The sequence below is a fragment of the Mixophyes fleayi genome, chromosome 2 (assembly GCF_038048845.1).
Source record: "Mixophyes fleayi isolate aMixFle1 chromosome 2, aMixFle1.hap1, whole genome shotgun sequence".
NCBI classification, from domain to species: Eukaryota; Metazoa; Chordata; class Amphibia; order Anura; family Limnodynastidae; genus Mixophyes; species Mixophyes fleayi.
The window spans coordinates 171,900,464-171,972,552 of record NC_134403.1 but is presented as its reverse complement, the minus strand read 5'-3'; the positions used below and the strand labels follow the sequence as shown (position 1 = coordinate 171,972,552).

Here is a 72,089-nt window from a genome sequence, read left to right as displayed (position 1 = left end):
CTGTAATATTTTAAGACCTGTCTAATCAGAACATGCCCCCCCAATGACATACACCTACCCAATAATGTCACACATATCCCTTGTCTATAGGCCACACCTCCAAGCTTTCATATACTGATGACCCCACAACTTGCTTAAATTGACAGGTGATCTCTGGGACTAGATTATGGAGAGAAAGAAAACAATGCTAAAATACTAAATAGTGCGTTCTAGTATCATCATGATAGAAATTAATTTTAACAGTATTTTGTAAAACTCTGCATAATTGCAGCATTCTTGTTGAATGAAAGGATGAAGCTCCTATATCTGAAAGAGGGCTGGTAAAGCTAAGGAAGGTATTGTGCCATATTTATGGCTACTAGGGGAACTATTCTGTTGGAGTCTATGGCTGTCAATCTTTTCATAACACAAGCAAGCAGTATGGAAGTTTCCACTCATTATTAATCTTATAGCTGCAGAAGGATTTTTTTCATCTTAAAACTTAAAAGCCCCGACCATAGCAATAACCCCTACACTTTATTACTCTGTGTCCCAGACACAAAATTAGATTGTAAGCCCAAATGACTGGAGAAACTGTGTCTCAACATTTTAGGGGATTAACTGTCTCTTTCATTAAGAGTTCCTACCTTTTAATTTCTTCACAAAAGAAGTTCTTAATGTAAATGTGTTATAACACGTGAAAACTTTGACAGCCTATCCCTGAAAGTATGTCATGTAGAGAGAATGAACCACTTTTGTAAAATTACCTGCAAGCATGCTTTATATTAAGTCTAACAGTAAAGGGGAAAAAGTATTGACAATGTAATAAATTAAATGACCACAAGGTGTCATTGCAGTCTATGAAAAACTTTCTCAGCTTACATGTGTTCTTTCACATACACTTGATTTTTGAAACTAATTATATATAGCTTTTATACAACATCATAATTGACTCCAAACTACACCTTAAACCTGCTTTTAGTACAAGCTATCCATCAGTATGAAAATTATAATATGGTATATCTATTTCATACTTGGCAAATGATGCACTTACTCTGCCCATTTAGCTGTAGCAGCCAGAGCAAACTTTTAATGCAACAATGCCTCCATCTTGCTCCACAAACCCATTTAGTTTAGGTGGAAATCAAGGCACAGCTGCTCAAATCGAAGAACGTTATGTCAAAGTCGAATAATTGGATGAAAGAAAGTATATTGATTAATGTTGTTTTACCTTGCGATTGCATTCAGTACGCCACGTGTCATGACGCAATCGCAAGATAAATAACACTTACACTTACACATTCACTTATATATAGTTCATATTTATTAAGGTTCCAATCCACATTTATTTATTAGTAAAATGTATTAGATTGTTTATTTATGCATAGATAATACTATAGTAAAGGTTTTTTTCTATGGTTCAGTTGTTTTAAAAGGTGAAGAGTTTGGTCTTATATTAAAGCTTATTTCACCAGCATTAACCCGGTGTGGACAGAGTAGCGATCGCATCTAGTGATCACAAGATACAAGCAATATGAGATTAATACTCAAAAGTACTTTTTGTGTGGGTCAGTTTGAACTGGTCATTCAGAGTGAAAACATGTGGACAATACTTGAAGGAAGTTGCCCCTAACCCATTGAAAGGATCAAATGAACTGACCTATAACCGGCAGGGAACTGGAATATGATTAACCATGGACCAATGAAGACCTTGCTAAGTGTTATCTGTATACTATATACAAGTATGCTTGCCTTTGTTCTCACTCTCTCTGATCTGACTGCATGCGACCATGACTGGGTGAAGCACTTTAAGGAAAATGTAATGTATTCAGTGTTTTTATACTTTCCTGCTTTATTGCAAAATCTTTAATGTGTAAAAATGGCTTGCTGTAAATCCTGCTATATTTTGCAATTAAATATCTTTGTGCATTGGACAATGGTTATTTGTAAGCGATTAAATAACTTTAATAATTTGAGGGCTCGCAGCAGAGGTTACGCTACCGGAAGATTCACAAAGCCTACGAATTTCGGTTCCTCAACAAATGGTGGAGAGACGCGTCATATACGGGTAAGAACGCAATGTGTTCAAAACCTGTTTATCATTCTGTGTTGTGAAACCGAATGTCCGTTTTTGTGTAATCCAAGGAGCGCTAACTTGAATCTAGGGACAAGAAAGAAAACTGTTTCTTTTTATTGTAATTTTGCGTTTTAAATGGGATTTATTTTGCATAGCATATGTGTATTTCCTGCATTGTGTATGTGTATTTCCAAAATTGTTGCTACATGTTTAAACAGTTGTTTTGATAGTCTGTTATATATGTATAGTATAATCACTTGTTAAAGCCTCTAAAAAGATATTGCTATTGTTTGGGAAATTAATTGTCTGCGCAGAAAACGAAGGTGTATGTGAATTAGGGATGTGCACCGGCGACTTTTGAGGTCTCGTGTTTTGTGTTTTGGATCCGGATTTTCGTTATTTTTGGGGTTCGGATTTGTCTCGCAAAACACTTGACGAAAGGTCTCGGTTCGGATTTAAGGTTTTGGATTCGGATTTTTTTGGAAAAAAACATAAAAAGTTTAAAAATCAAGTTTTTGGGCTTATTTTCACTCCTAGGCTATTATTAACCTCAATAACATTCAATAACAAGCATTTCCACTAATTTACAGTGTATTCTGAACACCTCACAATATAGTTATTAGTCCAAAACGTTGCAACAAGGTATCTTTCTGGACTGCGTAGAGGAGTGGGTCACCACAATATCTATTAAAAACCCTGAACTTTTATGAATCGCACCAATAAATGTACCTGGACTGCGTAGAGGAGTGGGTCACCACAATATATATTAAAAACCCTGAACTTTTATGATTCGCACCAATAAATGTACCTGGACTGCGTAGAGGAGTGGGTCACCACAATATCTTAAAAACCCTGAACTTTTATGAATCGCACCAATAAATGTACCTGGACTGCGTAGAGGAGTGGGTCACCACAATATATATTAAAAACCCTGAAATTTTATGATTCGCACCAATAAATGTACCTGGACTGCGTAGAGGAGTGGGTCACCACAATATCTATTAAAAACCCTGAACTTTTATGAATCGCACCAATAAATGTACCTGGACTGCGTATAGGAGTGGGTCACCACAAGATATATTAAAAACCCTGAACTTTTATGATTCGCACCAATAAATGTACCTGGACTGCGTAGAGGAGTGGGTCACCACAATATATCTTAAAAACCCTGAACTTTTATGAATCGCACCAATAAATGTACCTGGACTGCGTAGAGGAGTGGGTCACCACAATATATCTTAAAAACCCTGAACTTTTATGAATCGCACCAATAAATGTACCTGGACTGCGTAGAGGAGTGGGTCACCACAATATCTATTAAAAACCCTGAACTTTTATGAATCGCACCAATAAATGTACCTGGACTGCGTATAGGAGTGGGTCACCACAAGATATATTAAAAACCCTGAACTTTTATGATTCGCACCAATAAATGTACCTGGACTGCGTAGAGGAGTGGGTCACCACAATATATCTTAAAAACCCTGAACTTTTATGAATCGCACCAATAAATGTACCTGGACTGCGTAGAGGAGTGGGTCACCACAATATATCTTAAAAACCCTGAACTTTTATGAATCGCACCAATAAATGTACCTGGACTGCGTAGAGGAGTGGGTCACCACAATATCTATTAAAAACCCTGAACTTTTATGAATCGCACCAATAAATGTACCTGGACTGCGTATAGGAGTGGGTCACCACAAGATATATTAAAAACCCTGAACTTTTATGATTCGCACCAATAAATGTACCTGGACTGCGTAGAGGAGTGGGTCACCACAATATATCTTAAAAACCCTGAACTTTTATGAATCGCACCAATAAATGTACTTGGACTGCGTAGAGGAGTGGGTCACCACAATATATCTTAAAAACCCTGAACTTTTATGAATCGCACCAATAAATGTACCTGGACTGCGTAGAGGAGTGGGTCACCACAATATATTAAAAACCCTGAACTTTTATGAATCGCACCAATAAATGTACCTGGACTGCGTAGAGGAGTGGGTCACCACAATATATCTTAAAAACCCTGAACTTTTATGAATCGCACCAATAAATGTACCTGGACTGCGTAGAGGAGTGGGTCACCACAATATATTAAAAACCCTGAACTTTTATGAATCGCACCAATAAATGTACCTGGACTGCGTAGAGGAGTGGGTCACCACAATATATATTAAAAACCCTGAACTTTTATGATTCGCACCAATAAATGTACCTGGACTGCCTAGAGGAGTGGGCACTGGGCACCACAATAAAATATATAAAAAACCTTCAACAGGTCTGCATTACACTACACATACGGCTGCTCCTCCATCCTCTCCATCATATACATGTTGGAGTTTTAGCGTGTGACAACCTCTTGTTTTTGATAATGTCAGTGCATTTTGAATATTTTTCAATTTGCCCCACACCACTGAATGAACTTTATCTATGATACGCATCTATCTATCTTGACTGCGTAGTGTGGTGGCCCCGGTACACAATTTGGTACCGAGGCCACAATATAATTAAAAACCCTCCACGTGTCAGAATTCCACCAAAAAAGGGTATGGACTGCGTAGTGTGGTGGCCCCGGTACACAATTTGGTACCGAGGCCACAATATAATTAAAAAATTGGGCATCAACAGTCAACGTTGTTTAATATCTGATACACCTCTATCTGGACTGCATAGTGGAGTGGCCCCGGTACCCAATTTGATACCGGGGCCACAATACCTCCTCCAAACATGGTACAGACAATTCGTCATTGAGATCCCATCAAGTATGTTAAAGACAGACAGGGTCGAAGTGTTATTCGTTGACTTTGTAAACCCAAAAAACTGTCCCTGTTGCACATAGTCGTGCAATGAAGACTGACTTTTTCATTTAAAGGCACGATCTTTCAAGTGTAGTGTTTGTAAGTCTAAGTCATATTATACTTTTGGTAAAATTGGTTTATTTTGTTCCTCTTTATGGTAATTAGTAATAGAATTAAAGTATGAAATAGAATTAAAGTATGAAATAGAATTAAAGTATTAAATAGAATTAAAGTATGAAATAGAATTAAAGTATGAAATAGAGTGGTATAGAGTTGTAGTGTGGTATAGATAGAGTGGTCCACACAATATAATAATAATAAAACCCTCAACTGGTCTGAATTCCACCAAACAAGTATCTGGACTGCGTAGTGTGGTGGCCCCGGTACACAATTTGGTACCGAGGCCACAATATAATTAAAAAACCCTCCACGTGTCAGAATTCCACCAAACAAGTATCTGGACTGCATAGTGGGGTGGCCCCGGTACCCAATTTGGTGCCGGGGCCACAATACCTCCTCCAACTTCCAAGTGTAGTGTTTATAAAGACAGACAGCGTCGAAGTGTTATTAGTTGACTTTCTTAACCCTAAAATTGTCCCTGTTGCAAATATTCGTGCAATGGACAGTTACTTTTTTATTGAAAGACTCAAGCTTTCAAGTGTAGTGTTTATAAAATATAAACAACAATACAGTAGTTTTAGAGCACGTCAATACCTCTTGTTTTAAATTATGACACGGCATTTTACTTTTGGTTTAATTTCTTGTATTTTTTTAAATTTGGTTTTACTTTTTGAACATGGCAAACGACTGTTGATTGGTCATATAATGCAAAAAAAAAAGGTCCAAGATGGAATTGTCCTTGGGCCCTCACACCCACCCTTATGTTGTTGAAATAGGACATGCACACTTTAACAAACCAATCATTTCAGCGACAGGGCCTACCAAACAACTTTGGCTGAAATGATTGGTTTGTTTGGGCCCCCACACCAAAAAAGCTATTCATCTCTCCCTGTACAGACTAAACAGGCTCTACTGAGGCAAGATGTCGTCCTCATCCTCAACCTCTGATTCCTCTCCCCCTACAGTGTGTACTTCCTCCTCATCACACATTATCAATTCGTCCCCGCTGGACTCCACAACCACAGGTCCCTCTGTACTGTCTGGAGGGCAGTGCTGTACTTCATTGAGGAATTGATTATTCATTTTTATAAACATCATTTTTTCAACGTTCTGAGGAAGCAACCTCCTTCGCCGCTCACTGACCAGGTTCCCCGCTGCACTAAAAACTCTTTCCGAGTACACACTGGAGGGGGGACAACTCAGGTAAAATAGAGCCAGTTTGTACAGGGGCTTCCAAACTGCCTTTTTTTCCTGCCAGTAACAATATGGACTGTCTGACATGTCTACTTGGATGGTGTCAGCAAAGTAATCATCCACAATTTTTTCTATTGTGACAGCATCCAATGCAGCGACAGTAGACATGTCTGCAATGGTTGGCAGGTCCTTCAGTCCGGACCAGATGTTATCAGCATCCCCGCCAGTGCCTCTTTTGGGAAAACTGAGCTTTTTCCTCGCAGCCATAGATGTGGAAGAAAATGAGGGTGTAGCTGTTGGCATGTCACGGTCCTCTTCAGAGGACAATCTCCTGACCAGCAGGTCTTTGCACCGCTGTAGACTTGTGTCCGCCGGAAACAGAGACACAACATACGCTTTAAACCGAGGATCGAGAACGGTGGCCAGAATGTATTCCTCTGACTTTAAAAGAGTGACCACCCTCGGATCCTGGCAAAGCGTACGAAGGGCTACATCCACAAGAGCTACATGCTTGGTGTAATCGCAATGGCTTACCAGCTCCTCCCTCACTTTCTCCAGCTGCTTCTGCAACAGCCTGATCAGGGGAATGACCTGACTCAAGCTGGCAGTGTCGGAACTGACTTCTCGTGTGGCAAGTTCAAATGGCTGCAGAACCTTGCACAACACGGAAATCAGTCTCCACTGCGCTTGACTGAGGCGCATCCCCACTCCTTTGCCTATGTCGTAGGTGGCTGTGTAGGCCTGAATGGCCTTTTGCTGCTCCTCCATCCTCTGCAGCATATAGAGGGTGGAGTTCCAGCGCGTCACAACCTCTTGTTTGAGGTGATGGCAGGGCAGGTTCATGCTTTTTTGATGTGCCTCTAGTCTGCGGTAGGCACTGGCTGAATGCCGAAAGTGTCCAGCAATTTTGCGCGCCACCGCAAGCATCTCCTGCACACCCCTGTCACTCTTGAGGTAATGCTGCACCACCAAATTAATGGTGTGGGCAAAACATGGGACGTGCTGGAAATTGCCCATATTTAATGCCCGCACAATGTTACTGGCATTGTCTGACACCACAAATCCCCATGAGAGTCTAAGTGGGGTAAGCCACTGGGAGATAATTTCCCTCATTTTCTCTAATATGTTGTCAGCGTTGTGCCTCTTATTAAAGCCTGTAATACACAATGTTGCCTGCCTTTGCACGAGCCGCCATTTTGTAGTTGCTGCTACTGATGCAGCTGTTGCTGTTGCTGCGGAAGGGGATGCATCTACCCAGTGGGCTGTCACAGTCATATAGTCCTTCGTTTGCCCAGAACCACTTGTCCACATGTCCGTGGTTAAGTGGACAGTGGGTACAACCGCATTTTTTAGAGCACTGAGGACACTTGATCGTACTTCTCTGTACATTTTTGGTATCGCCTGCCTAGTGAAGTGGAATCTCGACGGGATTTGGTACCGGGGACACAATACCTCCATCAACCCTCTAAATCCCACTCCACTGATGGCGGACACCGGGCGCACGTCTAACACCAACATTGCAGTTACAGCCGCAGTTATACGCTTTGTAATAGGGTGACTACTATCGTATTTTGTGGTCATGGCAAACGACTGTTGGACGGTCAATTGTTTTGTAAAAGACTTAGCGGTCTTACGACTTCCCCTCTGGGAAGATGACCGACTAACAGCAGCAACAGCAGCAGTGGCAGTAGTAGGCGTACCGCTGCAGGATTCCTCGGATGAATCCCGTATTGAGGAGGACTCAGTCTGGCTGCTGACTTGGGCTGCAGGACTGAATCTGATGGAGATTGTGGAGGAAGTTGACGAGGAGGGTGTTGCTGGTGTGTATCCAACTGGACCACGGGATTTAGGTGTCCCTGTACCGATGAGGGTCCTAGCCCCAGTTCCTGAACTAACCACTGAACTATGAAGGTTATTCAGGTGACGTATAAGGGAGGATGTTCCTAGGTGGGCAAGATCCTTACCCCTGCTTATTTGAGCTTTACATAAGCTACATATGGCCATACATTGGTTGTCTGGATTTGGATAAAAATAACTCCAGACCGAAGAGGTGCATTTTTTGGTCTTCTGACCAGGCATGACGATGGGCTTTTTCATCCCATGGACATCAGCTGTTTCCCCCCCTGGTGCCTCATTTACAATAACCACATCACCATCCTCATCATCAAGTTCCTCCACAGCGCCAGCTACATCATCAATAGCCTCCTCCCGAGCCACCTCTTCCCGTACAGTGATGGGAAGGTCAGGCTTGACAACCACCAACATCCTTGGACTCGCCTTGTGGATTTGTGATAATTTCTCTTTAGAAGGCAGAGTTGTTTGCTGTTTTGTTGCTGACAGCATAACTCTCTTCAATTTTTTGTAGGGGGGGGGAGGAGGAGGAGGGCTAAGATCCGTGGGTGAAGCTGAACCACTAGTCATGAACACGGGCCAGGGCCTAAGCCGTTCCTTGCCACTCCGTGTCGTAAATGGCATATTGGCAACTTTACGTTTCTCCTCAGATGATTTTAAGTTTCTCTTTTTGCTACTTTTTCTTAACTTGGGCTTTTTGGATTTTACATGCCCGGTACTACGAGATTGGGCATCGGGCTTGGAAGACGACGTTGATGGCATTTCATCGTCTATGTCATGACTAGTGGCAGCAGCTTCAGCATTAGGAGGAAGTGGGTCTTGATCTTTCCCTACTTTATCCTCCAAATTTTTGGTCTCCATTATATGTAGCACAAGATACTGCAGAATGTGTGAACTTGGTAATATTGCAGTACCAATGGACTTATACTGCTGGATTGGTTTTGCAAATTTGGTTATAATTATTATATATTTTTTTTTTTTTTAATTTTTTATTTTTTTTTACTTTTTTTTTATTTTTTAAAAACTTGGGAATAATGGGGAAATAACTATGCCCTTAGAAGCACAGAGCACAGGACACAGCACCACTGGACTGAACAGGACACGGCACAGGACCCAGCAGCACTACGGAACTCAGCAGGACAGAGCACAGGACACAGCACCACTGGACTGACACTGCAGAATGTGTGAACTTTGTAATATTGCAGTACCAATGGACTTATACTGCTGGATTGGTTTTGCAAATTTGGTTATAATTATATATATATTTTTTTTAATTTTTAATTGTAATTTTTTTTTTACTTTTTTTTTATTTTTTAAAAACTTGGGAATAATGGGGAAATAACTATGCCCTTAGAAGCACAGAGCACAGGACACAGCACCACTGGACTGAACAGGACACGGCACAGGACCCAGCAGCACTACGGAACTCAGCAGGACAGAGCACAGGACACAGCACCACTGGACTGATACTGCAGAATGTGTAAACTTTGTAATATTGCAGTACCACTGGACTTTTACTGCTGAATGTGTGAACTTGGTAATATTGCAGTACCAATGGGCTTATACTGCAGGATTGGTTGTGCAAATTTTGTGGTAATTAAAAAAAATTAAATTAGTTTTTGGTATTTTTTTAAATAACTTTTTTTTATTTTTTTAAACACAGGGGAATATTGGGGAAATAACTATGCCCTTAGAAGCACAGAGCACAGGACACAGCACCACTGGACTGAACAGGACACAGCACTGGACCCAGCAGCACCACTGACCTCAGAAGGACAGAGCACAGCACACAGCACCACTGGACTGATACTGCAGAACACAGCACAGCACAGCACAGCACAGCACAGCACAGAACTAAACAGCACAGCACGAGATCTACCAGGACAGAGGACCACCTAACACACCCTCCCTCTACCCTGATCAATGCCCGAGTGAAGATGGCGGCGACTAGCGGGGAATTTATAGGATCCGAGTATCGCGAGATCCGACAACGGGATTATGAGTCAGAGCCTCAGTTTCAGATTTGAATTTGGCGCCAATACCCGGATCTGTCTCGGATCCGACTCGGATCGGCAACGTTCGGGTGGGCTCGGATTTCATAAATCCGAGTGCGCTCATCCCTAATGTGAATTGTATGATTCTGAAGTGAAAGTTGATTTATTGTTGAAAGAAACAGGGAATATCGGTTGCTGTTTGACGAGAGGGCTGGACAGCCGAGGATTGGTATACATGGCAGGTATACTGGAAACGAAAACAAAAAGTTTTCGGCGCACCCCCAATAGTAATTGCAAAGTTTAGCATTAGTTAGTTAGTGTTGCTAAGCGGTGCGATTGGACCACACGGTACAGCGTGAGACCGTGATTGTGACTTGGGTGAGTAACGGGAGGAATTACACTTGCAATGTTAGGTAACCCTAGTGCTACCATTAGTAATACACTCAGCAGATGTGTTGGTAGGACAGGATATTGAGAAGTTAATATTTCTGTGTTCCCAGTCTCTGTGTTAGGAGGTGAGTGAACGTAGCTTGTTGAAATCGTCCACGGATAATAAACATCTCTAGTGGTAGTGGTGTGTTGCGAAGCGTTGAAAAAAGTCTGTTTTCACAATGGGTGCTAAGCAAACGCTAGAGGTGGTCAATGAGGTGTTGCCTAAGGAAGGGCTGATCGGTTTGGCGCAGTATGTTATGTTTAAGAAATATGGCGCGTACGCAACGGCGTACTGCGATATATGGGTCAAGATGACCAAGGATTGTATGAGACCTTTTTCCAAAGATTAGTAGTTTCAATCCAGAGGTGTTAAATGATGTTAGAGATAAAATATGTTTGATTAAATCTAAGGAAAAGAGAATTAAACACAATGACTGCTTAAAACTGTGGCAACAGGAATATAACACGTGGCAGGGTAATACATGCATAGTGGAAGCAAGCATTGCGAAGAGAAGGGAGCGCAAAGCAGGAAAGTAATAAAACCCGAATAAAATAAAAAACTTATAAATATAGCAAATGTATCTGATAATCTGTATTTAGTGTGTAACTATTCAGGTTTAAAGCTGAGTAACTTAAATGTATGTTTTTTTGTGTGTGTTTGTCTATGGTATGTGTGATTGAATTTAGGAAAAAAGCCCTGCAATAGAAAAAAAGAGACAGTTTTTTTCAAACAGTCTGAAGAAACTTTTGTTTTTATTCCATGCATAAAGTACAGTCAGGGAAAAGAAGTGTAACAAAATAAATTTGTTGTGTCTATGCAATGTCTTAGATTCAGGAATCCTGGAAGAAAAAAAATCAGGTTTCACATGTATGTGCTATACAGTAGGTGAGAGATATCCATTGTGTCCAGACAAATGGTCTTAGTTAATTGACCCTGACTGCAATGAAGCTATATAGCGTTAGAACAATAGAAGGATTGTAGATAACCATTGCTAGGGAATTTTTTCTGGTCACCAAGGAATGAAAGCAGACTGAGGATTTTTATTTTTTTTTCGTTTTTGTTTGTTTTATGTTGTCATGTGTTTAGTTTCCTGTCGCTGGTCAATGATAAGGATTGATAGCAAAAGAAATATCATCTTTGTTTTTTTGTTATTTGAAACTAACTTTATTTTGTTCCTCTTTTCTATAGATAAGGACAAACAAAGAAATATATATATTTCGTAATTAAGGGGATTGCTGGAGGAGTACAAAGCTTCCCTTGAAAGACAAATTAACAGTGGCTCATGATAATCTATTTTGATGAGTCATTATTAAAAATGTATGCACATAGTTCACTCTAATGTTGTTTTATGTATTTCAGGAGGACACACATGGGAGATAGAGTACAGTCAAGTCCATAAATATTGGGACATCGACACAATTTTCATATTTTGGGCTCTATACACCACCACAATGGATTGAAATTATAAATATGATAATTGTGTCGATGTCTCAATATTTATGGACTTGACTGTATGTATCACAATTGGTTAACTTTGCACTTCTCCATTATAGTCATGAAGTCTATCGCAAAGGTATATAGTTAGTGTGATCATGAGATACCGGGTTCCATACGAGCTAACGATGGATGACAATGGATTGGATGGGTGACGTAACTCCCTGTTAAACTTGATAAGAGTGGGGAGCAGTCATAGTTACTGAATAGCTAAGGGGGTTAGTGGAATAGTAGAACCATTTTCTCATTGTGTCCAATCCAGCTGTCCTTTTGCTGTAAAATCTCATACTTTGCTTCTTTGCTTTTTTGCTTGTCTGCAAATCCTTTTTGTTTTTATTATTCTTTGCTTTCCCATTTCTCAGTCTTTACATCTCTATAAGAAAAGAAAGAATGAGATACTGACAAAGAGATACAAAAACACGTAGACATGGTCTCACTCATGGGGCTAAGACATTTGTGACATTGGACAGAATGAGGGGTACACACACTACATTGACATAGTCACGTAACTAGCTAGGGGTTTGTTTTTATGTGTATAGAAGCTGCTGTTTTTAAGCAGGAGCTTTGTTGTAGAAATATGATTCATGTTTTATAGATTGCATGTGGTATCTGCCTTTTTGTCTCCTGTGTAAGGTGTGCCTCTATATGCACAAAGGGTGAAGACAGGAGACTCGCTGGAGGTAAATAAGGTAGACATACAGATATGCATCTCTGTGTAGAACATTGGAGTAGGATTTTTGCCACAAGACTTGACATAAGTGAAACCCTAGAAAATATTAAATTTTCATGTTATATTTTTCACTGTTAGACAGACATGTACTGGATATTGTTATAATTGATGAAAGTTTTATAGAAATGGACCACTTTGCCCTCCTCACTTAGCCAAGTAGCTGAACGTGTGGGATTAAAAATGGCATGTGAATTGGCAGAGGGTAAATCACTTGATATATATGGGTCTTCAGTATTAAGCTAGTATAGGGGGCGACTGAAGAACTTTTTATGACAGTTGTAGTACATAAGTAGAACACTCACACTACAAGTAGGGCTTGTGACAGTGACACAGTTACCAACTGAAGTAGCTGTTATTTAAGTTAACACTTACACACATGACTTTCACAACAGGGTTTTACGTGACAACCGACAAATCAATGTTTTTTTTTTTTTATTTGTATTGTTTTAAATTGTACACACACATAAATTAGTTAATATATGAGATTTGTGTTACCTGAAGTATAAACAGTCTGGAAGGCGAAGGGATGTGGTCAAGAGTCTGCTGGACCCTGGAGAGATGGACAAGGTAGGCCTGTGGCTCACAGAGTGTATCTTCCAGGCCTAGCTGAAGTAGCACCTGGACTGACTCAGCTGGGTAAAAAAGGTATGTGAAAGAGCATACTGGTGGGCATCAGACGTTTCTACTCAAGCTAGTAGGAAGACAATGTCCTGTATTCATTATGAGAAAATGTCAGGAAGTCAATACCAATAGAGCCATCACATACCCCTCCTACAGATGGCTTTTCTCCAGGTAAAACAAATCCACTTCATCCAATTACTACCTTGCAGGATTCTCAAATATGTACTGGTGTACCGATGAAATATATCTGGGTAAAGGTTTATTGAAATGTTTCTAATGTATTGCTGTGTCATACTCAGGGTTTTTGTTAGTAGATGTGGTATCCCTATGTGATACCCCAAAACTTGAGTACCCTGGGGTGTATCTATATGTAAATATATGTGTGTACTCATGACTATGTTCATGTACCTTCCTGTTTAGATGTGGTTACATGTGTTACTTGTTATAAGTGTTTATAAAGATTAAAAAAATATATATTTATTGAGGGAAAAGTGACAGTGGGGAGTGGTTGGTGGTTGCCAGGGGTGCCAGCGAGAGAGGAGTGTGATACTCAGCACCGCTGAGAGAGATCCCTGTGTCTGATAAACAGAGAGTGAAAAGATAGGAACAGAATGAAAATTGGACAAGTGTTATATAAGCAGGTTAAAAGTGAAGAAAGTGTAAGAAGAGAAGAAGTGAGCAAAAGAGAGGCGTGAGGAAAAAGGAAAGTGCTGAAAATTACTAAGCAGTAGAGAGATCTGTGAGTACACACACAACAGAGACTGTGCTATGTACTGAGGACAGTGTGAGAAAGACAAGTTGGAGTTGTATTATAACAGTTAAGCAGACACGGTGCAGTATAACTCCACCATTACATCACTGCAACTGGAAACATCAGCAGTTACTTAGATACATGTTATGTATACTTGAACTGCTTACTAAAGAAAAAAAAAAAATTATGGGCCCCAACCACGTGCACCACTTCTTCAAATAGTTATTGAAATATTCGATGTAGATCTTAAAGTTGTATTGAGAAATTAAGTTATATATATTAATATTAGAGATGTCAGTGTTATTAGTATGGTGAATTTAAAGGTTTGTCAATTGTAAATAGTTTTAAAGTGATAAGATATTGTTTAAAAATAATTGTTTGCTTCTAAAATAAATATCAGAATAATTAATAATAATAAAAGGAAGTTAAGAATACACTTGTGTCATTTTAAATCTCTGGATAAATCTCCTTACCTCTCTGGTGCATAGAAAATCTGAAGTGTTTAAAACCAGAAAGAGAACTGTCTAATACTGGTAAGGTGCAATTTTAATGTAATACTCTAAATAACACCACACGGGGTATTACACCTAGGGTTATAGAAAGTGATGGGGGTATTAATTTTATTGGTAATAACTTTATAATGTATGAGCAGTGATAATAAGTTACATACTTTTGATCAGCCACTCACCAGTGGAAAAATAGAGTAACGGTACTAGCTAGAATGAATTGAATGGAATGAGGGTTGAATCTTGATTGGAGTGGCTTGTAGCTTTGGCCACTAGTCCTCCTCACTATCAAAATCACTCCTAGACTGCCTCTTAACCTGTCATCTTTTTAAAAAAATTTGACTTTTCTTGTGATGAGTTTGTAACGGAGAGACTGTTCTAGACCTTTGAAAGGAAAAGCAAATAGTGAGACAGCAACCAAGAACGTTCGCAAACACCGTCTCCTGAGGTGTTACACTAACTGTTATGATGTTGGACTGGGAGACTATAGAGTATGTTTTGGAACTGTAATTTTTTACGCTCAGGTTGTTTGACAGACAGGTACCAAGTGTTGACAACCAGCATCACGTCCTTAGGGGTAGCAGAGAGACACCGGTACCCATTCCATCCACTGTAGAGGAGTCAACACCCGGTGAAGGTTCCAATTACACTCGTGAATCTGTTCTGGTAGACCACGATTGCAGTTAACAACACCTAAGCCAAGGACTTTGCAAAGGTTGTTGTCCAGCATGAAGTAGTTTTTCCTGTTTATCCCTGTTCTGTCTCATCTCATTCTCTTTACAGGACAGTTAATTCTATCAATTGTGAACAAGTGACAGAGGCTGGTTCAGCTAGTGATATTGAGAAGTTGGGGATGAAGGAGAAGTTGTTAGCACAATCGGTCCAGCCAATTACTCTATTCAATTCAGGGGTAAAGGAAAATTTGCTAACCTTGGAGCTCGGAGACCGTGTTAGGGGCTATTATCTGAGGAGTATCGCACCCGTGAGTACTTTGATCCCATGGTTGAAGAGAGGTGCATCCAGCGATGCCAGTCCAGTAATATTCAGACTTGAGCAGGCATCCTTGAGAACGATTATCATTCTTGGGTGGGTAAGGTTTTAGACCAAACTGAGTGCTGAGTGTGCTCTCGCGTGCCTCAATTAGGACTAGTTCTCTTTCCACTATATATTCCTGAGGTACCCGAATTATGGGGTGGGAGGTCACTAGGGGAAAGGTAATACAGCTAGGTCCCTTAGTTTGGAGCCTCCCAATATTCGGCAGGCCGATCACTGTTTCACGTACAAAGAAACTTGAGTATTGGGAGACTGGGAAGAATGAACACACACTAGCCCGCCCCACAAGTGTTGACGAAGAACTGTTGATATTATTAGAGTGTATATATTAACTCAGGTTGAAGGAGATCGTAAATAACATTGGTGATATTATTATTAATATTATTATTATCCTTTATTTGTTAGGCGCCACAAGAGTTCCGCAGCGCCGTACAATGCACAAACAATAGACAGTACAGGGTAAAATACTACTGAGCAGTAAACAAAAATACCAGAACTTCGGAAGCTCCAAGCAGGCTAATGCAGAAAAGACGGAGCAGAAGAGTAGGTAAGGACACAGGAGGGAAGAGGGCCCTGCTCGAATGAGCTTACATCCTAAGGGAGGGTGAACAAGACTCAGGTACAAAGGGGGCCAGATGATGTAAAGGAGAGAAGAGGGGACGAGAGGAGGGAGGGGAGAGCGGGTTAGGAGGAAGGATGGTAGGCTTTGAGGAACAGGTGGGTTTTTAGTGCCTGTTTGAAGGAGCTTAGAGTGGGAGAGAGACGGACGGAGCAAGGGAGGTCATTCCAGTGAAGGGGGGCTGCTCGGGAGAAGTCTTGGATTCTGGAATGGGAAGAGGTGATTAGAGTGGAGGAGAGACGACGGTCATTGGCCGAGCGCAAGGAGCGGGCAGGAGTGTGAATGGAGAGGAGGTTGAAGATGTAGGGGGCAGTAGACTGGGAGAGTGCCTTGTATGTGGTGGTCAGGAGTTTGAAGATGATTCTATAGGGGATGGGGAGCCAGTGTAGGGCAAGGCAGAGAGGGGAAGCAGAGGAGGAGCGGTGAGAGAGGTAGATGAGTCTGGCAGCCGCGTTCAGAATAGAGCGGATGGGGCGAGGTGGGAGAGGGGGAAGCCGGTGAGAAGGAGGTTGCAGTAGTCGAGGCATGAGATAATGAGAGCGTGAATGATGGTTTTGGGGGATTGAATGTGGGGGTAAAGGAGAGAGAGGAGTCGAAGGTAACGCCCAGGCAGCGAAGTTGGGTGACAGAGGAAATGGAGGTGTTTTTGACAGTGATAGAGAGGTCATGGTGGAAGGGGAGCCTGGGGGGAGAGAGAGACAATTATTTCAGTTTTAGAGATGTTAATTTTGAGAAAGCGCGAAGACATCCAGGATGAGATGGCCGAGAGGCAGTCGGATACACGAGAGAGAAGGGAGGGGGAGAGATCGGGCGAGGAGATGTAGAGTTGGATGTCGTCAGCATAAAGGTGATACTGAAGACCGAAAGAGGAGATGAGAGCATCAAGGAAGGAACAGAGCCCTGAGGGACTCCAACAGGGAGAGGGGAGGGGGTGGAGGAAGAGCCAGATGTGGATACAGAGAAGGAGCGGTTTACAAGGTATGAGGTGAACCAGGCGAGGACAGACCCAGATATGCCGAGAGAGAGAAGAGTTTGTAGCAGGAGGGGGTGGTCAACGGTGTCGAAGGCCGCAGAGAGGTCGAGGAGGATGAGTAGGGAGAAGTGACCCTTGGATTTGGCTAATAAGAGGTCGTTGGTAACTTTCGCCAGGGCAGTTTCAGTGGAGTGGAGGGGTCGGAAGCCTGATTGGAGAGGGTCGAGGAGGGAGTAGTCCGAGAGGTGTTTGGAGAGGCGGCTGTAGACAATCCTCTCTTTGGAGGCATAGGGGAGAAGTGAGATAGGGCGATGGGGAGGAGGGGTCAAGATTAGGTTTTTTGAGGATGGGAGAGATAAGAGCATGTTTGAATGATGAGGGGACTACTCCAGAGGAGAGTGAAAGGTTAAAGAGGTGAGCGAGGTAAGAGCAAGCAGTGGAAGAGAGAGAGCGAAGGAGGCGAGAGGGGATAGGGTCGAGAGGACAGGTGGAGGGTGGAGAGGATAGAATAAGTGAGCGAGTGATAGGCATAGGATGATGTTATTGGTGAACATGCATTATTTAAATGTTGTCTGAGATAAAAGACATTCTTCGGACAGATGAACATGTTAGGCATGAAGAACTGTAGTAGAATATTCTATATTGTTGACACATGTTCTATGGCACCCTTGAAGGTTATACAAAAGGTTATCTCGGAGCTCCAGAGGTATATGTTCCATAGTAAAAGAAAATTGTTTCTACTTTTATGTTTCCTCAGCAGACAAGGTGTCTTTAGAAAGTTCTTTCCCATTTAACTGGCGCCCTCAAAAACTCAAGTACCTTGGGGTATACTTGACTAAGCAACTTCACCAGCGTTTTCAGGCCAACTTCCCTCGCATTCTTGCTCAAATTAAGTTGGATCTTGTTTCGTGGTCGCAGATATACATCTCCTGGATTGGTCGTATTAATGCAGTCCAGATGAACATACTCCCTAGACTCCTTTACCTTTTTCAAACCCTCCCCACCCGGGTCCCCCCTTACGTTTTCAAGTTTCTCCATTTTCATGTATCTAAATTCATCTGGACGGGTAAGCGCCCCCGAGTCCGTTTCAAGCTTTTGCAGAGAGCCCCGCTGGGAGGGGGTCTGGGAATCCCTGATTTTCGATGCTACTACCTCTCCGCTCAGCTTGCTCAATGCGTTCTGTGGTGTAGTTTAACTCCCTCCAGGGTCTGGGTCAAGATTGAGGCTGAGAGTCTGGGTATGCTTTCCCTATCTACTCTCCTATGGCTCCCACAGGCTCGTCGACCATAACGTGTCTCACTTTATCCGGTCATTACACATTCCCTGGCGGTCTGGGACTCATGCTCTCAGAAATGTGGCCTCTCCCCCCATCCCTCTCCTCTAATTCCTTTGTTTAACTCCTCAGACTTTGCTCCAGGCCTTATTCCTTAAGCATTCTCTTCGTGGACCTCACAAGGGGTCCGTTTCTTAAATGATCTCACCTCTATGGCTGTGTTCCCCTCGTTTTCTGACATCCAATCGCAAATAAATATTCCCACTAAATTATTCTACCAATTCCTCCAGCTCTGCCACTTTCACTACACTGCCAAAACTCGCCTCTCCTCCCGCCCCCTTACTACATTTGAACATCTCTGTCTCCGTCAGTCCTCTACGAAAGGCCTTATTTCAACGTTCTACTATGAACTCGCCCCACCTTCCTCAGACCTTAGAGTCTCGCACGAACTGGCCTGGGAACGTGACATTGGTGAAGTTCTTTTGAACGAGGAATGGTCGGAGATATATGAGAATGCTGCCTCCAGCTCAATCTGCGTTAAAATAAAAGAGAATGTTTATAAGGTATTGTACCGTTGGTACTACGTTCCCTCCCGGATTCATAAAATTCTTCCAGACTCTTCTGATCGCTGTTGGCGTGGGTGCTCCCATGAGGGTAACTTTATCCATATATGGTGGACTTGTCCCAAATTATCAAACTTTTGGGCCGAGATTAAACACCTGATCCAATCGATTCTCCAGGTAGAGATACCATTAGAGCCTTAATTTTTTCTCTTGCTCTTGGGAGCGCCCGCGGCAACTCGACATCAGAACAAGCTAGCTAGGCACATCTTATCGGCAGCTACCTGCCAAATTGCAGCAGACTGGCGGCAGCAGTCTCCACCTTCGCTTCAGGCCGTTATTAATAGAGTTTGGCAGGTCCAGCGCCTGGAATACATGACCAGCATCATCAATAGGACGTCAAGATCGTTCACTAAGGTATGGAGCCCATGGCTCTCATTTTTTCAGGCTTACTCCCCTTTCACTTGACTCTACACCTACATATATCCGTCCTCTTTTCGTGAACCCCTTTTCTTCTTTTTCTTTTTTCTTTCTTTTCCTTTTCTGCTCTGTACTAGTCTCCCTTATCTTTTCTTCCTGCGTCATGCCTTTCTCTGTCGCGGCATTTCGCTCTCTCCTTTACATCTTAAAAAATCTTTGGTCAATTATTATACGCGCAATCTGACCTCATTGCACTGATTCTTTACAATATTCTGTTGATTTTATATATTGTTTGATGTGATGTGCTTTTTTATTTTGTTCTCTTGTTGGCATTGCATTTTGGTTTTGTTTGTTATTTGACCTCTCAAAAATAAAAACTTTAAAAAAAAAAAAAAAAGAAAAGAAAATTGTTTCTAGGATTGTGACTCTCTTTTATGGTAACCTGACTGAGATATACAGACAGTGTGGTCATACACAAAGGGGGACATAAATTACAGAACAATGAAACGTACTACTGAGATCCTGCAATAAAATCTTTAAGGGGATAGTGTGGTGCCCCAAAGCCCTGTTGAACAGCACAGAGGAGTGCATAAACGCTTTTAAAACGCAGGGCTACAAGGGGTTAATTGTGCTCCTGAAAACTTGTGCCCAGGAGTGATTGACAGGAGGGGGATGAAGGCCCTGATTGGCTGGGGGAGTAACAGGAAGAGGATGTGCAGGAAGGAGGAGAAAGAGAGATCAGCATGGTAGAAGGAACAAGGGGGAGGATGTGCAGCTGAGCAGAGAGAAGACTGAGCTGCTGCCAGAACTGGTGACATTGCCAGCAAAGCGGACTGAGAACCGGTGGGGACACGCAGCGGGGCGCCAAAGACAGTCTCCACTAACTGCAGAACCCTCTCAAGGTAAAACCCTAGCCTGCAGTGTATTGCACACACCCCAGTGTCAGAGGGAAGAGTGATGAGAGAATCTACCCAAAACTGCAATTGCCTTCTTGTACAAGGAAGGATTGTGAGCGTTTTCCCCCCAGATCATACCTTTACACAGGCTGCAGGGAACAATTAAGACTGTCGTTTCAGCTATATCCTATGTGTTGCTGATATCTGGACACTATCCCCTGTTGCAGAGCAAATGTGCTAATAGAGATTCATTGACTGTTGAGAGAACAGCGCCATCTTGTGGCTGAACTGAGCAACAGCCCTTCTTTTATACTATAATACTTAACCCTTCTGGAAACCTCTGCAGGACATTGGAACACTACCAAATTCCTGTGCACAGGTCAGCCCAGGACTGAGTGGAAAATATGGTAACGTTACCGGGGATGATAATGGTGCACCAAATATTTTAGATGATGTTAATGTTATGTGATTTACCTAAGAGTTGATTTATTGATATTAAAGGTGTGACATTCAGCGTTAGCGGTACCGCTGAGATTCAAGTTAACCCAGAGGGAATAGCACGGTACCCCAAACACCTGAATAAGAAGGAGCCCTCTAGTGGGCGCGGTAGTGACCGTAAGAGTCTTGATGGGTGATTATTGATGGTTCTTGCATCATCACCAGTCAGATATTGTTAACTTGAAAGTAGTAACTGTGATTACCAGTGTGCCCTATTAGACAATGTGCATTGAAGATGTTATCGCTATTGTGCCTTATACTCACCAGGTGTATGTTATATGTTAAATGCTATTGTGCTCTATGCTGATCAAACGCATTATTTTGTCATTACTATTGAGCTGAAGGGGTCAGTGGCGCTGTGGCTTACCAAAACTATCCTTACCGCATTCTCAATAAACCCAAGTTGTTTGACCAATCCTTGTCCCTTTCATTGAAGTATTTATCTCCTGACCACCGGATATCCGAACAGAAAAGAACCTGACTCGTGTCTGGAGAACAAGGTAAGGGAAGGATTTCCCATCAGTACTCGACCACCACAATAGTTTTGTGCACTATCAAAGGGTGGTGGTGTCAAAGTCGAGTAATTGGCTGAAAGAAAGTATATTGATTAATATTGTTTTACCGTGCGATTGCATTCAGTACACCACGTGTCATGACGCAGTCGCACGATAAATAACGCTTACTCTTACACATTCACTTATATATAGTTCATATTTATTAAGGTTCCAATCCACATGTATTTATTAGTAAAATGTATTAGATTGTTTATGCATAGATAATACTATAGTAAAGGTTTTTATGGTTCAGGTGTTTTAAAGAGATTGGTCTTCTATTAAAGCTTATTTCACCAGCATTTACCCGGTGTGGACAGAGTAGTGATCGCAAGATACAAGCAATATGAGATTAATACTCAAAAGTACTTTTTGTGTGGGTCAGTTTGAACTGGTCATTCAGAGTGAAAACATGTGGACAATAGTTGGGGGAAGTTGCCCCTCACCTTTTGAAAGGATTAAATGAACTGACCTATAACTAGCAGGGAACTGGAATATCATTAACCCTGGACCAATGAAGACTTCGCGAAGTGTTATCTGTATACTATATACAAGTATGCTGGCCTTTGTTCTCGCTCTCTCTGATCTGACTGCATGCGACCATGACTGGGTGATGCACTTTAAGGAAAATGTAATGTATTCAGTGTTTTTATACTTTCCTGCTTTATTGTAAAATCTTTAATATGTAAAAATGGCTTGCTGTAAATCCTGATATATTTTGCAATTAAATATATTTGTGCGTTGGAACCACAACAATTGCATTGGACAATGGTTATTTTTAAGTGATTAAATAACTTTTTATTGGTTATCATTTCATATTAATCCTGCTCATTAACACTTTCTATGATGCTGTTTGTATGTATTGCATGATATGTCTAAAGCATATGTGATGATAGTAGGAGAATGACTGTGCTGCCATATACTGTGGGGATAATGGAATAATGATTGTGCTGCCATATGCGGTGTGAGGATAATGGAATAATGGCTGTACTGCCATATGCGGTGTGAGGATAATGGAATAATGGCTGTGCTGCCATATATGGTGGGGATAATGGAAAAATGGCTGTGCTGCCATATGCTATGTGGGGACAATGAAATAATGGCTGTGCTGCCATATGCAGTGTGAGGATAATGGAATAATGGCTGTGCTGCCATATGCGGTGGGGATAATGGAATAATGGCTGTGCTGCCATATACGGTGTGAGGATAATGGCTGTGCTGCTATATGCTGTGTGGGAGTAATGGAATTCAGAAACATTACTATTGCATAGCAGGCCTTTTACTTTGTCCAATGAAGGTTATTACAAGCCATATTGGTTTGTAATAAGCCAGATATAACAGCAATTTTAGCTTGAAAGATATAATATTATTTGTGAACTAGTGCCATGTAATTTCAGACCTCAAATCAGAGAGGAGCTCTTACTGCCTTCTCCTCAGGTCACTCCATCTTCTCTGTAGATACACAATTGTGCGTCTGTGTGAAAACCGATGCCACAACATTCTTCCACTGCCCTGTAGGCATTATTTTTATCCTCATTAGGTATGTACCAAGCTATGGGTCCAAAGCAACGGTCCATTGTTGCTGTCAGTACCTGCAGTTTGGCACGGGAAAACGTTGTTACTCTCATATTTGCAAATGAATAAAAGTTTTAAACAGCCTCATCACTAATTGGTTCGCAGGCCATGTATGGGCGTAGGTACGTTAGTTGCAGATCCCTTTCTTACTATATCTAAAATGACTGACTTTCATTCTGTTTATTTAATCTTAATAATTATTCATAGCCAGGCAATTAGTTGCGTGACAGCACCTAGCAATTCATACTCTACCACCCAGCAGCTCTCCGCCCCAGCGAAATTGAGAATCTGCGAGTAGATCACTTTGCAGGTCATTGCCATGGGTCAGAATGGTGACTGAGGTAAAAAAAATGTTTTATTTTTGTGACCCAAATTGTTATATTTTACTCAGCATACCTAATACAGATCTATAAAATTTTGAGAAACCTTAAAATCATTGCCCAAGTAGACTCTGCCTATGGTCTTCAAGAATAGCTATTTTCAGACCAGATTTTTACTATAAACTGCATACTGTTGATGCCTCTTTTCATTGCACACTAAACCTCTTCCATGTTTTGAGACTTATTACTGTAGTTGATAAATAAAAACATGGTCACCAATGTAAATTTGGCAATTAAGGTTACAGTTTAGTTAAAACAAGAATGGTGGTTGAGAAAGAAAGTTGTAAGTCAACTAAACAACTAGTATCGGACACCAAACAGTGGACGACCACACTGAATCCAGGATATAATCCTTTACGATTGACCCGTGCTAAATCTGGCGTCAGAATGACTACCCCACTGCTGTGATGCATCTTTTCATTCCAGAAATTAGGTCACCTGATACGTTTCTCCATCCATGTTCACGGTTTTCCTCTGATGAAACCGTCAACATGGATGGAGAAACCCGTCAGGTGACCTCAGTTCCGGAATCCCGATCGGCAGCGAGATTACTATCAGCCACTTTAAGTGTGTTTCATCAATACACTATACGGATTGAATGGCCATTCCAACGGACGGCATCATTTAAGGACTCTCCATAAAGAGAGGTTCACTCATCATACACAAATATTGAATGTGGGTTGGTGTCCTAATTGATACATCTAAGGAGTTTCCAGAGGTTTGATTGAGATGCCATCACAAATATACTCTGTATATTAGTTTACCTACACAGCAGGAGCCATTAACATTGGACTGAGTGATTACGTTGGAGCTCCTTAAGTTTTGGTGGAGATGCCATATTAGGTATACTCTATTAATCAGTGTGGCTACACAAGAGCTTTCAATATTTGATCGAGTGATAACGCTGATGTGGATTCAGTAGGGCTATTCGAGATCTCATATTTATAATCCATTTTGGGAGTGCATATTATTATCATGAGACTATTGAACTACACTCAATTTCTGATCAATATGTTTATATGATAGTATGGGTTCTAACACGTTTATGCCTGTATATTCAATCTGGATTGATATAGATTGGGAAAATACCGGTTTTATTGTAATTATTATATATTATATGTCTTTGCAACAAAATTCTTATTTATGAGATAAGTGTATTTGAATAAATGATGTGCTATTTTTATCAGCGCTTCCCCTATATTTTTTTATGTTTGAGGTTTTTGTATATTGCAAGTCCAGCAGATTGCCAGATGGAAGCTGCAGATAATTAGCTGTTAACTCCCGTGGTGGATGGTCTTTTAGCGCCTGTAATATTTTGATTCTTGATTGGATATTTGCATTAATGAGCAGGTGTACAGGGGTACATAATAAAGTGGCAACTGAGTGTGTAATCATCTTATCAGTTGAGGCATAGAAATATTTTCAAAAATATGAATTTAAAATACTCCACATCATTCAGTTTCAAAATGTTAGGCTTCCTATTTTTATTTCCTTGTCATATTTCTTGAAATGTTGTAAGATGTCTTGACCAATGCAGTTTGCAATCAGATAAAACAAGAAGGAAGTACAATAATTTTGGATCCAGTTTCCTTCAGATATACATTTTAAATTGATTCTTGTTATTCAGAGACTGTTGTCTTTGTAACTCTTTTACTACCTATTGGCAATTGAAGAATTAATGTAAAACCAGGGTAATTTATTTTCACTGTTTAGTACAGTAATATTGAGGTAAATGTCCAGTATTCAGATACCATAAAAATATAAATATAAAATGAACATAGAAATGTTTGCATTAACTAGTCATTTTGTTAGTACCATTGATGTTAATGTATTGCTGGATTCCATTTATGCATGTGCACAAACATTTTACACATGGGAAAAGATAAATATATGGACTACAATTCAGATCATAACCTGCAAAACAGACATTATTTTTAAGGGTATCCCAAGCATGCTAATACTTTAAGAGATTCAACATCTATTGCCATTAAAAGTGAGGTAGGGGCCCCAGTGCACTGCTTTGCCCAGCGGCCCATAATGCTGTTAAGATGGCCCTGAATTTATCGCATTTCTAGTCCACGTATTTAAAGATGGTTGCAAATACAACTAAATTCAGGGTCATTTTCAAGGTACTTTAACTTCCCCACTTTGGTAGTTTTCTCCTCCCGGACAGTCTTTTCTAACGCCCCTTTTGCAACGTTGGGCCAGCTAGCGTTGAAGACCTGGTTCTGAGAAATACTGGAGAGCTTTGTTGAAGTTCGCACATGCGTTATGGACTGTACTCCTTTGTCGGCTATAATGTAACCGCTTCATCCTGGCAAATGTTATTGTCACGGTTCAAATACAAAGTGCAGCTCAGGAGCCAAAAATGAGGTGAAAACACACGAAGTTTATTGCTGGAATAACAATCTGATGGTGTAATACTGAATATACAGGAAAATGCAGGAATAAATAACGGGTAGACGGCTGATGTAGGTAAGTGGTAATATGGAGAGATCCCAGATAGCAGGTAGGCAGTGATATGGAGAGATCCAGGCAGCATGAAACCACAAGCACAGCAGAGGGAAGGAACAACAGAATGCAACAACAGGATGGGACAACAATAACCAGCAATGACTGCTGGGAGAGACAGGTTTAAGAAGGAACACACCCAGGTGCAAGAAATAATGACAGGGCAGGTTAACCCCTGATACAACCAAGTAAGGCACAATAGAAGCACCTCTGGTGATCAGAGGTATTGCTGCAACATATAAAATGAACACAAATACTGCACAGTTCAAAACAAACAGGGGCTGCAGGATGCAAGCAGCATTCAAAAGGGAGATGTTGCAAAGCAGACAGAGGCAGACCGTGACAGTACCCCCCCCCCTTAAAGGGCGGATTCCAGACGCCCAATTAAAAAAAGTGGTTAAGTTCGTCAGTATCATAGTCCAGAGTCATATTCCTGGTAGAGAAATACTCGTCCAAGGGCGGAAAAGGCACAGAATCTATGTCAGAAGAGAGCTGAGACCCAGAAGACCCTTTTTTCTTCTTCTACTTTGCTTTCTTTTTATGAGTCTGTTCAAGGATACAGGGTTGTTCAAATTGAATAGAACATGCAGGTAGCCTCAGGGGTTGGGCAACTGGAGACAACGAAGTTGGCACAGAAGACATGCAGGGAGTACAATTGACAAGTGCTGGAGCAAATTCTTTGAACACTGCTTCACAAAAAGCTGTAAATCAGAAAGGATGGGATCTCTGATCTCAATAAAGGGGCTGGCCCATTCCAGAGCTCTTCCTGTAAAGTTGGATAACAGGTAATACACTTGCCTTCGTTGGTTATCTAGGAGGTCAGGTACTGATGGAAAATAAGATCTACAAAATTTAATAAGAGCATTAAATTGCTGTATGTCCCAATTGAAGGTAGGTGGTCGGAAATCTGGAACAGAGGATGAATTAGCACGAGACTTGGCCAGCTCGGGTTGAACATACGTCCCTGGGGACTCGGGCAGGACACCTTTGGCAGAAGACAACCCGGACAGTGTGGATGACTTGGCAGGGAGCCCGGATTGGGCAGCAGACTTGGCAGGAGGCCCGGATTGGGCAGAAGACTTGGCAGCAGGCCCGGACTGGGCAGAAGACTTGGCAGCAGGCCCAGACTGGGCAGAAGACTTGGCAGCAGGCCCGGACTGGACGGAAAACTTGGCAGCAGGCCCGGACTGGCCGGCAGACATGGCAGGGACAGCGCTGTGAGAAGCCTCAGAGCAGACAGCGCTGTGAGAAGCCTCAGAGCAGACAGCGCTGTGAGAAGCCTCAGAGCAGACAGCACCAAGTGGTAACTCGGGCTGAACCACAAAGAGTGGCAACTCGGGCTGAACCGCATGGACAGGCAACTCGGGCTGAACCGCATGGACAGGCAACTCGGGCTGAACCGCATGGACAGGCAACTCGGCCTGAACCGCATGGACAGGCAACTCGGCCTGAATCCGCAACTCTGGAGCCGACTGTAGCTCAGGAAGGGAGACAGTGGCTGAAGACTCGGAACCAGAGACAGCGGCTGAAGACTCGGAACCGGAGACAGCGGCTGAAGACTCGGAACCGGAGAAAACAGCTGAAGACTCTGGACCGGAGACAACGGCTGAAGACTCTGGACCGGAGACAGCGGCTGAAGACTCTGGACCGGAGACAGCGGCTGAAGACTCTGGACCGGAGACAACGGCTAAAAACTCGGGACCGGAGACAGCGGCTGAAGACTCGGGACCGTACACAGCGGGAGGAGACTCAGGACCGGACACAGTGGGAGGAGACTCAGGACCGGAGACAGAGGCTGGGACCTCGCCACAGGAGACAGAGGCTGGGACCTCGCCACAGGAGACAGAGGCTGGGACCTCGCCACAGGAGACAGCGGCTGGAGCTGGCGCCTCAGGACAGGTGGCTGGAGCTGGCGGATTAGGCTCCATCCTAGGGAACAGATCAGGTTGTAATATAGCAACAGGAGTTAAAGTGCAGACAAATCCAGGGCCTGGAGAGGAGCACACTGAAGGCTGCTGCATAGGATGTCGTGGTCTACAGATAGGACAGTCCTGTAAGAAGTGTGCATTGCTGGCACAGTAGAGACACAACTTGTTTGTTATTCTGCGCCGTCGCTCCTCTTCGGTCAGATGGGGGCATGGACCACCTTTGAACTGGGAATTAGTTACCCCATAGTTCTTACTAAACAGCAAATTTGTAGAAGCACAATTAAGAGGTGCTGTTTGCACAGGTTCAGCAGCAGTAAAAGTGGATTGAGACAGACCAGCAGATTCTGTATTAGGAGAGACATAATCAGACAGTCTCCTGAGAGGGTCCACAAGTAAAGCGGAAAATCTAGCAAGCTGAGAACGTAGCAAGATAATGTCCATCTGCAAAGTTTGTAGCAGTGGCAATTCCAAGATTGGTGAAACAGACATGTTGCAAAAAACAAATGAAAAAAGAATTGCAGAAAAAGGTCCCAGAATAAATATCTTCCACACGACTCCTAAGCTGTTTTTTATTTTGGCTGGTTATACTGTCACGGTTCAAATACAAAGTGCAGCTCAGGAGCCAAAAATGAGGTGAAAACACACGAAGTTTATTGCTGGAATAACAATCTGATGGTTTAATACTGAATATACAGGAAAATGCAGGAATAAATACCGGGTAGATGGCTGATGTAGGTAAGTGGTAATATGGAGAGATCCCAGATAGCAGGTAGGCAGTGATATGGAGAGATCCAGGCAGCATGAAACCACAAGCACAGCAAAGGGAAGGAACAACAGAATGCAACAACAGGATGGGACAATAATAACCAGCAATGACTGCTGGGAGAGACAGGTTTAAGAAGGAACACACCCAGGTGCAAGAAATAATTACAGGGCAGGTTAACCCCTGATACAACCAAATAAGGCACAATAGCAGCACCTCTGGTGATCAGAGGTACTGCTGCAACATATAAAATGAACACAAATACTGCACAGTTCAAAACAAACAGGGGCTGCAGGATGCAAGCAGCATTCAAAAGGGAGATGTTGCAAAGCAGACGAAGGCAGACCGTGACAGTAATTGGCTGTGAGCCTTGTCTGCTTTATACTGCCGGCTGTAGTGAAACTGCTTAGTCCCAGCAAGCAGGGCCGCCAAGAGGTGGGGGGGGGGATGGTACTAAAATACCCGGGCCGGACCCTCACTGACAACTTGTTTCATATTTTTCTTTTTTTTTTATGTTATTATTTTTTCGTCGGGTGATGGGGATTGGGGCGGCCCCATCCCCTTCATTGGTGGGGGGAGTAGGGTATTAAAAAAACAACAACCGCCAAATACATCACGTGATCGCAGCACCGGCGTTCCTCTTCTTTCCTCTCTGCTCTATTCGCACTGAATATGACGTCGCGCCTGACATTCAGTGAGGAGCGGCGCAGAGAAGACCAAGACAGAAGAGAAGGAAAGAGATGAAAGAAGCCGCTACAAAGGTAAGTAAAGGAACGGAGGCACTGGGAGGAGAACAGAAAGGGAGAAAGTGATGAAGAAGGGGGGGAGAAAAGGTACCAAGTGATGAAGGAGAGGTGGGGGAACAGCATGGCACAGTGAAGGAGTGGGGGGTTGAGCAGAATGGCACAGCGATGGAGAGGGGGGGAAGCAGCATGGCACAGTAATGATGGGGAGGGGGGACATCATGGCACAGTGATGAAGGAGAGGGGGGGCAGCATGGAACAGAGTGATGAAGGGGTGCAGTGTGATATAAGGGGCACTGCTTGGTTGTGATGAAGCACAGTAATGTGTGTGTGTGTGTGTGTGTGTGATGGCACAGGGGGCTTGTGGAAATGTAGTGTGTTGGATAGCACAGGGGGCTTGTGTCAATGTAGTGTGTGTGAGGTAGGTGGTGTCTAATTAATAGGTGCTATTTTGTTTGTGAGGTGATGGTGTGGCAATTTAATAGTGGGGACTATTTAGGATGGAATGGTTTGGGGGCTATTGAATGTGAGGGTGAGTTTGGGCAGAATGAGGTCTCTATTAAATGTGACTATGAATTATTTAATGGCAGTGATGGTTGCGGGAAATAGGTATATTTATGAAATGGGAATACTATTATTTTAATGTTGGGGCTGGAGGAAGGCCTAATTATTACTCGTGGGTGCTATTGCTTTAATGCCGGGACTGGTTTGAATTTTCTAAATGTACCCATTATTTTTTCCAAATAGGGCCCCCAACATTCCAGGATCCAGACAAGCCGCAACTAAAGAAGCCAGCAGCCACAGGTGGTGAAAGTGACAAGAACAGGTAGGAGAGAGCACGAGTGTCTGTGAAAATGTTGTGATTCTAGTGGAACAATCCCAATTTTTGGTGACTGTTCTGCCCAATGTAAGGGGCAGGCCAAGACTGTGTACTCTAGGTACACACTGCATTCTTTATATACTACAATATGGTGCTAGATGTCCTGAAAGTCAGGAGTGCTGGGACATCTGTGACGCACCAGTGAGCAGGCACTGCACCCTTGTGCCAATGGTGTACACAACAATGCAGGTTTTTTTTCTATAGGAGAGTGGCCTAGCGCTTTTCACCTGCTAGCCACACCCCAATGGTACATAGCCACGCCCCCAATTGTATGAACAACTCCCCCTTTGTGCCGCCGCGTCATGCTCAGCTATGAAGTTGTTGTACCGGGGCCCTGAATTCCTCTTGGCAGCCCTGCTGGCAAGCGGGCAAGCAGGGATGGTCTGATGGTAAAAGTAGATATAACTGGTCCCTTGTGATGTAAAGTCAGTTGGTGAGATCAAGATTTAAACTGACATGTTTCACTCTTTGTGGTAAGGCTTCTTTAAGGATAGTGTACTGACTCTGCCTCATTAAATATCCAGTGTTCCAGCAATGGCTGCTCTTGATTGGTAGATGCTCATTACAGACAGATGTGATTATTGGAACATCTGGGTTCACAGAGTAATATTGCTAAAGTGAACCCCAAAACGAACTCCTGGGTTAACAAAATGAAGTTTTCCTTGAATTCAATAATACAGTAATGTAAATGCAGTGGATTAATGAATGTGTAAAAAATGTAATGTGTGAGATGCTTCCTTAATACAATTATAAAAATAATGTTTCAGTGGTGCCTTATCCAACACTGATTGAAAGCATGCGCTTTGCTTTAGGGTTAGCATATACCTGAGTGCGCATATCAGTGTTGTTTATATTGCACATATGCATGTCAGTGTTGTTTTACCATATAAAGTCCCATCAGAATGCATACAAAATATAAAAAATTATACAATCAGTTTACAACTATTAATACTATAATTATCGCTAAAAATACATTTTACATTTTCCCCAGTTACACCCTCCAAGTCATAGGCAATAGGAAGTGTCATTCGGACATGAATTGCATGCAATTGCTTTCACTGGCATAAGGTCCATTTGTTAGCATACGCAAAGCAATTTCACGCAAGATACAGCATGAAACAGGACTTACATCTGAAGATGAATCAGACCAATTATCTCACATATTGATTATTGCAGGTCCCTACTTACTGATCTTCCCACTAGATATTAACCCCTACAATCTAATTTGAATGCAGCTGCCGGATTAATTTTCCTTGTAACACATTCTTCTACTGTTAATACTTCTACTTACATATAAGGACATAAAGAAATTTTGTTCAAAAATATATCCCATCTCGATTTCTGTGCTATGAGCAAGATCTGCATATCCCTTCCACACTCATTACAAGCTCCCATTCTTGTTTATAGGATTTTTGGGGTGGTTACACCCACTCTGTGGAATTCCCTCCCACATACAGCAGGACTTTCCTCTATAAACCAAATCTTCAAGCGTTTCCTGAAAATTCATCTCTTCAGGCCAGTATATCAAATTCCAGTACAAGGCTCTTAACCCCCCTGTTACCACCCCTCTACATAGTTAACGTAAAACTTACATTTGTTCTCCTTCCATTCTCAAATTATTATTATTATTATTTTCCTTTATTTGTTTGGCGCCACAAGGGTTCCGCAGCGCCGTACACTGTACAAACAGTAGACTATACAGGGTAAGACATTACTGAACAATGAACAATAAATACCAAACTTCAGAGGCTCCAGGCAGGCTAATGCAGTAAGTACGGAGCAGAAGAACAGGTATGGATACAGGAGGGAAGAGGGCGCTGCTCAAATGAGCTTACATCCTAAGGGAGGTTGAACAAGACTCGGGCACAAAAGGAGTCAGTTGACGTATATGGGAGGGAGAAGGGACCGGGAGGAAAGAGGGGATAATGGGTTAGGTGGAAGGATGGTAGGCTTTAAGGAAGAGGTGAGTTTTAAGTGCTCGTTTGAAGGAGCTAAGATTGGGAGAGAGACGGATGGAGCGAGGGAGGTCGTTCCAGTGAAGGGGGGCTGCACGGGAGAAGTCCTGGATTCTGGAGTGGGAGGAGGTGACCAGGGTGGAGCAGAGGCGACGGTCATTGGCCGAGTTCAGGGAGCGGGCAGGAGTGTGAATGGAGAGGAGGTTAGAGATATAGGGGGCAGTGGACTGGGAAAGAGCCTTGTACGTGGTGGTCAGAAGTTTGAAAAGGATTCTGTAGGGGATGGAGAGCCAGTGTAGGGCAAGGCAGAGGGGGGATGCAGAGGAGGAGCGGCGAGAGAGGAAGACAAGTCTTGCAGCCGCATTAAGAATAGAGCGGAGAGGGGCAAGGTGGGAGAGAGGGAGGCCGGTAAGGAGGAGGTTGTAATAATTGAGGCGGGAGATAATGTGTGCGTGGATGATGATTTTGGTGGCATCCTGAGAGAGGAAGGGCCGGATGCGGGCAACATTGCGAAGCTGGAAGCGAAAGGCTTGGGCAAGGGATTAAATGGGGGGTGCCCAAATGAAAGAGAGGAGTCGAAGGTAACGCCCAGGCAGCGAAGTTGGGTGACAGAAGAGATAGTGGTGCTGTTGACGGTGATAGTGAGGTCATGGTGGGATGGGAACCTGGGGCGAGGAAAGACAATGGGCTAGATTTACTAAACTGCGGGTTTGAAAAAGTGGGGATGTTACCTATAGCAACCAATCAGATTCTAGCTTTCATTTATTTAGTACCTTCTACAAAATGACAGCTAGAATCTGATTGGTTGCTATAGGCAACATCCCCACTTTTTCAAACCCGCAGCTTAGTAAATCTAGCCCAATGAGTTCAGTTTTAGAGATGCTAATTTTGAGAAAGCGGGAGGACATCCAGGAGGAGATGGCAGAGAGGCAGTCGGATACACGAGAGAGGAGGGTGGGGGAGAGATCGGGCGAGGAGGTGTAGAGTTGGATGTCATCGGCATAAAGGTGATACTGAAGACCGAAGGAGGAGATGAGAGCACCAAGGGAGGAGGTATAGAGCGAAAAGAGTAGAGGGTCGAGAACAGAACCCTGAGGGACTCCGACAGGAAGAGGCGAAGGGGTGGAGGAGGAGACAGACGTGGATACAGAGAAGGAGCGGTTAGCGAGATATGAGGTGAACCATGCAAGGACAGACCCAGATAGGCCAAGAGAGAGAAGGGTTTGTAGCAGGAGGGGGTGGTCTATGGTGTCAAAGGCCACAGAGAGGTCGAGGAGGATGAGTAGGGAGAAGTGACCCTTGGATTTGGCTAAAAGTAGATCATTGGTAACTTTGGCCAGGGCAGTTTCGGTGGAGTGGAGGGGGCGGAAACCAGATTGGAGAGGGTCGAGGAGGGAATAGTCCGAGAGGTGTCTGTGAGGTGGCTGCAGACAATCCTCTCAAATAGTTTAGAGGCAAAGGGGAGAAGTGAGTTAGGGCGATAGTTGGCAGGAGAGGTGGGGTCAAGATTGGGTTTTTTGAGGGTGGGAGAGATGAGAGCATGTTTAAATTAGGAGGGGACTATGCCAGAGGAGAGTGATAGGTTGAAGAGGTGAGCTAGACAGTAGTGAGGGAGAGGGTGTAGAGAGAGGATGCCTGGTCAGGGCAGGCCAGGGAGGGAAGAGGTGAAAGTAGAGTATCGAGAGTAGGAGAATATGGCGGGGTCAATGGCATCAAGGTTGCGCCTAGTGAAGGTAGATTTCGGCGAGGTGGAAGCCTGGAAGGAGGACAGAGTAAAGGAGAGGAGATGGTGGTCGGAGAGTGGGAAGGGAGAGTTGGAGAAGTCAGAGATGAGAGAAGACGAGGTCCAGGGAGTGACCAAGACAGTGGGTGGGGGAAGAGGTCCACTGAGTAAGGCCTAGGGAGGTGGAAAGGGAGAGAAGTTTGATGGTGGCGGGGTCAGAGCAGTTGTCAATGGGGATGTTAAAGTCGCCAAGAATGATGGTGGGAAGGTCGGAGGAAAGGTGGCGAGGGAGCCAGGCAGCGAAGTTGTCAAGGAAATGGGAGGTGGGGCCAGGGGGACGGTAGATGACAGTGACGCGGAGGTGGATGGGGAGAAGAGACGGATGGAGTGTACTTCAAAGGAGGAGAAAGAGAGGGATGGTAAAGTGGGAATGACCAAAAGGTGCAGCTAGGGGATAGGAGGAGGCCCACTCCATCTTCTGGACGTCCATCAGGTCTGGTGGAGTGGGTAAAGGAGAGACCCCCGTAGGAGAGAGCAGTAAGTGAGACGATGTCAGAAGAGGAGAGCCAGGTTTCAGTGATGGCAAGGAGGTTAAGAGAGTTGGAGATGAAGAGGTCATGGAGGAGGGGAGTTTGTTTCGGATGGACCTGGAGTTCCAGAGGGCACATGGGGAGGGAGGGAAGTGGGGAGATGTGGATAAGATTATCAGGGTTGATGGAGCGAGGGGGGGGCGAGAGATGGGACAATGAGAGTTGGGGCCATGAAAGTGATGAGGAGAGAGGATGGGTATAGGAGTCGAGCGGGGCAGCATGGCGAGAGACAGGGGAGCAGGGAGCAACACAGGAGAGAAGGAGAGGACAGAGTGTGGGGAGAGAGACGAGGTGCACTCAGAAGAGGAAGCTAATGTACAGGATACTATGAAGCGCAGTGGATGGAGAACCCTCTGACTCCCAAACCTACATTACTGTGTGACTGGATCACATATCCCCACAAAGCATTTTTCCGATTACAACATGGCTTGACCAATATGTATTATGTGTCACTTAACCTCATGGATCAAATTACTATTTTCCTACAGACTGTAAGCTTGCAAACAAAGCCTTCTAACCAACTAAAACTTTTTCTGTATTTCAATAACCAGTTTTGTTGTATTAAAGTAATTCTATCGTTTTAAAATAAGCATTGCCCAATCAATTGTATGTGTTTCCGAAGCACAAAATATTTATTTTAGCAGATGTAAATAGTCAACAATTCAATACATTATTATATTATGATAAAGTACAGTACAGCCAATACCAAAAGATAAATACATACCAATGCTATCGCATGCGCTCGCTGCGCACCCACGGGACCCGGTGGACAGTATATCTGTTAGAATACTGTGTCAGAGTTGACTGAGAACCAGGGGGTGTGCAGCGATGATTATATACAGTACAATGTTACACTTGAACAATAGAGATGACGTAGATTGTTTCTATAGGTCCAGACGTTGGGTGGGTCCAGGGTAAACCGATCATAGGTTGATTCAATCTAAGGAATCCAAAGGTGGGGGTCGTCTCTCCAGGGGGTCTGCTCCTTTCATAGCCAGCATCATACAAAGGATTATTCACTAATATTGATAACTAAAGTATGCAATGTGCGATCTCTTCGCCGACTGCACCGGACAGCTGCTGATGATTAGGGGATCAATATGATATCAGGCATGACACCTTTCCTATAACCTAAACCTTTAATAACACTAAAATGTACATATAATCATACTATATATATATATATATATATATAGACTAATAATAAACCAAATATTATCTGCTCATAAATTACAGTGTAACGAAACCAATATGAATATGAATTATGTAAATAACTAAATGTTGTAATGCGAGTGTGTGCGTGCGTGTTTTACCGTGCGACAGCATCACGCCACGTGTTACGTGGCGTACGCTTCGCAATCGCACGGCAAACCAATATTAAACCAATATACTTTCGTTCATCCAATTATACGACTTCAACAGTTGTTACTGTGTTTGTTTCCAGTATACTGGCACTATATAAAGAAATGTTATAAATAAGTAATAAAATAATTAAAACATAGAGGTTCCAAAAAATTTAAGCATAAAACATAATAGGCAAGACACAGACCAAACAAGGGCCCAGCTCATGAGGTCATACACATAATGGGAAGAGATGAGGCTGAGAAAAGTGGGCAGGGATGGGTGACATAGTGTGAGGCTGAGTTAGTCTGACTGCATATAGGTAAGAGAGTGGAAGTCTTTGATGAACATGTGGGTTTTTAAAGAGCATTTAAAAATTTGGAGGCTGGTGGAGAGTCTGGGTATTGAACTGTACATACTTAGGTGGAGAGTAGCATGGGAGAAGCCTTGTAGGCTGGAGTTGGATCTGGTTATCAGCTGGGAGTTGAGGGTTGTCAACAGTGTTGAAAAAGATAAAGGAGGTTCAGGAGGATGTGCATGTACAGAGATTATCATTGGTGACTTTTAAGAGGGCAGTTTTAGTGGAGGGATGGAAACACAATTACAAAGAGTTAAGGGTAGAATTGGAAGGGCATTAATAATTAAACCCCCCCAAAGTAGTATGGAGGCGAACAGTAGAAGCATTTTGCAGTATTTGAAGAGAGAAGCAGGATCAAGAGAAAGTTTTTTTTTGAGGACAGGTAAGATAAGTAAGAGTAAGTTTAAAGGATATTGGGAAGATGATGGCAGAGAGGGACAAGTTATAAAAGTGGGCACTGCAGGCAGGTTTAGGGGGAGTGTGAGCAGAGAAGAAAATTGCGGATAAGATAAAAGGGGCAGCTAGAGGGGGGAGAAAATGACAGAAGAGCATAAACCTTGTCCCCAGAGATGGGAATGAAAGAACAGATGGTGGTTTGTAGAGAGGTGAATGACACAAGTAAAAGGGTGGGGCTTGGCAGGAGAAGATGTCTTGATAGATGGCGTCAATTTTGAAAGTGAAGTGGATGGTTGTAATGGAAGGGTAGGGTTGTAATGTCCAGTTTCAAACGGGCTTTAAAAACCCACCTTTTTCTTAAAGCCTTCCAGTCTCCCACTTAATTTCCTACCTTTTCATCTGCCTCTTCCCCTTCATTCCCCTTCCCTTATCCTTATCCTCCGTTCCTCCTTCTCTCGCTCTCTCCCCCGTGTCTCCCTGTCTGTCTACCCCACCCCTTAGATTGTACTCTCCTTTGAGCAGGGTCACCTCTCCTCCTGTCTTCACCACTTTTAACTCTGCTCTCCAGCTACCTTGCCCTCCTCCTCTTGGACCCTCTTCCCCCCGTCCCCTCTCGCTCCCTCCTCTCCCCCCTGGGGGTCTCCCTGTCATCCATGCCCTCCTTCTTGGGCTACGTCGTATGCGGACCTTCCCCTCTCCCCTCCCCCGCCCCTAGCTGTGCTTTGAGCTCTCGGAGTTACTGTGCTTATTATTTACTGTACTGTGCTGTCTCACCTCGTATTGTAATTTCGTCTGTCCCTGTACGGTGCTACGGACACCTAGTGGCGCCCTATAAATAAAAATTTATAATAATAATGGAAGAAGAAGGAAGAGCAAAGAGGTGATGAAGGTTGGATAACTGGATGGAAATAAGACACTTAAAATACGTTTGCTTTGTGATATGAAGGGTTGCACTCAAATTCATTGGGCTCCTTTGCAAAATTTGAGGGAGAGCCCAGAGATGCCGGTCCACCCTTCTGAGACCTCTGCTCTTCTGAGCAAGCTCAGGCTGCCACCGTAAAGCTCTATTTTGGACTCCAATGCACATGCTCTAGTGCATGTTGAGCAGAGCATTGTCAGCAGTGTACAGTAGAAGCCTTTTCCAAGCATGCTGGCAAGGGCGCTGTGTGTAGGACTGAGGTGAGAGTGCAGCACAGAGCAGTAACAAGAAAGAGGGGTATTTCAAGTTTGAACGAAAAGAGCTGGATCAGTAGCATCATGATGATTTGGTTGAGTGCATGATTTGGGTGAATGTAAGGGTACAAGAGGTAGGGAGTGACTGATGGAAAGGAAGTGATGTTCATAGAGCTGGAAGGGAAAATTGGAGCTATAAGATAAGAGAAAATTAGGTCAAGAAAGTGACTAATAGAATAGGGTTATGCGCTCAGGCTGGTTTAGTCTGTATAGGACTTTCTCATACCCTTGAGAAAGTCGTATACAGACGAAACACATTGGGACACACCCCAAACATCATATTCGACCATCGCCACAACCAGAAGTGACGCAGGCTGGATCGCATGTGGATCCACTTCCTTACAGACACCATTCATGCTAGTCCGATAAAGGATGCCATGAGTCCGCTGATCACCCGATCACTCGATATAATCGCAAGTATTATTACCATTACCACTAAGGCTGTGAATCTACATCTGACCAAGGAAAAACTATTTGACTCTTGCTCTTCACTACCTCTAACATCTACGCAGAATTATCAATGATATAGCAATCCTAGACCACTGATTACAATTTGGATGCAAGTCATTTATACTGGACATATACTTGCATATTGGGTCAACAACCCGAATTGTACATTTACAGATCCGCTATAGGAGGGACTTTATTTCACTCTAACACTTGGCTACTACTATATCTATATGACCATTCCCTTGTGGTGTTTTATTTAAATTTTAGGACTCATCAGTATATATGACATGTATTGTATGCCAAAGAGGTTATATTGTAACTTGAATTCATACTATTTGTATCTTGTATGACGATGATTATAGGTCATTAGATGTAATTAATGCATTGGTCAAAATGCCATTTTAAATCATTTTAGTTAATAGAGCAAGCTTATTTTATTTAGGTGCTCTATATTAAGGATCCTTCTACAGTAAATATTCGTATTATGATTTGACGTAAATAAGCAAAACATGTAATCACAGCATATTTATCTTAATCATTTTTTTATATTCACACTCAGTCAATGAAAACATAACCCTATTCTATTATTTATTGTTGTGAGGGAGGGATACCCTCGGTATATGCAGCTCTTGCAGTCATTGGAGTAGAGCGCTATCTTTTCTCCTCAAGGGAGTAACTGTTGCAATGTAGGTGGGAGAAGAACTCCACTGGCAGCAGCCAAAGAAGTTTGAGATGGAGAGGTATGGAGGGCAGCAGAGTCAGTGGGGTTAGCAATAGGAATACTAAGCTCACCTAAGATAAGAGAGGGTAGGTCAGAGTATAGGAAGGAAGTGCGCAAACTAGGGTGCAAAACTAAAGGAATTGGGAAACAATATTAGGGTAGAGGTAGTTGATCACAACACAAAGGTGGCTTAGGTAAAAAAGGAAGATAATAAAATTGAGGGCTCAGGGGGAATGTTGTGTAAGGTGCAGTTGTGAAAGGGAAGGATGCCCAAGTAGCGACCTTGTTTATCTCCATGTCTAGGAGTGTGGAAAAAGGAGAGATTCCCTTTGCAGTGAGCTTCAGGGAAGTGACCAGAGGAGAAGAGTTAGGTTTCTTTGATTGTGAGGAGGTTGAGGGTGTTAGAGATGAAAAGAACATGAATGGAACCAGTTTGTTGCAGACAAAGCTTGCCATTCCAATGAGCGCAAAAAAAGGAAAGAGAGAGAAGTATGAGGAGAGATGAAGATAAGGTTGTCATAATTGTAGTTAAAGGGGGGATATGTGGGACAAAAGGAGGGATTGAAACGGAATGTGTTGATATGGCAGGGCCCATGGGTTGCGACAGTCATCCATGGTGATCAGGAAAAGGATTTAGGTGAATAGAAAGTGGGAGGAGGATTTATGGGTGAGAGGTGTATTGTAGTTAGAGTAAGTAGATGAGAGATTAGAAAGTACTATAGGAAATGGGGGGCAGAACATATGAGAAAAATAGGGTACCTCGGGGGAAGACTGAATGGCATGAGAGATTAATGGAATTGTGGCTCAGGCACTTGAACAGAAAAGATAATCAAGATACAGAGGGATAATGTTGAGTAATGAATAGTAATAAGGAAATTAAGTTAGAGTAAAAGTAAAGTGTTGTGACTTTGTGTGCAGGAATAATGAACATCAGAGTGATGGGAAAGTGCAAGAGCTAGACATGTATATTGAAAACATGGAAAATCATATAATTTAGAGAAATTAGTTTGTGAACAGTGAAGCATCTCAGAGCTAGAGCTATTTATAGAAGAATAAGAATAGATTGTAGGATTATGTAGGTTAAAAAGTGAGGTGGGTGTAGGGAGCAAAACAGTTCAAAAGTGCAGACAAGAGACAGAGAGAGGAGGAAGTGGGTAAGAGAAATAGAGAAGGTAAATTAAGCAGATGCATGGTGTTATATGAGAGGGAATGTGTAAGGAATTACTCTGATATTTGCACCTCCAACCACTAGAGGTCTCAGTATTTGTAAACTTTCCCATAAATTTTCCCTTTTTCAAGTTGGGCAGTATGACATCAAAGAGAAACCATCTTGGATCATGTTCCCTATATGGGCCTATAATAGGCACTTCCTGGATCAGACGTGTGCTTGTGTATTCTGCCTGCTCAGCTCCTGCTACTTGCCACTCTTACTTGTATCCATGACTACCCACTTGTGTACCGACTCGGCAAATGCCTGACTACTCGCTTTATATCTGTTCGGCCATTGAACTCCAGATAATACCACCAGTATCATTAAGGATGAATGTGGGTTAAATGGAGTAAATATTGAGAGAATGGGAAGGAACAGTGGGCCCAAGTAGTGCATGGTAATGGAGGCCTTAGTTGACCTCAGAAATTGCAGATTGTGGGTCAACCCAAATTTGGTTCTAACATCATTTATAACTCTTCTACAATTGAGTTGTCATACTTCTGAAGGATGGTTTCAGGATTGAGTGATCTCAAACAGCTTTTACAGAGAGCAGGGATTGGCTAGACAACTAACACATCAAGCTTATCAACAGAGGTGATGTTTAAAGGGAGATGAGAATGCCAGTGCAAAATACTTGAGATGTCATGCTTCAGATGAATGTCAGACAAAGCTTTTGTAGACGAGGTAAAATATATATGGTCACTAGATAATGATCAGCTTTGTCCACTAGGCTTCATGCTGGGGTCTTTGCTGTGTATTAACCACTGGAGATGACTGTCTATGGAACAGAAGGGCAGTTGCATCCAGCACAGTCTTTTTATAACAAGTGAAGGTCAACATTTTATAAACCACCATGTTGCTGAGTGACTATTTAATGGGTTTACCTGACCCATACCAGTAGCCACACTGCAGTCTTTTCCCCAGTTTTTATCAGAGGCATAAAATAAAGCCACAATTTTCCTGCAGGTAGACATGGCCACTTTCATTTCTTCAAATAACAGTTTGTGAATGTAAATGTTTGCAGGGATGCTGTACCATTCTCCACTTGTACTTGTTTGCATGGCTGAACTTTGTATACTAATTACCACAATTTATTTCTTCCTCTTTTGTGATGTTATGCACTTGTTTCTGCACATTTGAACTCATTCAACTAAGTCTGTTAATGAGTTATCACGTCAACTGTAGGGCTATTGACCTGTGAATTATGGAGTCCTCTGTGATAATATTTTACCTCTGCAAACTAATTTCATTTTTACACATCCTCTGAGGTGGTGGTGGTCAGACAACAAGCCACTGTTTTCAATGAGTCAATTAATATACAATTTCTCATTTCTTCTGGCTTACAGAAGCTCACTCCACAGGCCACAGCTGCTGCCATTGGCGTCTATGTACTAATTAGAGAAAAGTCCTATCTATAGGGCTTCTCCCTATTCACCAAGGGCTTCCATCGTGCTATTGCCGGAAGTAACCCCCACTGGAGAACATATTTACAGGCTATTTTCAACAATAGCCTACAGTACACCATGCAAAACATGGGGAAGACTATTTAGCAGGGATTGCATCAGTATATGTCAACCACCATAATCCTCCTATATCTATCGCCACCTCAGAATGGTGATATCAGAGGATATTCAAGCATTTTCTCAAAGAAAATTAATTGTAAAATATTTTTTTTATTATTTTTATTTAATTTTTTGGAAAATGGAACTGGAAACCTAACTCCGCTACCAATTAAACTACGCATGGGTGTAGTGAAAAGCCGGATTAACAAAAGAAGTCCTTCATAGGTTATTCGTGTAGGCTGCATCCTAAGGGTTACTAAAACAGATCGGATCAGTAAAAGGAAGCCTTAATAAGTTGGAGGAGGTGAGAAATTGTACAAACCCAACATTTTATAAGTGCCCTGATGTGCAGGAAGTTGTCACAGTGCTGATTTCCTAAGACTTCCAAGCATAACAGACTATAGTGTTTACAGCAGTGCTCAAAGTGTGCCGATATGGGGGAGAGCAGGGTGAGGGAGTTGGGTGCAGGGGGAGTGCGGGTTGCAGCGCTGTAGGAATAATGGAGTTTCTGTTGCAGATGCAGACACATGATGTGTTTTCAGTGATGGACAGGACAGAGCTCCAGTGATGCAGCAGTGTGACATATTCAGTCACTCAACTCTCACTGCTGCACTATATTGCACAGACTTTGAATCAGCTGCTCCCAGCTGCACCTTAGAGCTCTGTTTAAGTCTTGTCTTTAAAAGCCACACAGGATATTGTAAACATGTTTTATGTTAAAGTATTTCACCCTAAAATAAATGCCCTCAGAATGACAGTATTAACAAATGAAAGTAGGCACATCTTTCTTGGATGACATAGTTCATCATCATCATCATCAACATTTATTTATATAGCGCCAGCAAATTCCGTAGCACTTTACAATTGGGAACTAACATTGATAAGACAAAACTGGGTAATACATACAGACAGAGAGGTAAGAGAACCCTGCTCGAAAGCTTACAGTCTATAGGACAATGGGAGTTAGAAACACAAGGGCATGTGCTACATCATATTGCACAATGGACCAGCCAGACTGCAAAGGTAAAAGTATTGAGTGGGCTGCGTGTGTGGCAATGTTGGTCAGAGGGTTGTTGTCTTGCGTTAGCAGTGTAGAGTATGGTAATAGGGTAATCTAGGGAAATTAAGATGGTGGTTGAGGAATATCATAACCTTGTCTGAAGAGGTGGGTTTTCAGTGAACGCTTGAAGGTTTGAAGACTAGAGGAAAGTCTTACTGTGCGTGGGAGGGAATTCCACAAAGTGGGTGCAGCCCGGAAAAAATCCTGTAACCGAGAATGGGAGGATGTGATGAGAGTGGAGGAGAGACGTAGATCTTGTGCAGAACGGAGGTGTCGAGTTGGGAGATATTTTGAGACAAGTGAGGAGATGTATGTCGGTGCAATTTTGTTGATGGCTTTGTATGTTAGTAGAAGAATTTTATATTGGATTCGTTGAAATACAGGCAGCCAATGTAGAGACTGACAGAGTGGCTCAGCAGAGGAATAACGGTTTGGAAGGAAAATCAATCTAGCCGCTGCGTGCAAAATAGATTGTAGGGGTTCAAGTCTGACTTTGGGAAGACCAGTAAGGAGGGAATTGCAATAGTCGATGCGGGAGATGATGAGTGCATGAATTAAGGTTTTTGCGGTGTGTTGTGTCAGATATGTGCGTATTCTGGAAATGTTCTTTAGGTGTATGTAACATGATTTAGATATAGAGTTGATGTGGGGAATAAACGACAGTTGTGAATCAAGGATTACACCTAGGCAACGAGCTTGCGGGGTGGGATTTATGGTCATGTTATCAACAGAAATAGAAATGTCAGGCAGGAAGCTTCCGTTTTTGGGTGGGAATATTATTAATTCAGTTTTTGAGAGATTGAGTTTGAGTTGGCGAGAAGACATCCAAGATGAAATGGCAGAAAGACAGTCAGTTCAGGTTGACAATTATACTTAACTTTAGGCTACACACTAATTTGTATGTTGTGTAGCCTAAAGCTGTCAAAGTATAATGTAAACCTGATCTTCTAAATCCAGGAAACTTGTGCCCTCTTTTTGTATTTGAGGCATCTGAGTTCTATTCTATTTACCCTGCAAATGGAAAACACACGATCTGTGCTGTCTTGTTCCTTTATGCGCCATGATTTGTTTGTAAATATTACTGTAATTACTTCAGTCTGTCAAAGTTTCAGTTATTCTGATAATGTTGTCTGCTCTTGACCGAGTACAGTGGAATAGCATACATTGTTTTTTTTACTTCAATATAACCAGATGGATGGTTTAATGTATTTGTAGATTTGTAAGTTTAGCTTTCACCATCTGTGTCTCTCTCAAATTTAAATTGTGTTTTCACTAAAAAATGTTCAGCATATAAAGGAGTTTCTGAATTCATTCATGGGAAAAAAACAACTGATTCCTATAGTACTTCCAAATTCAGGAATTGCAGGGTGTACAAATCTGGCTTTTCATGGGATCTGACAAAGCTTATATACTTGTGCCAAATATTGACTCAACAAACATGTGCATCTAGTGCAAAAATTACATTTCCTTTTTCAGAACAAGATTCTTGGAATATGGTTAAGGGTGGTGGAAAGGGGGCATTTTAGGAATATTTCTTGCCATATAGAAGAATGCACTGCCATTTTCATTCTGAAAAAACATTTACTTGTAAGTACACAAAGGAGTCATAAATACAAAAGTGGCATTAGGGAAAGGTGACATTACACATTACACAGGAGACATGAGGGAAATGTGACGGAACACAGTAGACATGTAATTGGACAGACTGGTTCAAGCTGACAGCAACTCAAATATATATGCATTACAACAGTTGTATGCAGAAGATTATTATTATTAATAATAATAATTGTATTTGTAAGGCGCCACAAAGTGTTCGCAGTGCCATACAGGAACAATCAATAGGACAGTACAAGGTATAACATTACGGTACAATAACTAAAGTAGCTTGGAGCTAAGAAAAAAGGGTGAGGGAGAGGGAAAGTCATCACAGTGGTAAAGTAACCCCAGCAGGAAACTTGCTGTGACCACGAGTATGGGTGCAGAAACATGTTAAAAGCTATAGAAGAGTTGCAATGAAAAGCGGGAGCAGAGTCAGTGGCCAGGAGGCTAAAGAGGGAGGTGAGCAGAGTAGCTGTAGAACAGAGTTAAAAGTGGTTGAAACAGGAGGAGAGAGGATCCTGTTCAGATTGGAGAGGATCAAGGAGGAAGTGTTCAGAAAGGTGAGACTGTTGCAGACAAGCCTCTCAAGTATTTTGGATCATTCCTGAATGCACAGCACATCAAATCTTGAAGTGGATGGGCTGCAGCAGCAGAAGACATTTCACTCATGTCAGTTATGAACAGAAAACTGAGGCTGCAGTGGGCATATGCTCACCAAAAATGGACAGTTGTCTGGTCTGATGAATCTTGATTTCTGCTGTGACATGCAAATGGTAAGTTCAGAATTTGACATAAACAACATGAATCCATGGATCCATCATGATTTGTGTCAGTGGTGCAGGCAGGTGGTGGTGTAATGGTATGGGCAATGTTTGTTTAGCACACATTAAGCTCCTTAATACCAATTGAATATTGTTTAAATGCCTCAGCCTGCCTCAGTATTGTTGTGGAAAATGTGGATCCCTTTATTGCCATAGGCTATCTATCTTCTAATGGCTACTTCCAGCAGGATAACAAGCCCTGTCACAAAGCAAACATCATCTCAAGCTAGTTCCACGACCATGACAATGAGTTCATTGTATTACGATGTCACCATTTCTCAATGGGATGTGGTGAAACGGGAGATTTGCAGCATGAATGTGTAGTCCCCAAATATGCAAGAACTGTGTGATGTTATTATTTCAACATTGACCAGAAACACTAAGGAATGTTTTCAGCACCTTGTTGAATGGATGCCACGAAGAATTCGGGCTGTTCTGGGAGCAAGGGGGAGAAGGGGTCTTCTACAGTACTAGAAAGGTGTACGCAATAAAGAGGCCACTGAGTGTATTCATTTTTTTTTTATTATTGTTGTATTTTTTTTTAAGTCAAACCACATTTGACCAAGAACACTTCCCTAATTCATGTTGAAACATTTGCGCAAGTGCAAGCCATTGTGTCACAAGCACTTTCCTTTGTAAATCTATTGTTTGTCAAACTTAACTCTATTTCCTGTAAAGAATTATGTAAAATTTGATCTCCACCATTGTCATCCAGTCCACTGGAGGACATAAAGAAAAACAAGAACATATTTTTTTATCCACAGGACAAATTAAAATATATATATATTCCAAAGAAAAAAATGTATGATCAGTAACAAAACATTTCTGTAGACCTAATTTAAATGCGGCACCAATCATTTATATAAGTCAACGCCAATATATAAGTATAGCTTTTCTGCAGGGGTGTGATGACTTAGATGGCATGGTGCAGGCTATGATGTCTATGCATGCTGTGGCTGAGAGACTTAGGGAGGCAATTAGAGCTAACAAGCGTTACAGCGTAAAGGGAACTAATATCTGACAAACAGCTTACATTTGAAAAAATATAAACATTAGAGCATAACTGATTGTTTTAACAAAGATGAGTGTAGATAGAGACCTCGCTTTAAAACTCCAGTGTTTCAGCTAGCTGTTTACATTCTACTGGTCTGGTTTGGTTCCAGCAGCTCATCTGTATGACTCAATATTGCATTAATGGCACTTCTATTAGTTCACTGTCCGAATCTTGCTTTTTGTATCTTCTGTACATCGGTCCAGAATGAGCTCTCTGCTTGGTCTTGGTGGAATTGCAGGTTGGGCTTTAGATGTATTTTCCTCCTCTTTGTTTTCCTCTACAAATAAAAAAGAAGACAAAACATACAGTTACATGTTACATGCACCACAGAGAATTTAGAAAAATGATCAATAGTCTAACAAGATATTTGACACTGTATATACAGATTTAAAAAAAATTCTTTGTGTTTCACATATATCAGCCTCTTTCCATGTTGACGCCCCTTACATTTTTTTTTTTTAAATCGGTACAATTGGCTATATAAACATAATTGACCATGTTGTAATGGTGTGTTTGATAGGAGTATATGCAGTGGTTAAGTGGAAATTTAGAAGTGGTGGTATGGAAAGTGTAAGTGAATAGAAATTGATAGTCTTACAATCAAAACAGTAATTGAAATAGCAATATGGCACACCATTGTATACCGGCCCACTTCAACAACTCAGGATATTCTATTTTAACTTTAGTTTATCCTAAATGTATAACGTCAACAGTATATTATATTATTATTATTATAATTATTATTATTGTTGTTATTTACAGCAACACAAAATAGAAGGCCCTGTTCAGTAAAGCTCACAATGTTGCACATTTAAATGAATATGATCAAATTTCTTTAAGCTTAATTCCCATAGTGCTAAATGCAACAAGAGTCATTATGAACTTGTGTACCATACCTAATTACCTAAAGTGAAGCTGTCTGCTTCATGTAGGGGAGTCAGTCATTTTGAAGGCTGAAGTAATATTCTTAGTAGGATGTAAAGGTCAATGCTTACCGATGGTTAAAGACGTCCCAGCATCAATAGTAGACTGCCGCTGTTTCAGATACTTCTTGCTGTTCCTCTTATAAGTGTTCTGGCTGATCTCTTTACGTTTTGCCGTGTGAATGCTATTAGCATTTGAAATTGTTCTCCTGCAATGAAATGAGAAATCATTTTAGAATTATTTCAATAAAAATAATTAAAATAAACATATGAGCTAATTTACTGGAATGCATCACTGTTTGTGGAAAAACATGTTAAAGTGATATTACAAATAATAGTGTCATTAAATAACTCATAATTATACAGTTGTTTTTTTTTTTTTTAAAGAGGAACCAATTGGCAATGGTCTCTACCAATTTACAGCTACAACTGTGATTGGTGTGGGAGGAGCTTCTGATATCTGTAATGGAGTGGGCAGCTAGTATTTTACTTTTGAAAAGATCTGCAATAGAATGTCAGGTTAACACTGAACAATGTATTTAACCTTAGGTTTTCATATCTGAACATTTTACATATTAAGGTTTAAGGGTCCTTTAAGCGTCCATCTTTGGACTCTAACCTACCTTTCCAATATGTTCAATTAAACAAGATATCAGCACAGCTACTATTAATATTTGATATTTAGATCTTGCTCTTACCTCCGGGGTGGCAAGCCTTTTGTCCTTGTCTGGCTGCTATTTGCAGGAAGATGGTCTCCAGACTTTTGGAGATACATTGCAGGAAAATAGCCAGTGATACTACCCCTCCTGGACCAAAAATAGTTAGTCATTTAATGAACAATGCTTATTAGATCACAAGGTATTCAGTTAATCGATCATAAATATGTTAAAACTTAATTCAAGTTACATTAATGAAAAACTAGTATACTAGTGTATACTCATACTGGATTATGGTCATTTTAACCAGTAGATATGTGAAAAGAATTCTATAAATAATAGTAAAATGAGTAAACAATAATTTTACATGTAATAACTGTCAGTAATTGATTTCCCAGGAAATAGATTGTTACTGATTTAAAGACATACTATATGGTTTGCTTGTGGTTTTCTCATACCTGACGACCCACCAACCATCAAGGAGCTTGTGGATTACTTCAACCGTGTCACCCTCATTCACAGACAACTCATCCTCCAGTTCACTTGAGTAATCTCTTGTAGTGACGTGCAGTTCACCTGTTTGAACATAAGTTGAGCATCTCAGTTCTGCACAGCAGTGGTTGGTCTTGCTTATCTCCCAGAAAAAAGTCTAGTGTAATGGTCTGATTGTTTTTTGGGAGGTACCTACCATTGTTAAGATGCACAATTTCTACTTTTTCTGGTTATTGGAGCTGCTTTTTTTTAAAGTGAATCATTTAATAGCCCGTGAGATAAAGGACAGCACTGAGCTGGGAACATAAGAAAATCTAAGAGGTTGCTATGAAACTAGAGGCCTAAAGCATAATTACAGGAAGGACCTCCATATGGCAGCATTGTCGTGCTAGTGCTATCTTGAGGAGCCAGAAACCAGTTGTGGTGAAGAAGAAGCACACTCTGGCTGCCAAGACTGCATAAACTTCTTGCAGATTTCTATAATAAAATATCTAAATATCTAATAAAACCTCTGTGCTCTACATTAAAGCCACATTTTGCTTTAGTTTTTACATCTTTGTTTACATGCAGTACATAAATTTTCACCTTCATAGTTGGGATCTTGTTCTTCAGGCTCATCTGGGCTATCAAGAGGCTCAAGATAAGCAGCTGGGACCCAACCCCGCTTGTTCCTCATCTGACAGAACCACCAACCTGAAAGATAGAAAACATAACTTAGAAACTATGGTTCTTTGAAAAACACAAGAGTGTATACCAATGTAAACATTAGAGGTGTTCTTGTCCAACCATGTCACCCTCCTTCCCAGACAAATAATCCTCTGGTTCTCCTGAGTAATCTCTTGTAGCAACCTCCTGCTATCTGGCATTCCTCTCACCCATCTATTTAAACTTCAATCAATATTAAATTCCTCTCACCACTCCACACCTGCTGCACCATTTTTCAAATCCCAACACTGGCTCCCTGTGTCCTCCAGAATCCAATTAGAATTACACACCCTTACCTACAAATCCCACAACAACAACACCCCTTCATACATCTCAAATTAAAATACTCTCACGTCTTGCACTCTTATATCTACCTCTGACTTCTGGCATCTCATTTCATCTCTGATAACCACCTCTCACTTCTGCCTAAAAGACTTCTCACGTGCTGCTACCCACTTATGGAATTCTGTTGCACAGCCTTCAATTATTTAGGCATTCTCGAAAACCCAACTCTTTATTACAACTTACTCTGCTCCCGCCAATAATACACAAACTAATGCATCCTTACAACTGTCCCAATCTCTATATTCGCTCCTCTTGTTTCAGTGGTGCCATCAATTACAATGTAAGTTCTCTAATGAGTAGAGCCCTCCCTACCCTTTGTTGTCATGTATACATTTAATTTGTCTACTTTTTATGTCACTGTTTTATATGTTTCCTGTTCTTCCTATTGTACGGTGCTGCAGAGCACTGTGACGCCTTAAAAATCTAATAATAATAATATGAGCAGTGTGCAATCTTGTCACATCCTTCATAAATGCAACTGAACAATGTGAAATATTTTTCTTTTTAATTGTTTTTCCTCAATCCTCTTTTCCTTTTTGGTCATCATTTTATCATCAATGTTGGAAATATACTGTTAAACTATAACACAAACAAGCGACAACTCTATTCTGACCCCAAGAACATTTATTAATATAGGAAAGACACAGACAGAAAATCCTCATGAGTCTACCAATAAATAATTAGATTTAATACCCATTGAACTCAGATACTCAACAATCACATCTCCTTGTACTACAGTCAGATTCCTCCAACCTCCTTTCCTGTTTTCCAATATATTTTCCCATTTAATACATTATTGCTATCCATTATGTTCGGAGCCCTAACATACAACATAGCTATCCATCAAGGAGTGGATGGTAATATGCTATGTCATGGCAAATAATTGACATATTTTTCTTCTAACTGTGCTATATTTCTCAGAATAATTATGAAGACAAATTTACAAATTATGAGGCTCATTTAGAGCTGGACATTCTTTTCTTTTTGCATAAGATATACATTTCTGTACTGTGTATGCACATTAATGTATGTATGGAGGCTTTTACATATTGTTGACATGCATCCCCTTACCCCTGGAGAGGCAGAATGGGGGTGGACAAGCATAGGCTGAGTACAGTAAGTGTGTGACACATAATTGCATCAGAATTATATGTGAATGCATCTGCAGGTACAACTTTTAGGAGATGTGCCTCTTGCAGGTCCTGGTGGACTAGTGCAATGATGATGCTGACTATCAGTACCACTATCTAACTGCTTCAGATTGGCTAATTGCATAGTGACCCCTCCAGTAGCGAGGTAGCTCTATTATATGTAATCATTTCCATTTGAACCATTTCTGAAAAGAAAAGATAGAAGATTACCATATGATGTTCTGAAGGGGTGAACAACAGATGGGGTAGTGTAGTATATCATTAGATTTTGTATGGCAAATGCAACTTTAACTTTCAAGACAATTCTCTCTCTGTGTATATGAGATTTGATTGCATTATTATATTGTGTACAAATAGGGTAATGCGACTTTAGCACTTTGTCAAGCCATATGTCTAAAAGCTACATCTCTACATTATTGTGCAGTGTAAGTATACACACTTTTACACCTGATGTGCTGAGGGACTCAACATGTACACATAAGTATAATTTTTCTTGCATGTGTCTTTTCCTACGTTCGATGTGCAAATGCGTCCAACTTTAAATCAGCCCCTAAATCCTAAACATTAATGAAAGAAGAAATTATTATTGTTTCCCTACTTATTTACCTCCTCCAGTCAGGGAGTTGTATAGCAACGATGAATAGGAGAAGTAAAAATCCTAAACAAAGAAACCCAAGCAAAAAGACAAAACAACCTGGACCGAACAAAAATCAGCATACAATAACACTAAGCCAAGAGGAACAACTTCACAGGCTAAGAAGGTCTGTGTTCAGGGTCGGACTGGGCCACCGGGGGACTGGGCTATCCCCCATTTGGACCGAACCATGATCGCTCCCCTCTTCGTTGGTCTGACGTTCAATGAGGAGCGCCGCAGAGAGGAGTCGGGAAGAAGAGAAGAAGCCGATAGAAAAGGTAAGTGAAGGAACGGAAGCAAGGGGGGAGCAGAGTGCAGGAGGAGCATGGCAGAGAGTGAAAAGGGGCAAAGACAGCATGGCAGAGTGTGAAGGGGGGCCAAAGCAGCATGACAGAGTGTGAAGGGGAGCCAAAGTAGCATGGCACAAGGTGATGGGGAGCAAAAGCCGCATGGCACAGGGTGATGAAGGGCCAGGAGAAGGGGGGGGGCAAAAGCAGCATGGAGAGCGCAGTGTGATCATAAGTAGGCACAGCATGGTAATGAAGGGACACAGTAATGTGTGTGTGATGACACAGCGGCCTTGTGGCAATGTAATGTGTGTGTGGTAGGTGGTAACTAAATAATGGGTGCTATTTTGTTTGTAGGGTAAAGGTGGGGCAATTTAATTTTATTTTATAGTGTGGGCTATTAATTTAAGATGAGGTTGTTTGAGGGCTATTAATTTAATGTGGGGCTGAGTTTGAGGAGCATGATTTATTAAATGTGAATATGAATTATTTAATGGCAGTGACGGCTGCGGGAAATAGGTATATTTATTATACGTAAATGCGATTAATTTATTGCAGGGGCTGTCTGGAGGGAGGGAAATAGGTTTATTAAATGGGAATACTACTACTTTAATGTTGGGGCTGGAGGAAGGCCTAAGTATTGATTGTGGGTCCTATTGATTTAACACCTGGTTGGAATTTTCTAAATGTACTCATTATTTTTTCCAAATAGGGCCCCCAACATTCCAGGATACAGACAAGCCGCAACTGTGGCACTCCAGGTGTTGTGAAACTACAAGTCCCAGCATACCCTTCCAGCAATAAGCTGCTATATATTGGCAAAGCATGCTGGGGCTTGTAGCTTCACAACACCTGGAGTGCCACAGGTTAGTCAAGCCTGGTCTAGTGGGACAAACCCTGATTTTTGGTGACCGTTCTGCCCAATCTAAGGGGCAGGTCAAGACTGTGTACTCTTTATATACACACTGCATTCTTTAAATACTATACTATGATGCTAGCTGCCCTTTGTGGGCTGTCCCCTCCCCCCTCTAGTGTCTGGTCTCGCCTGTCTGATGGTTGGCTACACCCCCTCTTGAATATATGAGGATGTCATCAAGGTAAACAACAACAAAGTGTCCCAGGAACTCACGTAACACCTCATTAATCAAATCCTGAAATACGGCAGGAGCATTACTCAGGCCAAACGGCATGACCAGGTATTCGTAATGGCCCGAGAGCGTGTTGAACGCCGTCTTCCACTCATCACCTGCTCTAATACGTATGAGATTATAGGCTCCACGAAGATCAATTTTTGTGAAGATAGTGGCTCCTCTTAATTGATCAAAAAGAACGGAGATGAGGGGAAGGGGGTAGGTGTTCTTAACCGTAATAAGGTTCAGCCCTCGATAGTCGATACAGGGTCTGAGTCCACCGTCGATCTTGGGTACAAAGAAACACCCTGCTCCTACTGGGGACTTGGATGGCCTGATGAAGCCCTTCTCCAAGTTTTCGTCAATATACTCCTGCATGGATTTGGTCTCTGGACCGGAGAGAGGATACAAGCGTCCCTTGGGTAATTTAGAGCCCGGAATGAGCTCAATGGCACAGTCGAAATTGCGGTGCGGTGGTAGTGTGTCAATAGCCTTTTTGGAGAAAACATCCCAGTAGCCATGATACTGAGAAGGGAGCTGCTCCGGAATAGACTGAATAATACGTAGAGGTAGTGTCAAGCAAGACTGTGTACAATGGGGGCTCCACTGGACAATTTCTCCTTTTGCCCAATCCATGACGGGGTTATGGCAGGATAGCCAAGGGTGGCCCAGAATTAAAGGAACCGATGGACATTCGATAAGGCGTAAGACTATGGATTCCGAATGGAGAGCGCCAACGTTCAACTGTAGTGGTGGGGTCTCCCAAGTAATCTTGCCTCCTGGCAACGGACTACCATCTAAGCCACATACCGTAATGGCAGATTGGAGTTTAATCCGCGGAATCCCAGCAGAGCGGGCAAACTCGATGTCAAGGAAGTTGCCAGCAGCTCCACTGTCAATGAAGGCTGATAGTTTCGTAGAACGAGCACTGAACGTGAGCTGTGCAGGGACCAATAGTGCATTTTTCTGGGAGACAATTTGTAGACCTAAGTGAACTCTCCCCTCGTTCCTTAGGCATGCTCGTTTCCCGACTTGTTTGGGCAAGAACGAGAGAAGTGGCCTCTTGCGCCACAATATAAACATAAGCCTTGTGACCGTCTCCTGTCTCTCTCCTCAGCGGAAAGACGGTATGCTCCCAATTGCATTGGTTCCTCACCATCCTGGGAGATAGGAACGAAGGCGGATGGAGGTGATGACGTTTCCTTTTCAGTTTTCCGCTCTTTATATCTCCTGTCAATTTTAATGGAGAGGTGCATCAGATCCTCCAGAGAGCTAGGAGACGGGTATTGCACTAGCGAATCTTTAATCTGTTCAGATAGGCCGACACGGAACTGACTACGTAAGGCAGGGTCGTTCCATCCACTGTCAGGTGACCATCTACGGAATTCCGCGCAGTATTCTTCTGCCGACCATCTGCCTTGTTTCAAGGACCGTAGGTGAGCTTCCGCGGAGGCCACTCGATCCGGGTCATCATACAGTAAACCCAATGCCTCAAAGAAGGAGTCTACGGACTGCATGGCCGGACTGGTCTGTGGCAAAGAAAACGCCCAAGACTGGGGGTCACCCTGTAGAAGGGAAATAATAATCCCAACTCGTTGCTGCTCTGAACCGGAGGAGCGGGGTCTCATCCGAAAATAGAGCTTGCAGCTCTCCCTGAAGTTCCGAAACAAGGTTCTATTTCCGGAGAACCGATCCGGTAAATTCATTTTGGGCTCACAGATGGGATCTGGAGGAGATTGTGAAGCTTTTGTGGCTTCTTCTTGAACAGACATACGCTCAGCCAATCCCTGCATCATCTGATACAAAGACTCAACATGGCCTGCTAGGGTTTGTGCCGGAGACGGTGTGGATCCACTTGCATCCATCCTAATCTTGTCTCCGTGAGTGGGCCGGTTATAATGTTAGGAACCCCTCCAGCCGGCACAACACAACCCGGAGTCTACTCTGCCAGTCAGGTGTTCACTGGAGACCCTGATGGTGGGGACAGACTGGGCTGCAGACTGACAGAGGGTCGTGAAGTGTGTACCGGCTGGGGAGAACCCAGGCAACAAGAGTCAGGTCCACGCAGAGGTCAAAGGCCGGCAGCAGGTAACAGTAATGATGAACAAGCTGAGGTCAGAGGTCACAGGCAAAGTAGCAGAACGGGTAAACAAGCCAAGGATCAGGGTCACAGGAAACACAAGCGAAGTCCAATACGAAGCCAAGGGTCATACACGGGAAGTCAAACGTAGATACAGGATACAGGAACTGGAACAAGCAGGTCAGCAGACTGGAGCACAGAAGCTATAACCGGCAATGAGGCAGCAGACCTCATTGCCTTAAATACCCAGCTGAACCAATCACAGGTTGAACACACTCCTGCAGGTTAATAGAGCAGTCACTAATAGAGCCAATCAGGGCTTGCCCCTGGCCTGCACAGTTGCAGGCTAATGCCTGTAATTGCCTCCTATAATCTGCCCCTATTAATTAGCCCACAGGCTGTAGAATCGCTGCGCCCGGCTTCCTCCTATTGCCGGGACGCAGCTCTGAAGCGTCTGCTGGTTGCCCCGGCAACGGCCGGGTTATGGCCGGAAATGACGTCCCGGTCGCCATGGCGACGGCCGGGACGCGGGTAAGTGAGTCGCGGCGGCTGGGCACTGCCGCGGCTCGTAACACCTCCAAAGGTGAGCTTGGAGACTTACATGTTAAAAAAAAAAATACATTGCTTCACTGCACCATTACCAGAGTTATTGCTTGGGAGGTAGGAAAAGACTGAATTCATGCATAGGTAAGACCTGCATGGGTTGGGTGACAAGTGGCTCTAAGAAATTAAAGAGAAAGATCTTCCTCAAATTTCAATATGTAGCCTCTGGAAAAGGTTGTCAAAACACATTGACCATCTCAGGGGCTCTTCCAGCCATCCCATAATCTGGCAGACACCCTCCCACCCTTGGAAGATTTCAGAATGATTTGGAAGAATTGGTAAGTTTTGGGTCCAGTCTTTGCCTCTCCAAATGTTTTTTTCCTACCCTGCATCACAAATGCTTGAAATGGAAAATCTAGATATATGAACACAGATAACAATTTCAATTTTCCAGTAGAAAAGTGCTCTTGCCACCCATTATCTGAGAAATAATCGTGTCTAATTACAGACAAAAGAGAGATATTACTGTAAAATGAAGAAAAGCAATGATTTCATAGAATTAGGGTCCAACAACCAGGCCTAAGCCATAGTGATAGTTGTGCAACTGTGCAGCCACAGAGTTGTCGTAGAACCTGGCTATCAGGTCACCCCCATCTTAGGCCTCATTGCTTAGGTAAGAAAACATTTCCCCGAACTAGTGAGAGCATAGCAGAGGAACAAGAGGTCCTGCAGACCAGCTCAAAGTTTCTGTACCCACATTTGCATGTCCTTTTCCTACCCAGGGCAAATGAGAGGTGTAACACTGTATCAGCTAAAATCAACATTGCCTTTAGAAGGTCATCCAGCCTCCAGTTAACAATTTTTTTGGATGACACTAAATCTAGAAGGGAGAGGGTCGTCTGCTTGGACAAACTGGACACTGGAGCATCTATCTTTGGAGATGCAGACCAAATTCAGATAAAAATTATAGAGAGTAATAAAGTGTCTGTTCATTTGAAAACACTTTTTGGGGGAATCTGACTCTGAATGAACTAACAATGAATGGTCAATTTTCATGTTTGTAAACAGGTTGAGCAGTCTTAAAACTCAATTTGGATTGGACTGCCAGATCTTGAACAGTGGATCCTCATATACTGATCTGCACGTTGGCTGATTCCTTGGAAAGTGAAGGATTATCAGCATTATCTACCTTGGCAGAAAAGGCCCCAAACTGATCCCCATCACACCAGGCCAACATACCTTCCAACAAAGAGCAAGAATCAGATATCATGTCTGGGGTTGTAAGGGAGCCTATTATAAGAGAAAAACATACTCCTAACCCTAAAGATGTAGGTAAGTAAGTGAGAGGCAATATAGCAATTGAGTCTATGAGCACTCATCTGAGGTTGAGGAGGAATAAAGGAAGATTGTAACTTGCCTCCTGGATAGTAGAGTTCTACTCAGTGCCAGCCATGCCTGTATTGAAGGGATCTAGACTCTATGGCTTGCAGGGAGCCACTGGAAAGGACCACCCTGTAAAACACTGCCGCAGACTGAAGAAGGGCCTGTACCTTATGGAGCGAAAAACTAGTGAAGTTTATCCAGGTGCCAGTGTCAGTAAGACTAGAGAAAAATGTCACTGACTGGAAATAATAATTGCTTGTGAGTGCCACTTGGTATGTGATGTCCAGGAAACTTCTCCTGTGGACAGAAGTAAAGGAAGGTGACTGCCAACTAGACACCTGCAAATCTGGCACTCAGGGCAGGGTACACTGGGGACAGAAAGCATGACCAATGAGGGCCCTGCCTTTGTCTTCCCTCCAAACCCCTGATAACCTGATTCACTGCATTCATCAGAGGGAGCAAGAGAGATGAAGGAAGTGGAGATGAAGAGCCCATGTCAGGAGAAGAGATGGTGGAGGGAGAGACCAGGATCTCTCCACTGCCGCACTCCCAAGTGTCATGAAAAACCTGACTAATAAAGGCCACCTGTAAAATTAAAAAAACAAAGGACATGGGACAAGCCTATGGCCCTGAATATGGAGTTCCCTGACTGTAGAAAGGGGTTAAGTCATGATAAAAGGGGCCTCTCTTCTTTATTTAATTGCCATGCCTCCTGTGGGTGGCAACATTAGTTTGTGTCCCCTATGACTGAAAGACAAAAATACATAATATATGTCAATAAATAAATATACTCCCCCCCATTGGGAAACTGACATGGAGTTCCTGTGTCCTGCTCTTCCCAGAATGTGCTTTTTACTCCACTAGAAATCCTAGTGGAGTAAAGTTGGATACGCTGGGATAGGTTCCTTTAAGAGGAAGTATTGGGTGAATATTATGGTCTAAGGAATTGTGTGTTGATTAATTTAACATTTTCTTTAAAATATAACTTTAAAAAAAATTACCGTTTTCATTTTTCTCCACTACATCAACCACATCATCAGATTTTACTGTCAGCTCCGTCTTGGAACTCTTTTCATAGTCTGCAATTGCTCGATAGGACTGGAGAATAATAGGACCTGTTATATCTGTCACAAGAATAGAGAATACCTTATGAATATCCATCCTATAATAAAACAAGTCACATCTGTGCTTCTTCTCAACAACACTCAGAGGTCAAACATTTTCATCCTATTTTCTCTAGCTCTGTATTTACTCCCTTAGTACACTGCTCACTTAGGGCTAGATTTACTAAGCTGCGGGTTTGAAAAAGTGGGGATGTTGCCTATAGCAACCAATCAGATTCTAGCTGTCATTTTGTAGACAGTACTAAATAAATGAAAGCTAGAATCTGATTGGTTGCTATTGGCAACATCCCCACTTTTTCAAACCCGCAGCTTAGTAAATCTAGCCCTTAGTGGTAGAAAGAGGGGCTTATTTATAACATGGATCATTGTACACACATGTTTTGTAACCCATAGCAACCAGATGTTTGTTTGAATTTTCTAGTCAGGCCGCTATGGGTCACAGAACATTTGTGCATATCACCATTCATAGTTTTTAAGTAAATCTAGTTCTAAAGTACATAGTCTATTTCAAAGACTGATAAATAAAAATAAGACACTTTATTATAGTGTATTATTGTATCAGGTATATTCATCTAATATAAAATTTGCAGAAGCCATGGAGTGTTTGGGTCATCCGTCCCACAGATCCACTTGATGAGGGAATCTATTTAATTATGTATCCGGCACACTAAGGCACCTTGTATACATAATTGAATAGTTCCCCACACTATACAATTACATTGTGTTCTAGTATTCACTGCAGCACTTGTCTTTTTTAAGTTAAGATGTCAATTCTAACTATTGATTAATATAAACAGATCTTTTCCTTACCAGACACATTTTTCTTTGTGGATTCTAACTTCAGCAGGAACGTTTCAGGCTTACGACCACTGAAAATACAACAAAAAATCTGTTACAAAACCCAACCAACTGTATACCACAACATCCTCCTTGTTACATGTGAGATAAATGCCAGGCAGTTCATTGCTTCATGCCGGCTGAAATGCACTGTAGCAAAGAAAACGAATTTCCAAATTTTCCAAATTTGTAAATGAAATTGAGAAACAGTGGGTGATCGCTAATTAGGAGTTGGTGTCAAATAAATTTCTGTGTCTGTTTTCGTAATAGATAAATCATAGAGATTAGCAAGTTACATTAATGATTGCTCTTATTATTTGTAGCAACATTAAAGAGTGATTAAAGTGCCTTTTAAGAGCAGAATATAATTGCTAATGCAAGTGTGACATTACCATTATTCATGAGAGGTATATATCATCATCATCATCATTTATTTATATACCGCCAACATATTCCATAGCGCTTTACAATTGGGGACAAACATAATAAACTAATAAACAAAAAGTTAAAAGTGACTCATAAGCTAAATGATCCCGTCACACAACAATGTTGGTCAGGGGGTAGTTGTCTTGTGTGAAATTGTGTAACAGGCTAAAGGTAGCGAGGTTATGAGGGTGGCTGAGGAATATTTTAAGCTTGTCTGAAGAGGTAGGTTTTCAGAGAACGCTTGAAAGTTTGTAGACCAGAGGAGAGTCTTACTGCGCGAGGGAGAGAATTCCATAGAGTGGGTGCAGCCCGAAAAAAGTCCTGTAACCGGGAATGGGAGGATGTAATGAGGGTGGATGAGAGACGCAGATCTTGTGTAGAACGGAGTTGGGAAATATTTTGAGACAAGAGAGGAGATGTATATTGGTGCAGCTTGCCGCAGCGTGCAAAATAGATTGTAGGGGTTTGAGTCTGTTTTTGGAAAGACCAGTAAGGAGGGAATTGCAATAGTCAATGCGGGAGATGATAAGTGCATGAATTAAGGTTTTTGCAGTGTCTTGCGTGAGATATGTGCGAATTCTGGAAATGTTCTTTAGATGTATGTAGCAGGATTTAGATATAGAGTCAATGTGGGGAACAAAGGATAGGTGTGAGTCAAGGATTACAGCGAGCTTGTGGGGTGGGATTTATGGTCATGTTATCAACAGAGATAGAAATGTCAGGTATGCTCTTGTTGGTGGGTGGGAATATTATTAACTCTGTTTTAGAAAGATTAAGTTTGAGTTGGCAAGAGGACATCCAAGATGATATGGCAGAAAGACAGTCAGTTACACGGGACAACACAGATGTCGAGAGATCAGGAGAGGATAGATAGATTTGGGTATCATCCGCATAGAGATGATACTGAAAGTCAAAGGAACTTATTAGATTTCCAAGAGAAGCGGTATAGATAGAGAACAGCAGAGGACCTAGCACTGAGCCTTGTGGTACTCCAACTGATAGGGGAAGCGGAGCAGAGGTGGCTCCAGAGAAATTAACAGTGAAAGAGCGATTAGAGAGGTAGGATGAGAACCAGGATAGAACAGTGTTTTGAAGACCTAGGGATTGCAGCGTTTATATGAGAAGAGAGTGGTCGACGGTGTCAAATGCAGCAGAGAGATCCAGGAGAATTAGGAGAGAGTAATGGCGTTCAGTTTTAGCAGTGATCAGATCATTGACAACCTTGGTCAACGCAGTGTGGAGTGTTGAGAACGAAAGCCAGACTGAAGAGGATCCAACAGGTTGTTAGCGGAAAGAAAGCGTGTGAGGCCAGTGTAGGCAAGTCTCTCTAGAAGCTTGGAGAGGCAAGGGAGCTGAGAGATGGGACGGTAATTTGAGAGAGAGTTTGGGTCGGAGTTTTGTTTTTTTAGAATAGGAGCAATCACTGCGTGCTTGTATAGTGATGGAAAGATGCCAGTAGAGAGTGAGAGATTACAGATTTGAGTTAGAGGTGAAATGAGCACAGAAGATAGGGATCTACCAACTTGCGAGGGAATAGGATCAAGAGGACAGGAGGTAGAGTAGGAAGATAATAAGAGCATAGAAATATCCTCTTCATTTGTGGGGTCAAATGAAGAGAGGGTGTCAGACGGTAGTGGGAAGGAATTGAGCTGATTGCTTGTCAAGGAAGAGGATACCATTTCTAGTCTGATCTTGTCAATCTTGTCCTTGAAGTAGGAAGCAAGATCCTGAGCACTGATAGTAGATGGAGGGTTCGGGGTGGGAGGATTGAGAAGATATTTAAATGTATTGAAAAGGCGTTTGGGGTTAGAAGCCTGAGCATAGATAAGAGATTGGAAGTAAGTTTGTTTTGCAGTATCCAGAGCATTTCGATAGGAGTGGTAGACAGAAGTATAACGTTTACTCACTTGTTGCTGGATGTGGGGTTCACATCATCAGGCCTAACCTTGAAGAAGTTGATGAGAAGAGAGCAGCGGGAGATCTTAGGTGGGAGACTGAGTAGAGATAAGCAATAATCAGCCAGTGTGACTTGTCTGTTCTCTGTTGACCTCAAGCCATCAAACCACTTTGGTGCTGAAAAACCAACATCATTGTCAGATTACTAAAAATGGAACAATCTAGATCAGTGATGGGCAATGTGATACACTTCGGGGGCTGCATGATGCTTTTGCCTCTAACCTCCAAAATGGCCGCATATAACCCTTAATCTTAGTAATACATTAAAAAAAGAGAGACCTATCTGTAATAACATATCAGCAGATATTTTAAACAAGTTTTACAAGCTATAACAAACAAATCTGACATTAAAGCAAGATGGAGCTGGCGGCAGCAGGTGAAGGCTTGGACTTAGGATCACCTGTTGACTATCACTGCTCTAGATGAATCCCAGTAATGGCCTTATCGGTGTGGAGTTTGTATGTTCTCCCCGTGTTTGCGTGGGTTTCCTCCAGGTGCTCCAGTTTCCTCCCACACTCCAGAAACGTACTAGTAGGCTAATTGGCTTCTGTCAAATTGACCTTAGTCTCTCTAGGTCTGTGTGTGTGTGTATGTTAGGGAATGTAGACTGATGTGAGCGAGGTCTCTGTACAGCAATATGGTATTAGTGGTGCTATATAAATAGCTGATGATGATGACACTTTTAATGTAATTTGTAAGTCAACCTTCTAGTTTACATTTCAAATGTTAACCAATTTGAACCTATGGCTAATATGCATTTATTAAAATGAATATATAAATGCTGCAGACATTAAGCACACTAGACAGAAAATCAATTCTGGGCTTATTGGAGACAAGACATATTTAATTTTACATGATAATTGTAACTGTTCTATTATTTTTGTCATGTGTTGAATTTATTAGCATTTAAACTTACACTCAGAAACGCATAGTTCATCTTTCACAAAAAAAAAATATATAAGACAAAAATGTCTCAATAACAAACAGGTGGTTCAACCAATAGGTTTCAGTTCTTGTTTCTTGCATTTAATATGTAAAAACTGTCTAAATATAGTATATTAAGTAATGTACCTACAGAAGATGACTATGTTGTCAGTATGTACTATGTAAATGTTACTAATTATTGATGCATTTGGTAGTGCTTGCAATGGGCAAAATGTGTCTTAGAAATATTCATCCTACCCTGTTAAGTTAGTGATTTGACCATGTTATAACCACAGTGCTCCTTAACCTCAGGTTTCAAGTAACAGGATGGGTGGGGGTTCTGAGGGAGGCATCTCCCACCTTTTTGTTACAAGGGGGGCATCTTCAAAAGTGGATAACCCCTTTTTTTTATTTTGTAAGGCATCTTATTCAATCATATGATTTGGTGAGAGAGATATGAAAAGATGGATAGAGTGTAGATGGAAATGGAGAATTGAGAAAGGAATAGAAAAGCAATTGTCTTTTAAATGTGGCCAAACAGACTTCACTTTACAGTGTAACTGAGAAAGGAGGATTTATTATATAACAGTATTCCGAAGAGTTTAATCAGTGAAAACTGGTCACTTCATTTATATTGCATAATATATTCACCAATGGGCGTTTTAAAAAAGGGATAGTTGCCCAAGCCCACCAGCACGTAGGATTACTTTACAACTTTTCAACAATGGAGCAATGATGGAAGAAGTTATAAAAGAGCTTTGTTCTCTGTCACCTGTTGTGTAAAGTAGACAAGAGATCCTTTGTTTTATAGTCTCCAATTTCATGTTTATTGAGCTGCATAACCAAAGTGACTATACTATACCCTGGATCAAATAAAATATAATACTAACCTCTTTAGAATAATATAACAGTTACATGTCCCTTAAATCTGAACACACACAAGTTTTAGCCATAGACCCAATAGCCCAAGCCATAATCCTAATACCAGTGGATATATAAGTGGCAAATGTTTTTTTATTGGTGTCATGGAGCATAGAATTGTGATCCATTGTCTATATTTCATCTCTGTGATTAAAGCTCATACTTATCTCATCTCTCATCTAAGCTTTATTGCTTAGAAAACACTGTGCTACTTTATGCTATTAATATTAGGAGAATGATTTATCTAAAATATCATTACACAAATCAAAATAGCATTTTCGGCTCCGCATCACCTAGAAATATCACATGACATGACCAGTTAATTACTGATCTCATTATATTATTAATATACTATATAGTATAAATATTAATGCATTATAGTATTAATATACTTAATATCTCATTAATGAGATAACTGCAGTTGCTGGAATGTGTGTGTCATTGCAGCAACAAAATTGTGGCATTTTATGAATTGTATGTAATAGTAAATCAACCAGATAACTGCTATGACATATTATTAGGTACTATAATGATGCTTCTCTCCACCCAATCCTCAGGCTCCTCCAAGTTCAATTTCCGATCCCAGATTTCTTTGTTCTCTATGCACATTCTGGCTTCTGGCTATAAAACCTACACCTGAAAAGTGTTTTTGACACCCTGTTGCATCTTTCTCTCTGGAGTCAATCTAAACTAGAGATGGTCACTGACCCCTGTGTTTTGGTTTTGGATCTGGATTACCTTTGTGTTTTGGCAAAACCGCCCTTGCGTGTTTTCGTTTTGGTTTTGGTTGTTTGTTTGTTTTTCTATTTTTGTAAATAATAAGCTCATTTAGTGCTCCACCTGTTTCTTGGATAAGTGAGGTAATTCTAAAGCTCATAAATTATGAAAAAAACAGTTTAATCCCTGGTAGGCCGTCCTTAATTCTAACACTTGCCTGCAAATTATACAGACAAACCTGGTTGTCTTCCTCTCCATCTATGACTATTGGCAATGTAGCCATCGTCTTTGGGTGTATATTACACCCACCACTTGTAGTTAAATAGAATAAAATCAGCCTGCATTGACTGTAAGTTAAATAGAAATGGACAAAGGCAGTTTGGTGTCAGTCTGTGTTAGCCCCTTCCCCCTCTCCACTTGTAGTTAAATAGAAAAAAAACAGCCGGTATAGACTGTACAATATAAATAGAAAAGGACAAAGGCAGTTTGGTGTCTGTCTGTATAGGCACCCCCCCCTCCACATGTAGTTAAATAGAAAAAAATCAGCCTGCATAGACTGTACAATATAAATAGAAATGGACAAAGGCAGTTTGGTTTCTGTCTGTATCAGACCCCCTTATCCACTAGTAGTAAAATAGAAAAAAAGCAGCCTGCATAGACTGAACAATATAAAAAGAAATGGACAAAGGCAGTTTGGCTTCTGTCTGCATCAGACCCCCTCTCCACTAGTAGTAAAATAGAAAACAATTCAGCCGATGTAGACTGTAGAATATAAATAGAAATGGACAAAGGCAGTTTGATTTCTGTCTGCATAAGCCCCCCCCCTCCACTTCTAGTTAAATAGAAAAAAATCAGCCTGCATTGACTGTACGTTAAATAGAAATGGACAAAGGCAGTTTGGTGTCAGTCTGTGTTAGCCTCCCCCCCCCCTCCCTTTGTAATTAAATAGAAAAGAAGACGGCCTGCATAGACTGTACAATAAAAATAGAAATGCACAAAGGTAGTTTGGTGACTGTCTGTATCAGTCCACCCTCCCCCCTCCACTTGTAGTTAAATAGAAAAGAAGACGGCCTGCATAGACTGTACAATAAAAATAGAAATGCACAAAGGTAGTTTGGTGGCTGTCTGTATCAGCCCCCCCCCCTCCTCCACGAAAAAATTCAGCTGGTATAGACTGTACAATATAAATAGAAATGGACAAATATGGGACACCCCAAAACACTTGTAGTGCAAAATATTAAATAGATGGTGCTGCTAGATAATACTTTCTGCAGCCAGAAAATAGTTTCTGTAGGAGGGAATATGACACCACAAACAGTTGGTAATGTTTGCTAAAATGCCTACTCTATCCTCCTCTCTTCCTGCTATAACAATTGCTTCAAGAATAATTGCAAGAATAATGTATATAATAATTGCTCTCTGCCTGCTATAATGCTGCCTGCGATGTAACCCTTCTCTCCCCCTCTGTCAAATGGCGGTGGATTGCTGTGGAGGCGGGTATTTGTGGATTTCAAATATCGCAAGAATCGAGCTACGAGATCCGACGACGTTACGATAGCGTTTTGCCTTGATTTCGATTCCGAATTGGCACCAGAGTATCGAGCCTGATCGGCTCAGTACTCGGATAGGTGAAGTTCGGGCGGGTTCGGATCTCGGGGAACTGAGCCCACCCATCTCTAATCTAAACCACTTTATTTCTGCTGAGAAGTAACTGTGCAACTGAAAAATCCTTTCAACTTCCCAAAGTGTACAGGAGAAATTTGGTTTCTCACTTTATGAAAATATAGCATTTATAAATATAATAATATGTACATTTTCTCTTTTTTATTCACTTTTTTTTTGCAATCCATGGCAACATTTTAGCAGAGGCTGTGGGGGTCTAAGGCAAAAGCACTTTTTTTCCCCAGCTGTGTTTATGATACCCTGTGTAATTACATTTGAGGAAGTGTTCAGTAACTGTATAAATTACACATCACATTTTACTTCAATAACATACACAAGTGCAGCAAGAAGGATTTTAAAATTATTTAGGGTTGCAAGTCCTTTAATTAAAATCCATTAGCCCCATTTTGTTGTACACAGTGCTTTTAATTTTAGGTCAGCAAAAAATATTTTCACATGTTGACAATCGTGTATGTAAGGCAGAGCGTATTTGGATTTAGGAATAGATTCAGAGAAAATTTCTAAAAACATTGCTCCTCCCTAGAAATCAGGATTGTACTTGTAACTATAATATGGGTTACCAAGGTCAAAAATGTGTGATTGATGCTAACGTCAGAGTATACCATACTTATGATCAAAAAGAAGATAGAGTGATGTGAGACTATGTAGTGTATCTATGGTTTGGGGGTCCTTGGTTATGTCATAGAGATGTAAATATTCACATTCACTGTATACAATACAGCAAGGAATCAACAAAACAAGCAATCAAAAATGATTTTACAAATAATCACAATTTTAGTACAGTCCTATCAACAACACATAACACACCACACAGTGTAACATGGCCAATTTACCTGGTAGGTGAGGAATAGTTCTGTGTTCTTTGTTTATTTCTCCAGACTCAATAGGAAATATCTCCTTCAATGCTTTCTAGAAGTAAAGTAAGTAAGCTATTAATAGAAAACCCAACTATCAGTGATGCACTTTAATGTGTATCTCTAATCTTCATTGCATGATTTCACATAGGGAAATATAATTGCAGAAGACAATTATTATAAGGCAGTATATGTATAATTGCCACCATGTGACAACAATTTCAGAAGAATCTGTTGCAGGGAAAGTTATCCGGTATATATAATGTACCCATTTACTGTATAAACACATAAGACTCTACACCGCCCCAAAACATTATGATTATTACACTTATACTTCTATTGTATTTGATATTCCCTCTTTAATAGCCAATAAAATAATATAAAATAATAATTAATAATGAGAAGTTCATCCAGAATGTAAAGCAAGAAAATTGACACTATACTGTATAGTTGGTGGTATAAACTGTAACATTGTCAGGGACACAATTTCACAATTTGTCCTTGAAATTAGGTACATTGTGTAGTGGCGGAGGTCATACAAGAGCAACATAGCTTTGATTTTTAAACTTTTCACGGCACATGGTTCGGACCAGACCCACTAGGAATATGAATCCTGTAGTGGACATATCACCTTCATAAAAGTCACACCCGTACATGATCTATTTGAGTAATTAGTATTTATTAAAACACAAACACACTAGGTCTAATGTAGTTTTAGATTTGGTTTTAGAATATTGGGCAGATTTATCAAAGAGTGAAAAAACTTATAGCAGAAAAATTAGAGTTTTCTGCGGCGTTAGGGATTTATTTTGTTTTGCCCAATACATACTACCAGTGATAACACTGCTATCACAGACGATAATCCTCACCAGTGGTAAGATTCCACATTCCTCATATTTTTTATAAAGTTTTTTTCTATTGTTTTTTTTAATAGTGACACTGGAGACCTGCATTTTCAGTTCCACTGAGCATGCGCTAGTTGGCAACTCAGCTCACATATGCCAAGCGAAAAGGTAAGGTAATTCCTTACAAATTTGGCCCAGTATCGCCGGGTAGCTGAGTATTGCTGAGTCTCATTATCGCAATCAGGGTTCTAATGATAAATAGACCTCTTTATGTCCCTGAACAGCACAGTACTACAAATATTGTTCTGTATGTTATATACAAGTTCCATTACTGGTTCTCATCTTTTATAAATGGAACATCTGCATTCTACACATTACCACTAAATTGTAAGCTCTCTACCTACACTTTGGGGCTGATACGGTGTTGCTTGCGTTAAAATAATAAGCTTCAAAAATAGTGTGTTTACGCCCATATGCTGAGGCGTAGGCATCTCAAGATGCATCCAGCTTTGCACCAGTAACAAATGCGACAGGTTTACATCAGGTGTATTTACAACCAGATACACTTGCACCCAAACAGGTCATACGTACAATAAAAGCTTGTTAAAATTTGTTTTGATATTGATAAACACATTCGCTATTAGGTGTGAACTAAATTTTGAAAAAGCACTCTATTATACAGCAGGAAAAATTTTACATCTCTAATATGAATGAAAGTAGCAAAAAAACTAATTATAAAATGCAGCTTTAAAATCATATACTATATGCACGATTAATGAAGAAAGCACTTATCCGCTTTAGAGGTGAATTCACAATCAGCCACTCAGAAGAGGTTAGCTAGTGCAATTACGTGATAATGCCCTTGCTGTACTCAGTTCGTAGGTGTATTTTTTGTGGGCATGCTCAATACAAATGTAAGTATTTTATGCTAACCAAACAGGCATACAACTCAAGTGTGAGCCCCTTTATGTTCATGTGTGCATCAATTTTGTCTACCTTTTGCGTCCCTGTTTTATGTATGCTCTGTTTTCCTCAGTGTCTGGTGCTCCAGAGCACTGTGGCGGCTCAAATATCAATAACAATGATAATTATACCACTTATGTTGACCAGCATGCTGAGTATAATTCTCTCTATCTGACCTCTCTCTCTATAGGTGGATAACTACACACCATCTCTTACTCCCTAATGACAGTAGAATTCTACAATTATATTTGAGTACTTCTAGCCTTTTACTTGTGCATTCCTTCCATCTGCATTCCTTTGGAACCAAATACATTTAAAAAGAACACTTATTTGGCACTGCAGTTAAATTTCTACAATAGTATATCAAATATGTAATATTAAAGAATACTAAAAAACAAATAGTATTTGCAGTTATTTTCAAACACATTATTGTTGAATGAAATCAGAATGGAAATCATTGACAAAGACTCTGTTTAAATTACTTTAAACAGACAAGTCACATCCATTTTAAAACTTCTCTTGTGCGCACAGTGCAGACAGTACAGAAATACAGTATAATATATTTTATACAACTGGACTAGAACAAAAAAAAAATCATTTAACAAGCAGTTACCAGATGCAGACAATAGAAAGAGAAAAAATAAATAAACTCACATGGAATTCATAGATTTCAGTATATTTCCTGTATACAACTTTTTCGGTAAGATCCTGCCATTTTACCATGAACATGTATACCTAGTAAATTAGAAAACAGTAATGAGCATTAACAGATTACAACATATATTAATAATCATTTTATATTACTGTGATATATCAACTATAGCATATAGTCAGCCTTGACCAAACCCCCAACAGCAACTATATACTTCTTCGAGTACATAAAAGAAATGACTGTGATAACAACAAAAACAATAACAGATGTGTGTATATAGAATAGGATTTTGTGGAAACATATCAGGTTGTGAGTGATGAAAATATAATAAATTAAGTATTTTTAAATGTACTTACATAGTGCTGGCTGGGAAGGAATCTTTTCTCAAAGCCAAGGAGCTGGACATGCCTGATGAAGGTCTCTGCCATTACACAGCCTAATATTGTGGAGTTACAGTACAGTTATGGTGCACAGCTGTGGATGTGACAAGCTTCTGTCACTACACTGCTGGTATGGTATGCTATATACAGAAGGTGGAGACAGTACAGAACTGAAGCTTAACACTGATTGGTCAGTAATAAAATAACAGTATACCATTGAGCAATCCAGTTTTTTTTAGAAAGAGGATGTTCACAGAAGAATATTGTCACATCCACATATGTGTCCATGTGTGTGTGTTGTGTGTGTGTTGTATATATATATATATATATATATATATATATTTAGGAAATAAATAAATAATGGTAGCTTAAGTAATAATTATTGTTTATTTATTTCCTAAAGGGGGCATTCACTGTTTATTTCCAATGGGGGCATACACCATTCATTGTTTATTTCCTAGCAGAGACATTCATTATTTACTTCAGGCACATTATTTATTTATTTCATTTTTGGCTAATAGTATTTATTTCTTACAGGGGAATTTTTTAAGTCACACACACACACACGACTGGACCTGATGCTGAGTAGGTTGGGCTTGAGAATATATGGGAGGGGACTTTTCATTTATATTTTAGATAAGTGAACCTGGCAGTAAGGCAGCACGGTGGTTTAGTGGTTAACACTTCTGCCTCACAGACATGATCTTATCTGTGTGGAGTTTGTATGTTCTTCCCTTGTTTGTATCGGGTTCCTTCGGGTGCTCCGGTTTTCTCCTGATTTTTTCATTAGCCTCACCTAATCTACAGTTGCATATATAATTGTATAAGATTCAACATCTAATCAACCACAGTGTGTATATATATTGCATAATGATTGAGAATGCTTTCTAAATATACAGACTGATACTGTTACTTTTCAATTAATTCAATTAATAGCCAATACTTTGTAATGAATCGTATATAATAATTATATTATTTAAATTTGTTTTGTTTTAGTTGTTTTATTAGTTTTTATACATTTTACTGTTATTTTGGAATGTACATTTTTAATTTCACTTTATTTTAGTTTTTCAGTAGGACCATTTTGACATTGTGCTATTAGCACATTAATATATTCTTTGTTTTTAACTATGATCATAGCCTTTTTTTAGTTAACATATTTATTTTATTGAATGTGGAATTAATATGGATCAAAACCACTAACCTCACCTATTTTGCCATTCATGTTACTGACTATAGGAGATCAAAATTGATTTTGAATCCGTTTTATTTGATTCTATGCATTGGTTCTGTCCTCATTTGTTGATTAATTAAATACTTATTTTGTATGCTATATTGGGTGTTTGGTAAAGTATCTTTGAGTGTTTATTCTTTAGATATGTTACTTTATATTATAGCTTAGGAACACACCTGTACAAGGATGTAGGGTCTGATTAATTAAGCCATGTATACTTCGTTTGGGTTAACTTGGCTCTGTGTGCTACTGAATTCACCAGTAGGAACGGATCTGAAGATATGTGCGCTGATGAATTGATGGGTATAGGTCTGCTCTGCTGTACTACACAAGACACTGCAGGATACGTTCAATAACTATGTGGAATATACATTCACAAAAAACGCAGAAACAAAAATCTATTGCATTAATGTCACCTATTAATAATATAAGCCTTAACGACAAAACAGTTAAAAACAAACAAAGATTATCAGACAAGGAGTGGGGAATGGTTACAGACAGTACTAAAGGTTATACTTCGTCATTAAAATTTCAACAAATACAGGTGTTTATCCTACACAGGGCTTACTTTACCCCTATTAGACTGGCAAAATTTCGTCCGGATGTTACCCCTTACTGCCTAAAATGCAATTCGGTGAATGCTAACATTTTGGCACCTTCTATGGGAGTGTCCATGTATACAAATCTTCTGGCGCAGGGTTAGGCGATGTATCCGGGTTACTGGAATTGAAGTGTCTCTTAGTTCACCGGCCACTTGTCTCTTTGGGCTCCGTTTGAAGGGTAAAGTTAATAAACTGACAAAAATGTACATTTCACAGTTATTGATGTTGGCTAAGGTCTGTATAGCGAGGCTGTGGTTGGCCCCGAAGAGTCCCACAGTTAAAAATTGGAAGACACTGGTTAATACCACCATAAGGCACGAGAGATTTGTCTATACTAGCAGACAGGCTCTGAAGGAATTTGAGAATATATGGTATAGATGGTTAGAGTCTCCATTTTATCCTGTGTCATCTAGTTCAGATGCTCCGAGTACTTAAGTGTATGGCTCCCGCAGTTCTTATAATAAATATCTGAGTCCATATGGTGAACCCTGCATGTGTAACATACCTATGTATGAGCATTTACGATGTATGATCCTAATGTGTATAGCACATATACTGTTATTATGCTTTACTGAAGTCTTGTAAATTGCGTCATTTAATTCTGATGTGTATGCGATTGTTTTTCTTTTCTTTTTGTTGTTTGGTATGTTTATACCTTGAAAAATTCCAATAAAAATACTGGATTTAAAAAAAACAAACAAAGAAATATTACATGAAATTCATTTATTTGGAAGATCTTAATGTCTACTGAACATAAAATACATTTGTACAGTTTCTCCTGATTGCAAACACATGTATAAGAGACTGTCATCACTAGTACTCAGGAATAACAGCTTTTTGTTACTACCCAAGTCATGAATTTATCCTGTTTAATACTAAATAAACAACTATTTTTTGGAGTATCATTTGTAAATCCCCATTTTCGCTACAAAAAACTGATAAGGAATTATTTAAAAATAAATGTATTTATTGATGAAAATGTTCCATGTAATGTACATTATACATTCCATTATTACAATATATAAATGTATCATTTTCATCAACAGTTCATCAACTTTGTTTATGAAAATGATACATTTATGAAGGTGATTTCCTCTTTATGGCATATTTTGCAATGAAATTAAGTAACCATGGAAAGTTCAGCTGTTTTAGAATTTCAATTCGTTAACTGGAAGTGCCTGTTCCTAAGCACTGTAACTGGTGGTTTCATTTTCATGAACAGACATATAGTATAGCTAACTATTAACTACTGGGCACAATTACAAATGGACGGGCATTATAGTACTCTAATACATTGCAATAAACTGCAAATATCTCCTCCAGGGTAAAGATTTGGGGGTTTTATCAAGCTGCAGGTTTGAGAAAGTGGAAATGTGCCTATAGCAACCA

The 72,089-nt window shown here is 41.2% G+C and overlaps 1 protein-coding gene across 1 annotated transcript; it reads right to left on the bottom strand.

Moving 5' to 3' along the window:
- Positions 1–45,703: 45,703 nt before the first annotated feature.
- NCF1 (neutrophil cytosolic factor 1) lies at positions 45,704–69,004 on the bottom strand. Its single transcript, XM_075194997.1, has 11 exons — positions 68,841–69,004; positions 68,487–68,567; positions 66,004–66,079; positions 60,877–61,042; positions 58,517–58,575; positions 57,584–57,706; positions 48,910–49,017; positions 48,291–48,408; positions 47,875–47,982; positions 47,249–47,385; positions 45,704–46,530 (listed from the first exon to the last, which is right to left on the bottom strand). The coding sequence occupies exons 1-11, from the start codon at positions 68,910–68,912 to the stop codon at positions 46,406–46,408; spliced, it is 1,173 nt and encodes a 390-aa protein (XP_075051098.1). The 5' UTR covers positions 68,913–69,004; the 3' UTR covers positions 45,704–46,405.
- Between the last annotated feature and the right edge of the window lie 3,085 nt (positions 69,005–72,089).

Bases quoted from the DNA above. Each gene is read 5' to 3' on its own strand.
- NCF1 (XM_075194997.1), bottom strand. From the start codon at position 68,912: ATGGCAGAGACCTTCATCAGGCATGTCCAGCTCCTTGGCTTTGAGAAA. The intron at 61,043-66,003 runs GTAAATTGGCCA...TTGGTTTTTCAG, and splicing joins AACTATTCCTCACCTACCAG to CACCAAAGTGGTTTGATGGC. The intron at 48,409-48,909 runs GTGAAAATTTAT...ATGTTCAAACAG, and splicing joins ACAAGATCCCAACTATGAAG to GTGAACTGCACGTCACTACA.